General features: G+C 40.0%; 3 protein-coding genes across 6 annotated transcripts; 2 read left to right on the top strand and 1 right to left on the bottom strand.

The window, feature by feature from the left end:
* Positions 1-22665: 22665 nt before the first annotated feature.
* On the top strand, positions 22666-41959 carry tlcd4b (TLC domain containing 4b). Of its 3 annotated transcripts, none has more exons than XM_023296074.3 (7): positions 22666-22993; positions 25904-26056; positions 28592-28681; positions 34722-34780; positions 36098-36192; positions 36317-36390; positions 36475-41959. In XM_023296074.3, the coding sequence occupies exons 2-7, from the start codon at positions 25911-25913 to the stop codon at positions 36821-36823; spliced, it is 813 nt and encodes a 270-aa protein (XP_023151842.1). In that variant the 5' UTR covers positions 22666-22993; positions 25904-25910; the 3' UTR covers positions 36824-41959. The 3 variants fall into 3 exon arrangements, with proteins under 3 accessions (XP_023151842.1, XP_054861115.1, XP_054861116.1); XM_055005140.1 differs by lacking the exon at positions 22666-22993 and adding an exon at positions 23668-23801; XM_055005141.1 differs by lacking the exon at positions 22666-22993 and adding an exon at positions 25007-25027.
* Positions 41960-51879: 9920 nt separating this feature from the next.
* Positions 51880-67460, top strand: cnn1b (calponin 1, basic, smooth muscle, b). The gene is made up of 7 exons (XM_023296075.3): positions 51880-52112; positions 59090-59211; positions 59312-59378; positions 61891-62028; positions 62327-62443; positions 63493-63639; positions 65457-67460. The coding sequence occupies exons 1-7, from the start codon at positions 52053-52055 to the stop codon at positions 65700-65702; spliced, it is 897 nt and encodes a 298-aa protein (XP_023151843.1). The 5' UTR covers positions 51880-52052; the 3' UTR covers positions 65703-67460.
* On the bottom strand, positions 67458-71046 carry elof1 (elongation factor 1). 2 transcript variants are annotated; one of them, XM_055005393.1, is made up of 5 exons: positions 70988-71046; positions 69544-69669; positions 69385-69455; positions 68047-68159; positions 67458-67954 (listed from the first exon to the last, which is right to left on the bottom strand). In XM_055005393.1, exons 2-4 carry the CDS (start codon positions 69657-69659, stop codon positions 68095-68097), a joined length of 252 nt encoding a protein of 83 aa, XP_054861368.1. In that variant the 5' UTR covers positions 69660-69669; positions 70988-71046; the 3' UTR covers positions 67458-67954; positions 68047-68094. The 2 variants fall into 2 exon arrangements, with proteins under 2 accessions (XP_054861368.1, XP_023151845.1); XM_023296077.3 differs by having other exon boundaries at positions 69544-69666.
* Positions 71047-72089: the final 1043 nt, after the last annotated feature.

Genomic DNA, 72089 nt, shown 5'->3' with positions numbered 1-72089 from the left:
ACACTGCTGCTGTTGCTACCTTAACCAAAGAACTTCTCCCACCTCCCTCTGGATCACATCACTAATTGAATCATGTTTTCACAGCTGAAATGTTCGTTAAGTGCACTCATAAAAAAAAAAGAAAAAAACCAACTGCCCCTCCTTTAATAGTATTTGTCATTTTTGTGATTGACTTGCCCCGGCGCTGGGACCATGTGGGGAGGTCAAATTGTCAATTTCCCCCACTCCAGTATAGTTTGCGGGGCACTGGATCATATTAGTGTTATTGTAATGGGGTGTAATAAGATTATTCAAATCCCTCTATTTCACATTGGGCGAATGTGATGCTGGGGCTTATCCATGTAAAGGGCCCTTTGACAGAAACTGTGTCTGTGTGCTAAACCCTGGAAATTCCCAGCCAAGAGGATTCTCCACGCCACTCCCTAGAGACTCCACTCACATCAGCGCCACTGTCTCTCTGTGTCACCGTGTGTGTCTGTGTGTGTGTGTGTGTGTGTGTGTGCGTGCGTGTGTGTGTTTGAGTGCAATTTTTCTGTCTCTTCTTCCACACAGCAATTAAAGATCCAATTGATTTCGCTGCCTACACTGATTACCTGCTTCACTAGTTTGGTTTTTCTATGATATCTGATTAATACCGGGACTTTATACAGGGGGCTGGAAGAAGAAAATGAGCACCTTATATTAAAGCAATAATCATTTATAGAGCCGAAAATGTAGTGGTTTAAAATGATCATCCGCAAAATATGTAATGCAGGAATCTGGGTAACAATTAACAGTTTAAGTAGTATGTGATGGAAAAATTTCAAATGGTTTCTTCATCTTATATGATAATTAAATTTATTTCTTTGGGTTTACCTTATTTTTTCAACTTTTTTTTAAACTACTATTATTTTGGAGGGTATTTTATGGAAATATAATGGATAGGAGTACTATTTGTGTAGCAATATACTGGTATTGATGATAAAAATGTCAATAATACACACATGATAATAATAATACAGCATTATGGCTACAGACTATTTCCACCTCTTTGCACTCGTATTTTGAGTGTAATTAATTTGCCTAAAAAGAGTCAAACCACACAATAAACAAAGACGAAGTTGACTGAGATATTTTTTCACATTTTCTATATATTGTCACTGGTATGTTTTTGCCACAATAATTTCATTAAAATTCGATATGGGTATTCAGCAGAAGAAACAGTAATGAGAATCACATTAACTTTACCATATTGTACCTTTTCTGAGCCCATTCAATTAGATTGCATTATTTTGCATTTAAATCTACTGTGTCCACTCCGTGTACGTTTGACTGCATTACAGTGTAAAGCCAGCATTTTCTGTGTAATGGTTGCATGATTTTATGCAGTTAACGAGCTTAGTTTGTCATTATTCTTACAGGTATGTCATAAACCCAGTTAGATTTGGGTCATCAAGTTATCACAATTCATCCTGGAAGGGATATTGTGTCAAATGTCATGACAATCTACCCAATAGATCTCAGGATATTTCACCAAAAAGCCCAAATGCCAACATCATGCTGGCTCTAGAGAGAAAAATTGACGGATTACCAAAGCCAGGAGGATTTGTCCCTTGGGGATCAACAAATTCATTCACTAAATATTGAGATAATTCACAAGATAAATAAAAACTTGGACCTGAAACTTAGAGGAAAGTTTCAAACCATCTCTCACGCATTATCTAACTTGTAAAAACACATTTATACGCGACCTTTCAGTGCTTCATCAGGCACCCACTGGTTTGTGGAATGTCGTTTTGTGTTTGGAATCTTAATGCCATCGTCAGACATAACAAACGGGTGTGGATCTGACTGGAAACTCAAAGACACTACACACTCCGATACGTTAGTAAAGTAAATCTTACCCTGCTTTATTGTTTGTTTCACCCAAAATGGGACCATAATTTACTAAATAAACATCGCTCTGTATTGAAAGTGACTTGAAACTAGCAATTAAGACTGTAAACTCATTAGGAAAATGTTTACCAAGGCAACAGATCAGTTGAGAAGTAGGGTCATTTTCTCATTGGCTTCTATACAATCAGACTTCTTTTTGCAACCAGAGGAGTCGCCCCCTGCTGGCTGCCAGAAAAAATGCAGGTTTAAGGCATTTTCGCCTGTACGCTACAGCCATCTTTTACATACAGTTGATGAGTAAAAGCAAAAAGTATCAAGCTTCTGGTGACATCAGAAGCATTCATCTTCTCCAGATCATGTTTTTCAATCAGTCATTTGAGGAATTAAAGTATTTCAGTCGTGGACTAACTCACCAACAGAGCGCTGCTATTATCCCTATAGATCCATGGCTTTAGCATGGGTAAGAAGATATTAAGATGCAGTATCGGAGTAATGATCTGTATCCAGTATTTCCACAGATCTCGCTATAACTCAGCTGCCTACACTGTGTATCTATAGTGCTGTATAATCAGCCACACTGCCTACACGCCCAACACTCAAGTCACCCCGATTTCATCATTCTTCACTTTCTATCGCTCTGACGACGAGGAACGTGATTAATCTGTTGTTTGTGCCTTACAATATCAAGCTGCCTCTCGACGGGAATGTAGCGAAACGTGGCCAACGAACGGTCTCGCGTGTTTTATCTGCAGGGAAAGCAACCCCCCGTCAGAATCAAACCGGTCAGCTGAAGCCTCTCCTCCCCTCACCCCGACCCACCATCTTCTCCCTTCCCTTCCGTGCAAGCCATCGCCGCTATACTTCTCCCCGTAATGAGCACAGAAATAAAGCAAACAGAGACAATAGACGCTGAATGAATAAGTATGTCTTGGATTTGGCCACGCGGTGATAGCGGTAATTTCCTCCTCGATGGGTCACTCCATTACAATTACCCTGTAATATTTATCCAGACAAACAAAAGGCCTGGTGCGTGCAGGAGTGGCTGCAGGGATCAGACGGATAGATGGAGGGAGAGAGAGGAGGAGGTGCTGTAGGTATAGAAGGATGGATGTGGAGGAGAGAGGAGAGGAGAGGGGGAGGTGGAGGGACAGAGGGAGGAAATCACAGTGCAATAAGAGCCCTCTCATTAGGGCCTGTCTTTATCACTGTGCCGCTCCTATGAGACGTGGCAGATGAGAGGAGGGAACAGAAGGCCAGGAGGAGAGCAGGGCTCAGATTAGGATCCTTATTGCTATGATAATCACTGTTTGTCATCCAATGCGCACGTTTCACACCTGTGGTAAATGCAGATGGGTTAGTTAGTTAGCGGCGGGGTCGCATCGGTCGTGTGTGCGGCGTGGTGTGTGTGTTTGTGAAAGAAAAAGGGGGAAAAAGATAACGGTTCATGTACGCGTGCATGTGAGAGCGAAAGAAAAGAGCATGAGATGAAGCAGCGATAACTACGAGCGTGCACGTGTGTGTGTGTGTGTGTGTGTGTGTGTGATTGTGGCGCATGGAGGGGTAGCGCACGTGAACACGAGCGCGGACGCATTTAGAATGAACAAATAGATAAAGATAGAATTAAATAAATAAGTAACAATCACATGCATTGCTCTCGGTGCCTGGCAACCGGATCTCTACCGTTGCCTTGGAAACAGTTGCTACAGAATGTGAGGTGATTGGCAACCGTGACAACGAGGAGGGAATAACATTTGACCCCGCTTGCTGACGAGGGGAGGCAAGTTGAGGGGAGGGGGGGGTGAGGTGGAGGTGGTGACGGTGGCGGTGGGGGAGGCAGAGGGGGGAGGAATGAGGGAGACGCAGAGAGAGAGAGAGAGAATAACGGACGGAAAAGATGGTATGAGATATGAAGCGCATTTAGAAATTCATCCTGTGAAGCCGCCTCACTCCTTCTTTAACACACACAACCTCTTCCCCCCGGCTCACACACACTTACTGATACTGTAGCACCATGCATTCAGACACACACACACACACACACACCCACACACACACACACACACACACTCGATGCTTTAACATACCAGCACTTGTGCCAACCCAAACTCACACTCTGCCACCCACCACCATTACACACACACACACACACACACACACACACACACACACACACACACACACACACACACACACACTCATAGCTGTCTGCAGGACTCAACACATTACACTCTAAATCTACACTTCCCCTATCACATGTACAATCTGCATGGGGTGTGTTTGAAATTGCATGCAAGTGTATTCACAAGTTTTGTTCCACACACACACACACACACACACACACACACACTCCTCTTTAAGTACAAATATAACCCCCACACTATACAGCACGGACACGTATTAATCAGGGAAGCATTGTGTTGCTCCTGAAGCCACGCTATGTGAAACAGAAGGCAGTGTGAAATCACAGCCGACTCCGCTGCCAAGAGGAAAACCTCTCTCTTCCCCTTCTTCTATCTGTTCCTCCTCGGCTTCCCATCCGATTGCGCTTCCCGTCTTTCCATCCCTCTCTTCACTCGTCCTCTCTCTCTGCCTGGCTAAACTAATAAGGGTGTGATTAATGGTCTGCTAATTGCTGTAATCTCAGTTAATTAGAGTGGAGATTCTTCAGTGGTGGAGTGCTTAGGGAGAGATGCATGTTGCACTGATCTGGAGGTACAGAACTGGCAACGCTCCACGTAGACGGAAAAAGAGACGCACTGGCAGGCACAGCAACGCTGAATAGTGTCGTACTGTAGTACTATCTCACTGCCAGGCTCCTCTTTACACATCCAGCCATGCACACGAGGGATGGCTTTTAATACGGAGAACAGAGGCGTAAGATAAATCACCATTTTGATTACAAAAGCTGTCCCCGCGCCTTCATCTCTGTTATCAATTTATCAGCTGATTATTTTCTTACATATTGAATTTTTTACCCCCCCTCAAATATCAGAGATAAAAGCCCACACCTCATTTCCCCAGAGCCCAGGTGGACATCGTTATATCCTAATGGTGATCTTTAAGACGTAGAGGTTTGGCTTTATTTCACATATGCAGCAACCATTTTGTGCAATTAATCCGTAACTGAATATCAGCTGTATCCATACGGTGTGTCAGAAAACGAAATGTTTCAGTTCTAGACAGCATTCAGACTGATTTATACGTGTCTCATCAGTGCAAGCCAATATAAGGTGTTATCTTTTGCAAGTTTCTTCGTGAATTCACAGTTTTACATTTTGTGACGTATATTTTGTGATACTGGTCTCATGTTGTTTAGAAATCTATTGCTTCTGCTCATCTTTAACACTCCTCACAAAGAGACTCTACACTCAATAAGCTTTTGCTCAAACAATGAAAGTTAAGGGACTCTGTACAAATTATTTGGACAGGAGGGGAAGTTTATAAAAAATATCACATTTTGCAGCCCTGTCTCAAAAAAAAATAGACTGCTTTCTAAATTACATTTCAAGGGGAACTTATTTGTAATAAGTTTCTAATCTTTGCAGTTTATTTTGTTTTACTGTTTCTCCTTTTCAGCCAATCAAGCGAGGATTAGATGACGTGGGAGGAGATTCAAAATGTTTCGTAAAATTGTCATAACTTCACAGAAAGCGTGGTATTCTCCTAAACCTAAACAAGTAGTTTTGGTACCTAAACCGAACCAAACAGCTTGTGAAAACTGACAGTAAAAAGGTGAAACAAAGTAAGAATACTGGTGCCATGTGAGCAAAATCTGGTCTAAACACTCTCTGATTTATCCCTTAATCATCCTTTCGTGGACTTCAAACTGGAAGCTTTTACAGTCTTATTTTTCAGTGAGAAAAGACATTTATTTTTAAGCAGAAATATGGTATAGATGTAGTGGAAAATAATTTTGTAGAAAGACAAGTTGTTGTAATAGTTTGACTGATTCCTTGATACACTCCTATATAAACCTGTAAGACTCTGAGCACACTGGAAAAGCAGTTTTTGATGTAGTTATTAGATTTTTATGACAATAATCTGGATTGAGAGCTACTTTATAGATAATCCCCCTGTTTGGATGCCCAGATAACTCGACTCGTAAACAGGAGCTATAGTCCCCGACGCAGCGATCATGTGTTCGAATCCAACCCATGGTCATTTACTGCATCACATTCCCCAACTCTTCTACCCATGATCCTGTCTCTTTCTCCACCGTCCTATATAACAATAATAATAATAATAATAATAATAATAATAATAAAGGGAAAAGGGCCAAAAAAATAAGATTAATAAAAAAAGATGCCCCTCCAGTTGATCCCCCGCATCCTATCTCTGAAAAACATCCTTCACCATAAAAGAAACGTGAGCCTACAATCTTCCACAGCGCCTACATTGGTGACACATACACCAGTCAGCTACAACATGAAAACCACTGAAAGGTGAAGTGAATAACATCGATTATCTCGTTACAACAGCACCCGTGAAGAGGTGGGATATATGAAGCAGCGAGCGAAGAGTCACTTGTTGAAGTTAATGTGACGGAAGCACGAAAAAATGGTAAGGATCTAAACAACTCCAATAAGGATTAAATTGTGACAGTTTGATGACTAAGTTTAGAGCATCTCCACAATGACAGGTAATGTGAGGTGGTTAGTAACTACCAAAAGTGGTCCAAGGAAGAAGGTGACCTGATCTGACAAATGACATTTTCTTCCACAGAAGCGTGTGTGTGTGTGTGTGTGTGTGTGTGTGTGTGTGTGTGTGTGTGTGTGTGTTCTTTAATTGGATAAGAGATGGTAGCAGGATGTAATATAGGAAGAGGTCAAGCTGGTAGATTCAGCGTGATGCTCGAGGTCCTGGCATTTATGTGGATGTTATTTTGACACCTGAGCATTGTTGCAGACAAAGTACACCCCTCCATGGCAGTGGGATTCTCTGACGGCGGTTTTACGAGAAACTGTGAGATGATGCTGGGAAAAATAGAGTGAGTTCATGAAAGCTCCACCTTCAACTTCCAGGACTTCCATGATCTGCTGCTAACATCTTGGTGCCTGTTTAGTGGCACAAAGTGAACTTAGAGAATATTAGGTAGCTTGATTTACTGTTGCATTTAAAACTGAGATTTTCTTCAACTCGTTTTGTTCTCGTTACACACATATATGGTAAAATAATATATATCGTACACAAATTGATAATCTCCCGTACTGCCATACAGTATATAAAAATGTTTGGAAAAAGCCTGTTTCATACTCATCTAAACATTACTTACAAATACTTTTTTTGTTAAGATTCTATGGTTACATATTAGTGCCGTCAAACTATTAAAATTGTAATCAGATTAATCATAGGGTTGCTGTGGATTAATTTCGATTAATCGCGCTACATATCATTCATTTTTTATCTATATTAAATGTGTATCATTTTGCAGAAGCAAACAGACTCAAGAAAGAATATATATATATATGTATATATATATATATATATATATATATATATATATATATAAAAATATATATATATATACAGAATATATCCCCTTTGTGCCCCGCAAATCGTGTCCTTTTCCACAGTGTAAGCTGTTTGTATATATATATATATATATATATATATACACGTGTTTAATATAGATTAAAGATGAATTTTTTATATATATATATATATATATATATATATATATATATATATATATATATATATATATATATATATATATATATATATATATATCCCACCAAGACGGCCAAGCATGCTGTTTAGCATCTTCCATTTCAAGTTCTTTGGTTCTGTGCCACTACTCACTACCGAATCAACTGTGCATGTGCAACAGTAAGTCTACTTGGACAAACTGCCTGAAATTGCCAGAGACATTTCAGGGAGTCATTCTGCGCTGCAGATGGGTTAATTGTGTTAAAATTTTTAATCAAATTAATCATGATGATGGATTAATCCACGTTAACACGGTAATTTTGACAGCCCTATTAAATATATATGTGCACAATACTATGGAAACGTGTCAAAAATCATGCACAAGACATCTATAGTTTCTGTTTGAAGTCGAAGATGCCTCAGGTTTAAAACTAAATACTTTACTGAGTGTGGAATATGTACATATATATGAATAAATATATACTGAATATATTATATTTGGTTTTGCACAAGAATGAGGAGATCCAGAATATAAAGCATCTCAGAGATTGTGATGTTTAGGTAATTTTTACTTAAGGTCAGATTTAAGGAAAAGAAAGAGCTCATCTGGTTCAAATCTCACCACAGCTGTCTTTATAGAAAATCAGGGCATTACAGGATCTACACGTTACGTTGTTTTGGCTAGTCTTAAATGTATTTTCTTATGTATACTACATTTTTTTGAAAGGGTAAGCTTGGAAATCTTTCTTCTGAAGCAGTCTTTGACCCATATACACTGTCTGGCTACAGTGCCTGGTGTGTCTTTCTGGGTGTGTTTTTAACTGAGAGGTGTGAAGACTGGAGCCTCAGCCCCGAGGATATACATGTACCCGGTGTCACGCACACACACACACACACACACACACACACACACACACACACACACACACACACACACACACACACACACACACACACACACAAACACACACTCACACATTCTCTCTTGCACACAGACACATATGCATACACGCTCCGTTAAGCATACCCGGTCACACACACACATACACACACACACACACACACACACGCAGCAGATGCGGCAGTGTGGATGCACATGCAGCCAGCGTCTCGCGTCTTAGCGGTGAGGTGGGCTCCAGGTAACCCGGAGTGACAGCTAGGTGTCTGCAGGACGCTGTCCAGACGTGTGAAGAGCGGGACAGCTGGACTGCCTCCCAGATGTGGCAGGATTTGTCAAACGCACACCCGTAAACACGCGGACACACACGCCAGATGTGGCAGCGGGAGTCATAACACAGAAGGCCCCAGCTGTTCACATGTCAAGAAGAAACAGGAGGACCAGCTCCCCTCGTCTGATGGCGCTCGTCAAACTTCCCTGGATGGAGGACAAGCGGGGTTAAATCATCCTGACAATAGTTGCCAGGCTGTGTAAGGAATGACAGGTGCATATGAAATCGCCTGTGCCTTTGTGTATGTCTTGTTTACTCTCGAAAAGCCTTTCTCCTGGATTTTTTTGTTACCAGTAGTTAGTTTGGCTGTGTGGGTGTAGAATGGAATAGATTGCGCATGGCACCACACAAACTTATGGCACCCTTCTTCTTCCCCCCTCCCTTCCCGACGCCTCCGCACACACCCCCACACACATACTGGGCCCTAGCATAGGCTGCGCTGCTACCCATTCCAGTCTAACTGCTTTACATTAGTACCACCAATATTATGTAATGTGGCGCTGAGCAAATGTTAAAATTCAGCCTTGCAGGAGATGGGTTCCGTCCGCTGGGATTTGGAAGTTTGTAAGATTATTTGCTCACTCTTTTCCTCTCTACTTTCTAATAAATGCAGCCCGTTGTTTGGAGTAGTGCAGTGATGTAACAGCCCCTGAATGAAAAGGAAAGCCGCCCCTCTCTGGGCCCTCTGAACTGGAGGATAGCATCAACTGTGCCATCTTGTGTTCATTATGAGAACAGCAGCAGCCTCAAAGCCACCAGGGAAAATTGCAGTCACCTTTCATAATCACACGGTGTTCTCGTCACTATTCAGTGTGTAATTGCTGCACGGTTGCACTCTTGAACTTACAGGTTGTATGAAAATTATCATGCGGAAAGGGGGTGGAGGAGGAGTTTCACCTGTTCTTTCTTTTCCCATATTTAGATTTTAGGTCATCCTTTGTGAGATATATTGCATGAAAGAGAGGTCTAGTGTTTGAGTGCAGACTCTCAAAGCTTCATTTATATATACATATACATGATTCAATAAACCTCTTATGCCAGGGGTGTCAAACATGCGGCACACGGGCCAAAAACGGCCCTCCAGAGGGTCCAATCCGGCCCTCAGAGTGGAAAAACTACAGAGAAGACACTAACTGCAAATTGTAAATTTGTAAAACTGTAAATTTAAAATAATTTTTAGACCATGACAAGTTGTTTTCATCATAAAGCAAAATACTAAATTGCTCATTGTTCTTTTGTCATTTTGTGTCTCATTTTTGTAAAATTGTCTTGTTTTTGTTGTTTTTTTGTCTGACTTTTGTCGTTTGTCTCGAGTTTTTGTCATTTTGTTTTTCGTTTTTGTTTTGTTTCCTTTTTGTCTCGCTTGTGTTTTTTGCCTGATTTTTATCATTTTGTGTTTTGCTCTAGTTGCTGTTTTGTATTGTTTTTGTTTTGTTTTTTTGTCTTGCTTGTGTTGTTAGTCTACTTTTTTGTTGTTTTGTTTCTCACTTTTGTCATTTTTGATCTTGTTTGTGTCATTTGTGTAATTTTTTTGTCTCGTTTTGTTGTTTGTCTGTTTTTTTGTCAATTTTTTAGTTTTTTTTGTTTCGTGTTGTCTCGTTTTTGTCATTTTGAGTCAGATTTTTGTAATATTTTGTCATGTTTTTGTTGTTTTTCTGTCATTTTGATCATAAAGTACAATACTGTATCAGTCAGCTCCAGATACCTGTGACTAAATGTTTTACTTGTCCTTGTTTTAGGTAGGAATAAGTCCGGCTTGAATACATTGTGGAAATGCATCGTTTATATCTGCGTGCCTCATCTTAAAATCTCGATTTTTTTGTTGTTTTTTTATCCTTAAAGGAGTTGTACTAACTTAATTTTATTATATTAGTGATAGGACTTACAGGGATTGCGTAGCAGGGGTTCAATCATCACCTCACAGAGTTCAAACCTGCTGCTTCTGTGTGGAGTTTACATGTTCTCCCTGTAGGTGGCTTTCCCCTGAGCACTCCAGCTTTCTCCCCCAGGCCAAAGACATGCATGTTAGGCTAATGGGTGAGTCGAAATTGGCTGTGAGTGCGAGGGTGCATGGTTGTCTGTCTTTTTGTGTTAGCTCTGTGATGAACTGGCGTCCTATCCAGGGGTCAGCTGGGATGCTCTGCAGCCCCCAGAGAACCTGTACAGGAGAAAGAGGGTACAGCTAATGGGTGGATGGATGGTGGAAGTTTCAAGGTGCAAAAAGTAAACATCTCAAAAATTTTCCACAGTCCTTTACTCTTTAATGCATTTTTGGTTACTTTACTTTGAGTAGGAATAGTCATTTAAATTCCAAGTTCAGGACAAGTACAAGCAATGAAAATGAGTCTGAAGCCCAAATTCTGCTTTATCCATATATTCTGATTCAGCCGTGCTGCTATTTTATAAAGCACTTTGTATTACTCATGCACCATTAATCGTAGAAACACTTTCACATCCTGGATTCTCTGGACCAAGAGAAATCCGTGAGTGTAAGTCGAAGTCATTTGCATTTTTTTCTATTGTAATTTCAAATCCCATCTTGAGAGAGTTCACCGAATGTCATGATTATATGAACCTTTGTAATGCGTTACATCTGTGGGGAGCTGAGAGTGCTGTAGTTGAACGTAAAACCCAAAAATCCGAACAGCGGGATGACTTGCTATAATTTGGTTTTGGAAATACAAAGGGCATAAATTCATTTGTCAGCTAGCCGTGGCACACGTTAGCAAGTCTGCTGCAGAAGTCAGATATTCTGGGAGCTGCTTTAGCACACAGTGTGAGGTTCCTGACAAAGATATTGTATCCGACAAATCATTCAGAAGAGGCTCCGTTAAATTCATCATCACGTAGACGTGGCTCAATAGCACACGGGGGATTCTCTCGGCCCTTTTGGCTGCAGCTCTGTTGCTGCATCTTGACCTTCTGTCACAGTGGGAACGCAACAATTAAACTTAAGACAAATTTAAATTGCATGTTTGTTTGTTTGAATAATAGCTGTTCTTGACTCACTACCTGCAACAAAGTGCTAATTAGTCTCCTCCTGAGATAATTAAATATTTGGAGCCTTGGTAAGTTCAAACATTGCTCAGAGGACCCAAGGGAGGTTAATAATTATTGTAATTGCATAAAGACTGCAGCATAATGATTTATTCTGCCAAGTGGGGTGTTTGTTTTTTTTTGGTTTTTTTTTGGTATTACACCTAATTTTATTGTGTTAAAAATGCACCAAACTCTTCTCAGAGCAGAGGAAGAAAACAGCATTAATGTATTAATAATTTGCTTTGGATGCAATTTGCATTATACTTTCATGCAGATGAAGATGCATGTGTGTTTCTGCACACACACACTTACACACTGTCATACTCATAATTCATGGTGAAAACATGGAACAAATATGTATGTTCATGCTTCACAGATACAGCTACTTTGTTAAAATATTTAGTTTTCTGCTGCAGGCGTTTCTGCGTTGCCTGTTCTCAAACATTGTGATACTATCTTCCTGTTGGAGCAGATGGCTCAGTGTTTCCTCATCATTCAGTATGTTCATCCATGTCAGATGTGCGTCTCGGTAAACCTTCATCACTTCTGGGTTTTTTAAAATTTTTCCTTTTGTGTTTTATGCGTGCTATCCACATAATTTCATTATCCTTTGTGGCCTTCTCCCTCTGCCTGATTGTGTTTTATAGGTTATCCAAGAAAAGATCCAATCAAGGCTCCAAATGCCCCTGACCTCGGGGCAAAGCCGTTGACATTTCCTGTGAGTCTGGAGCTGTTCTCATGACTGTGTCTGTTTCGGTGAGAAAAGACAGCATCTGCTGCTCGACCTCTGCTTTTGTCCATTTCCATTTCCAGCGAAGAAAAAGAGCAAAGACTTAAGACATTATTTAACAGCACTGCATCAGACACAAGCATTGAATCCCCCAGTACCTTCATGCATGAGCTTTGCACAGCAGAGTAAAGGGTCATATAGAATCAGCGTTCATGCAGAAACTGTAGGATTTTAGAAAAGCTGAGGGCAGTTCTGCTACAGCAATCCCCAGCCACTTAGAAAATATTACTTTCAATCTTATTTTCTCTTGTTTTACCCCATGTTTATCTTCTACTTCATTCTACTCAATTAAAAATCCTATTTATATGTGTCATTGACTTGCAATTTGCGTTGGATGCAGAGCAAATTGAATTGCATCGTTGAAAGGTGCAATACAAATAAACTTATCTTGACCAAACACAAACAGAAAGAACTGCACTTGCTTCATTTGTTTGGATTCAGATTTTTCATTTTGTCTTAATAACATAAGAATCACAGAGTCCTTTTCTTGTTTTTTTACTGGCCTAAAGCAGTGCAGGGAGAGAGGGAGTGTGGAATCCCAGAGTCAGGTAAGTTTTGTTAAAAATGCAACATCACCTGTAACCCCACAGAAGGATATGTGGGATGCTGGCTCTGGAGGTAACACAAATTCTTCTGGTTTTTTCAGTTGTGTATTTGATGCACGACAGTTTAACATGCAAGACAATGGACTGAGAGCTAGATCGGCCTTTCTATGTGATGATGGCAGATGTCAACTTTCCTTGTTAACCAAGTTTTCTTCCTCGTGGCCTGTGAAAATCTTCATAATAGGAAGTGTTTGATGTGTCATTTTACTTCTCTTCAACATAAAATGGACCAAATGTGTTTTATCTGCTTCAGTCTGGAGGAGCAGGGTGTTATAGTGGAGCACTGTGAGGAATATTGAATATTCTCAGTAATAAATACCAGCAGACTAATCAATTTTCTAATCTTTGCTTTATGAGCTGCAGTGCCAACAGTGTAAAACAGACTTGGCAGCAAATCAGCACCGAGCATAAAAAACATTTCTGCATTTTCTGCATCTCCAACTGAATGCATTTAGGTTCCTGTAGCAATGGTACAGTTTTCCTACTCTAACTGCACGGCTTTGTTTCATGGGATTAGTAATGTACAGCTCTGCAGATTTGCAGATACTCACTCAGCTGAAAATCTGCATTGCTTAAAGATAATATGACCAGAAAAATAATTGGTGGAAAGGTGATGCTTCTAACAGCCAATTTAAATCCAGAACCAGCTCCAGAGCAGGTTAGCTATGCCGCATCAGTTACCATGGTGATGAAACCGGGTAAAAAGAGAGACATTGAAAACTTTAGGCTTTAGTTCCAGTGTTCTTTCACTGGCTTTTGTGGGAAAAAAATCAAGCATATTCCTGGCAGTTCTGTCGGTATTGTAAGATAAACCACCACGCACTGTAGTAGTTTCCATAAGAAACCGTTGTGGTGTTGACAAAGTTAAATACAGCAGCTTCCACGAAGGTGTTTTTTCTCCTTTAGCTGAGATTTTGACCCAGCTATCAAAAATAGCAACCACCACAGTTACTGTTCACCTCCTGCAGTTTTTCTCCAGCGATGTGGATGCACAAGACTCTGCAGGCTGTTTGTTCACTTCACTGCATCTTCTCCTGCTGCTCAGACAAGTGTTTTACCAGCTCACCTCACCATACGTGAGCCCATAACTGAGCTGCTCCCACACTTGATATTTTAATTTTATATATATCTTGCCCTGCTCAGCATATGGACATCCGCTGTAGGGCTACCGTAAACCAATTGCCTCTTTGTCCTGGGCAACGAGCCAACCACCTTTCTCCTTCCAGCAAACACCCTCAAGGTTGAATTTTAAAAAATCCACTTCAGCCAGGCTTTATGCTTGGACTAAATAGAACCAACAGGGATGGCGTTGGTCCAAACACTCGGCCGGCCTGTTGGTTTCTTCGCCGCCCAGCTGTGACCTGCCCTTCGTCCTCTTACACCTTGATGAGAGCAGCCCTCTGGCCTGCGGTGAGATGAAGTAGCCCGCTGCATTAAATTGCACTCGTAATATAACAGTGTCACCGTTGTTCTCATTATCATCGTCACTACAGGTTAATTACAGTAAATCATCGGGGACATGAAATTTCCATGTTTGAAAATGTAAATCGCGGATTTGTTTAGTGAGTCTGACTAAATTAATTAAATCCATCAGATAACTAAAGCTTTGAAAAAAGAAAAACCTTGAGAGATTTTCCTGAATTCAGAGGAGAGACGTTCTGGCTTTGTCTGCTGATTATTAACAGCCAACTTGTACCTGTGTACTGATTCGGCATCGAAGTGCAGTGAAGAATTTCAATTACCGTCCAATTCGCACCAAGTTATGAGTCACTCTCACCAATTTCACACCAAAACTGAGAGTCAGTGTTTCACACACAACAACTCAACAGGAGTGTAACACACACATATGGAAAGTGTTTTTTTTTTTCTTTATTTGATAGGGACAGTGCACATTATTGAACATCTATTTAGACAGCAATAGATGTAAATATGCCGGATTATGGCAACATTACTAATTTACATCAGCAGTCCTGAGGCAGGTAGAAGCAGAAACAGACAGATCTGATCAGTTTCATTTTGCCTTTAATGAGCTCAAACATCAGCAGCAGCAGCTTCAGTACTTGGATACTGTCAGTAGTAACAGATTACTCCTCTCAATCAATCGATTAGCTGTCGACAGCTAAATTCATCAATTTATCAATCGACTAATCAATCAGTGATTAGTACATAGATGATATCTGTGAAAAGAGATGCTGTTAACCGATCTACCAGTGTTTATCTCAACTGTGCTACTGTATCTCAACGACTACTAGAGGGATGGTAGACTTGCATGTTTCCCAGAAAATTTATCCAGCTGATTCTGCTGATCTCCTGACTTTTGCTAAATTTTGTTTTTTAGATAAATGTCTCAACAACTGAGTTAATTTTGGTTTAGACATTCATATGCCTCTGAAGATGTGCTGTGACTTTGGTGATTCACTCACTTTTTGAGCTTGTCCAATGCTTTCATTTACAATCAGATACCTGCAGAACTAATAATATTTTTCAGCATCAGATCCAATTGTGAAAAAATAAGAACATCCAATGGAAACTGTTGGCTTCCTTGACATATTTGGACAAGTAAACATTTGGACTCCGTGCCTTTGGATGCAGGTGTTATACTTCAAAAACACATCAAGGAAATTAGCCTTTTCAGTTATTTATTCAACAAAACTATCAGTAGACGAAATTTTCTAGTGTGGAAGAAGATGTTTGAGGGATTTTTTGCATGTGCTGCCAGTTTCTAAACCTCCACACAACACCTCAGTGGGATTCAAACCTGTCCACTCCTTAGTGGATTTGCTGTTTGTTTAAAGAGTTACTTCTGGTTCACCTTCAACATTCCGACAGATGGCCTCACAATATGTTCAGGCTTTTTGATTTGATGCAAGGTTCCAGGTTGAATACAGAACTGCAAGCTGCCCAGTCCCTGAGGCAATAAAGCAAACCCCAAACCAGAACTACCACCACGCTTCACAGTATGAGGTCCTTCTCCTGTCTGCTGGTACTGTGGCCAAACAGCTCTATCTTTGATTCGTCACTCTAGAACACATTATTCCAAAAAGGCCTGTTCTTTGCCTCCATGTTCATTGGCAAACTGTGGTTTTTAATATTTCTTTGAGGAGCAAAGACTTATTTCCTGGCACACCTCCCATACAGGTCAAATTTTGCCAATCTTTTTCCTATTGTAGACACAGCACTTTAACACCAGCAGCTGAAATAGTTACCTGCTGTGAGGAAATTTTGGGCTGCTCGGAGGCTTCTTTTCGCATCGGTCTGCTTTTAGGCTGGACAAATTGGCAGTCATTTGAAATCTACACTGCAGATTGTAGATGATTTTCCTCACAGTGGAATGGTTTATTTCAAATCATTTGGACATCTTCATAAATCCCTCGCAGACTCAGAGGCTCCCACAACCTTTTTTCTGAAAGCCTCAGAGAGCTCTTTAGAGCTTGGTATGAAGACACGGCACACTTCAATAGCAAAGAGAACACGAGATTAGAGTCAGAGGTTTAAATAAGACAGGGTCCACTTGTCACTCTCCAAGGAGGTTCTAATCATTGCTGTCTAATCTGGAACCCCTGATTCTAATTTGATTGATCTGAAGGGTGAAAAATGAAGGGTTGTGGAGTAAACAAGGGTAAGAAGAGAGTCATATGGAATTTTATCCATTAGTTTGAACAAAACATAAAAACCTTTTCTGTAATATGTGAAAATGTAAGAGGAGAAGTTTTAAGGGAAGATGCTTCATGGGCATCAATGATGTCAGTACTGTGGTCTGGCAAATGTTAGATTTATGATAAATTATGTACACTGTCATCTAATATAATGACATGATAGCTAATTAGTACACTAGTAAATAATGCAAAAATGTGATAACTCACTAGCAGTGAACTAGGGTTAGGGGTTAGGGTCAACAAATGTGTTATCATCATATGTCTAAAATGTCCATTAAATGACTTTATTCTATGCTAATGACATTATGGGATATTCACTTGTAGCACTAGCTACATATCTTGAATTCTCCATTACTGTAGGTTAAACACCTCAAGTTGTGTTTTGTAAACTGACATTATGTCAGGAATTAATATATCAATGGTTGTAGTTGTAGTACATTTAACAACATTGTATTTATCAGAGCAACATCATTGAAACTTTGTGTAGCTGATCACCTTTTTCTTGATTTCATTCATTACTCTTTTCATTTTGTTCAAATCTGTCAAAAAAAGTCAACAATTTCCACCCCTTTTTGTGACTGCAGGTTACGTACATTGTGTTTTGTGCTCAATGTTAGAATGCTAACTTGCTAAACTGAAAGGGTGAACATATTGACCATTACACTGTATGTGCTTCATGTTAGTGTTGCTATTGAAAGCATGCTGACATCAGCAGTTACCTGCAACCACTATGCATGGTCTCACAAGGCCACTGGAGCAGCTGCAGACTCTTAGTCCAGTTTATTTGTCATTTGCTTTGAGAACCACACACAAATTCCTTTCACCGCCTTTATAATAATGTGGAGACAGAAAACTGGATTTTCTGGTAATAGCACTGAGGCTTTATTACCTAATTCAACTGGGAACTAATGGCACATCAACCACTGCATGCATGCTTGCTTCTGTCATAATGTCTGACATTGTACTGCGTTACTTTTCCCACATCTCTTTAATTCACTGTGTTGCTCCCATGATTGGCATTTGATCTGCTCTAATTGCCAGCTGACGTTTAGTAAATCTGTGAGGCTCTTTATTGTTAGAGTAGGGATTAGCTTCATGCTGTCTCGACACACTCTTTCAGTCGACACAAATATCATTTATCCATCTCTGTGTGCTTTCTCACAGGCTCACTCTCTCAGTCAGCTATGCCTTTTGTTTCCTCTCTGCTAAAGTGAAAACTGAATTTTTACATTCAATTAGAATTCTCTTTCAATTTATATTGCATCATGTCACAAACTAATTTAGTGCTTTCTGGTCATAATCAACATATAATACCTGAATTTTTTGGAATTCCACCTTAATATACAGCCTATAAGCCTTCATAAGCCTTCATAAATCTGTTTCTAACACTGCCTCAGGCAATATCTGACAATCCAGTTCTAATCCCCTCTTGTTTTTGCTAGAATTAACCCAACGCTGAGTAATTTTTAACACTTATTCAATAAAATAGAACCTTTTATGCTATCTTATGTCAAATGTGCCACAGAATGTAAGCCTAAGACTTTCCACTCAACACGCTGAACAGGTCAGCATGCTAGTGTGAGAAGAAAAATTCTTATGTGTGTGTGTGTGTGTGTGTGTGTGTGTGTGTGTGTGTGTGTGTGTGTGTGGGCAGGTATTACTCATGTTGTGTGTTTACACGATCACATTATGGTAACTTGTCTTTCTTATGGAGACAAAAAGCAAGTCTCTGTAACGTAAATCAAATGAAACTTTAGGGTGAAGACATATTTTAAGGTGGTAGTTATGAAGAAAGTTCGAGTAAGTCTCTAGGAAATTATTGCATGTCAAAGTAATGTCTTCTGAAGTCACGGTAACACGACGGTGTGTGTGTGTGTGTGTGTGTGTGTGTGTGTGTGTGTGTGTGTGTGTGTGTGTGTGTGTGTGTGTGTGTGCGTGTGTGTGTGTGTGTGTGTGTGTGTGTGTAGTGGAACCAGACAGACAACCTGACTCAACGTTGTCACTCTGCACAGAGACTCAGAGAGCGACAGAACAAAGAGGTCAAACAATCAAACAGTTGCCATGACTAATGCAACCCACTGCAAAATATAAACACCTTATTAGCAGGCTGTAATGACCCCATGTCAGCTCTGACAGGACTATTACGACTCAGCGTACAGTGTGAGGATCTGCATTTGATTATTTTGCCCGCACTGTGTCAACGTTCCTCACAAATTCATGTTTCCCTGCAGGTGTTCCTATTTCCTTCAACATTCCTGAGTCAAATGGTGACTGAAGCTGTTTTTCTGTTCTCTGTGCAGCATGCTGGGGTAAGTTAAATCCAATGAGACTTTCAAGATGTAATAAAACTCCTGTCTGCTGCAGGATGGTTAAACTCCCATTTAAAAGAACCATGAAGGTATTGTGCATAGCTTCACAATCTCAGATGTATTTATCGTTTTATTATTTTTCCTGGCAGCCCTTGGCTATCAGTCATTGCGCTCTGAAATGAGTATCAGATATCAGTCCGAAGAGACACGCTAAAACTTGCCTGAGCTAATCAATCATCTGCATTTGTTTTAGTCAGTTACATAATCGTTTGATGCCCTTCCGTAGCAGATTGATCTGGAAATCCTGCATTGCATTTCCTCATAATGATAATAAAACTCAGACAGAAATGAATACTTGCAGACTCAAAGAACATCTTAGGTGAAAATCAAGCTTTTTACCTTGTGAATATGTTCAAATGGTGTGTTTATATGCTGGGTCATAAGAGAAATAAGAGGTCAACAACATGGCTAAGCATTTCCACCTTGAAACTGCAGCATCTCAAAAACACAGTCTCAGACGTCTGCGCTGTGACTTTGCACCTTTTACAGGATATAGCAGTTAGCTATAAATTGGGCTGCAGAACTGTGAAAATAGGATTATTTCTGGGTTGAACACAGTCGGTGGACATAGCACAGGATTTCTGGAGAATTTAGAAGCTATCACTATTTTGGGGCTCCACTGATGGAAAGCATCTCCAAAGTCTGGCAATGACTTCTCCAATTACACCTCTTATGCCTCTGCAGAAGGCAGCTTGACTTCTTTTTGGCTATTTCAAGGATTTAGGATTACCATGACCTGGGTGACAGAGATTCTAGACAGACAACTCTTTTAATCATCTATTATAAAGGTGTGGGTGACCAAGAATCTTCTTAAATAGTCTTGAAACAAACATTTGTTTTAAGAACCATTTGGGGTTTTTTTGGTGGTACATGTGCAGTTGCCGTGCCAGCGGTGTGAAAAGCCACAAATGAATTTCCCTTGGGATTAATAAAGTATCTATCTATCTATCTATCTATCTATCTATCTATCTATCTATCTATCTATCTATCTATCTATCTATCTATCTATCTATCTATCTATCTATCTATCTATCTATCTATCTATCTATCTATCTATCTATCTATCTTTCTTGAGCTGCACAGACATTTGCAGTAAGGTTCGAGCAGACACTTTTTGGTTTGGGTGGATGATGAAATGTATGTAATGCATATCCTTGCAGACACACAGAAACCATGAGGTGGCCTAAAGGCTGGTGATATACTTTTCATAACCGCCCGTACATTGGGTTCTGCGGGGTTGCTGTAATGTAAAATCATCATTGTCTCACCGACCCTGACAGAGGCCACGTCCAGCCCAAAATGTGCGGCAACTATGTTTTTATAAGGATGATAGTGTGAATGCTTGGTCGTAGTGTGCATGCATAGAATACATTAATATGACCCATGTACATATATGCAACACAGCTTTCCAGAGTGGACACCTGTGGACAGTAAAAGTTGTATGAAACCAATGTTATAGTTTCTGTATCTGCGAGTATGTGAAAGTCCAAGTCTGAAAAAATCCACACAGACCCTGCACATGTGCTTGTGTGCAGTCCAAAATGTGTGCCCGCAGGGAACAACGCTACGCTACAGTGGCAATAGTGTACGTGCTTGGCAGTGGTGTGTACGCCTTGATACAACATATTGCATAGTGGCACGTGTCGATGGGGCAGTTTTTGACGTCAGAGGGTTGCTTGCCACTGCTCAGCATTAGTCGTTGAATAGGCATGGGAGAAGGCGACAGATGACTGGCATCTGCTCTCCTACAGTAAACCATGACGGACTACACCTTCTGCAAACACTGGCTTCACCTGCTTGAACAAACACTCCAGTTGCAAGCTGTCTGCTCCTGGATTTCAAACTGGACCAGCATGGTGGCTCATTTGGTAACCTCTCAGCAAAATGTCCATCCATCCATTATCTATACACCGCTTAATCCTCATTAGGGTCGCAGGGGGGCTGGAGTATCTCAGCTGACTTAGAGCAAAGGCATGAGACACCCTTGACAGGTCGCCAGTCTATCACAGGGCTACACATACAGACAACACCTACCATTTAGAGTTACCAATTAACCTGAGCATATTTTTGGACTGTGGAAGGAAGCTGGAGTACCTGGAGAAAACCCAGGCATGTACAGGGAGAACATCAGACTCCATGTAGAAAGATCCAGGGAAGGCGGGGACACAATCTGGGGATCTTCTAACCACCAAGCAAAAGCAAAATGTGTTTTCTTTAAACATCATTGGCATGAAATAAGCAATGCAGTTGTTGGATCTGTCTTCACTTAAGACTGATGAGTTTAAAAGTTTTTCTGGATGTCTGGTGGGTGGACGTACTTGATTCATATAAAGTGACCAAGACCTCAACTTTATGGACATGAGGAGTGGCCAAAAGTATGTCATGACACCATCAGAGTGCATTGCACAAGTGCTTAAATACAGTAGATAATGTATGGCAAGCACTGGAATGACAGATTCTGTTGACACATGCTGTATGTATGGAATGGAGTCTCTAATGGAATATAAAAGTAGTTTAACAGCTAAATCTATGCATCCATTTGCAAGAGTATAACCAAGGCTTAATCCATTTTAGGACAGGGAGGGGTTAATATCATTCAAAATCTACTAAATATCTCATTTTAATACACAGAGATAAGTTTTGAGACTGTAAATTAACAACTTTATGCTCACTGATAATCACCGTGTGATAAAACACACGCCCGTTTCTGGCATGTTGGCTTCCAGGATGATTAACTGTCAGGTTAACTCTTGTGTCGTTCTGTGGGTCAAAATTGATCCGTTTTAAAGTTTGAAAATGTAGGAAAAAAAATATTTTCACAGTGAAACGTCTGATGTCCACATTTCCAACATTTTTGGGAAATCTTTCAACATTTTTTGGTGGATAAAAAAAAAGTTAAACATGTTTCTTAAGAACATTCACAAAAAATCAAAATTCTTAAGAAACACGTTTAACATTTTTTTTAAAAAATAAGAAAAATTTTAACATTTCTTTAAAAAATATTCTGTTTTACTGATATATATGTAATGACTTTACATATATTTAGGATTTTTTTTGAAGATTTTACTCATTTTTTTGAACATATTTAAAAGAATTTTCTTGCCAAATTTGGGGGATTTTTTTTTTTAATAAAACTTTTAAGGGAAACTTTTAAGGAATTATTGGAATTTTTTTTACTGAAGGTTTTGCAAATTTTCTGAAATATTCTAAAATTTGAGGATTTTTTTTGTTGAATCTTTGGATTTTTTACAGACAAGGAAACAATAATTTTTGGTGCCCGTAAATGAGGACAACAGGCGGGTTAAGACGTAAATAAAGCCCCACAGTCCTCTTCGCTGCAGCAGATCATCATTAATCATATTGCAATGTGGCCTTTGTTCCTCGTGGGTGTAGCCCGTGTCGCGGGGGGCGTGTGCACGCGGGGGCGGGTACGTGCCGACGTCACACGGCTCGGTCTTCACTGTCAACGCCAAAATAAAACGAGTAAAAAACTTTTCTGTGTGTCGGACTCTTAAGGTTACAAACACATGGCAGCGGGGGTTACGAGGCTGGAAGAAGAGCCGTTGTTCCCCGGGCTGTGATGGTTTCTGGAGCCGGGCTCTGTGCGCCGAGCAGAGGAGGCTGTGTTTTCTCTCTCTTTCCTGGGGTCTCACGGGGAGAGCCAGCGGGCTGGAGCAGTTTAGCCGACTTGCTAGCTTAACGTCAAGTTGGAAGAAAGTGGAGAAGACGCCGGCCAGACGGCAGCTTAACCGCCTACACAGACCTATGCGACGGACAGCAGGTAACACAGCTCCTGCCAGCACACTGAACACCGAACACAATGCGGGCTAACGCGCGGTTGTCTTTATCTCCCAACAGTTTAGACGTTTTTCTTCAGTCTGCTGCCTGTCCGTGTCTGTCTGTCTTCTCTATGGCAGCGGCGTAGCTCCGCGTTACTGAGCAACTTTGCCGTTTAAATCCAAGACGTACCGACTTTGGCCGCTGGCTCGGCTTGTTCCAACTCGTCCAACACCTGCCTGCCTGCTTTGTGTTGAAAAAAAGCAGCGTTGCCCGGTGATAATATTTAACGCCGTTCCCATTAGCTGTCCGCGGTGCTTTATTATGTATTTGTACCTCCACCGCTGAGCACATTGGACTTCCCAAGGAGCAGATCGCTGCTGCCACATATGTGCTTCACTTGTGAAGGTGGCTTTTAAATAACTGGTCGTTATTTTTATCAGTATTCATGTCATGATCCAACCTGCCTGTGCAGATCGGTGTGATCAAGGCTGGTCCAAGGATTGCGCCTTAACGGAGCGAGTCAAACCCATTGGTGCGGTGTAGCAATGCGGTACACAGGGGCCGGTTTAGATTTCCAAACGAACAGGGGTGTGGAGGTGTGTGTGGGGGGGAAATTGAACCGCTATTATTTATGTTTGGTCGATATGTCACGGGGTCACGGTTTGCTGACAGCAGCAGGATAGTCCGGCGGAACAAGGTCAGACGTGGAAGGCAGGGAGCAGCTCTCCTGTCCGGGGCTGTCAACCGCAGTGAGGAGGCTCCGTGTGCCGCTGCCTCTCCCAATGGGGCAGCATGAACCAGCCTGCCAGGTGAAGAATGACAATGAATTATTCAGGCACATGCTGCATATGATCAACGTGGCCCAGGAATGTGCAGAGCCGCTCCTGCTGCTGCTGGGGACAATAAGAGGCTCTCAGGGTGGTGTGGTTGTTCCCCCCCTCTCAACAAGAATGGCCTGCCTCAGCTTCCCTTCTTGATCATGCCAGATTTCTAGAGAATGGAGCATTGGAGAGCTCAGAGGAGTAGGAGTTTGCACTTCTCGCAGTGGCATCATGTCCATTCTGATCTGTTTTGAAGTTTATTCTGCCCTGGTTCCTGAAGCCAGAGTGGAAAATTGTTCAGAAGATTACCTCTGGTGGCTCCGAGCAAAGCTGTAATCTTCGTGGCAGCATTTAAATTGATGGGTTTTTGCTTGTGGCACTTTGTCTCGAGGTGCTTTGTTTTCCTCAGCAGCTTGTGTTTGTGCTCCCTTTCCTCGTGTTTTTACTGGACAGTTCGTATGCATGACATTGGGCATTTTAGAGTAAAAATAGAACTTAATGTCGGGTACATGCCTGCAGTGTCATGTGCTGCACGGAGGCTAAACTACTTAGGTCGCTTTGCAAACAGGATGATTTTGCAAAATATATGACTGCATTATATTGTTTTGCCAGTCAGTAGTAATCTTTGCCTTGTGCAATACAATTTGTGACTAATAAGTAGTTTTAAACAGCTTGCTTTGTTTTCTGTGATTAAATCTGTATTGCAGGGCATTTGTCAGACCAGAGTCCAGACCAACGCTGGCACAGTATGTGGCAATAGCTGATGTTACTATAGAGCAAGTGAGAGGCCAGTATGATAATACACGGGAGTATCCAGTTTTCCCTTTGACCTTCTTTTTGAGCTCAGGTACAGTGGGAATTGTGCTGTAATTGCAGTTTTGAAAGGTGGAAGGGGTGAAGTGAAGAAACAAAATTAGCTGATGATTTTTGAGGGCAGTAAATAAATAATGGGAACTTGGAATGCTGAGAAGTTGCTGGTACTGTCAGGATTTTTTAGTGCTTAGTTGATGATAAAGCTGCTGGTTCATGCATGTTTTGTCTATCAGATTAAATAAAGCAGGTAAAGAGTCAGATAGTTGTTGAGCCAATCCTATAACTTCCTGTGGGGCAGAACAGAGTCTGAAGATTTTGTTCTGTAGCATCAGCAAGTGTGGAAAACTGATAAGATAACGGTCTGAGCAGTAACATCAGCCTGTCACGAATGAGGACTCAAGGTTTGATTTTCTGTTCTGTTCTCATTTTTAAAAACCTATTTGATTCTTTTATGTGTTTGCCATTTCAGTCTGTCTTCACTAATAACCTGTGATTTGTCAACCTGAGTGAAAGTAAACAGATCTCTTCAGCCGGTCTGTAATGTACACAGTGTATGTACATGTGTTAATTAGTTTGCTTGGGGTTTAGTTTTGCTTTACCATTATGCAATGAAGAATCAAACTAAATGCCACAGATATACGGGTGATTCAAATGCACATAAAGGAATAATAAAGAGTATTGTTAAGGTAAAATAGAGCATAAACACTTCTTATGAGCTGAACCTGTTGCTTCATCATGAAAATCCTCTTTTCTTTCCTTGCTCAGGCTTTGTTTTCTTCTTAGGGATTTTTTTGTGTGTCCTAAACAACTCGCTGTAATCTCCTTGCAAAAATGCATAATAATGGAGACCTTGTACTGCAAATCTAAACGCTCTGCTACATACATATTCACCTCTAGAAAGTTTGCTTCTATTTCTGCCTGTCTTTTCTTTCCCTCTGATGCCCTGAACTTAACTCTTCTGCCTCTCATGTGTCTTTCATCCTCTCTTCCCCTTCTATGCCCTGCTTGGCTAAAGCTCTCATGTCACTTGCATTAGACAGCCCTTGTCTTTGGCTTATTTTTTTTTCTCCCTTGTGTCTCTTTCTCTTTCTTCTATTCTGTGCTGACCGGATGAACCACACAGGGTGCTGCTTCACCCTCTCACCACCGCTGCCACTTCAGTTTCTCTTCTGCTGCTGCCCAGGATGACTGACAGTCATCGATTGAACCTGTCCATGTGTATCACTCTCTCTGTATCTCTTCTCCCTCCCCCCCCCACTCCGCCTCCTTGTGTTTAGGTAAGTGATGGAGACGAGAGAGTTGAGCGTGGTAGCTGGCAGCTTCGTGGGTTTCCAGCTTCTCTTCTCAGTGGCCAGCCCGCGGCTCTCCTCCGCCTTCACACCAGGTTATGGACGACTGCCTCCCGTGAAGCTCACCGAGTGGAACTCCAGGTGTGTTACAGGAAACCTCTGCTCTCCCACCATGCACAGACGTCTTCTTATCTATCCTGTAAATGTGTTTTCATCAGTGTGGAAACCAGAGCCGGACTTTTTCCTCACACATATTGGGTGGTGCATACTTCACTCTGATTCAACAGTTTGATCTTTACTGTACAGGGTTATTTGAAAAGAATGAACTGATTTCATTATGCAATATTTTAATAAGACAAAGCAATAGAAAACTCCAGTCAAGTCACAAGCATTCTACTCACAATCAACTTTTATTTCCTGCCTTACAAGCGTTCAATGTGGCCACCACCTGCAGCGTGGGCAACATCAATGCGATAAGAGAATTCCTCCCAGTCGCGTAATTTTTTTATTTGTAGGTTAATCATTTGATAATGTCTTAATTAACTGATTGGTGGTTTGCTCAAGAAAATGTTGGAAAATGGTGAAAAATGTCGATCAGTGTTTCCAAAAGTCCAAGACAACAAATGTTTAGTTTTGTCCAAGACCTAAAGATGTTTAGTTTGAATTGTAGAGGAGGATGGGAACCTGAAAATATTTTCAGAAGCAGGAGAAGATTGGAGAATTTCTACTTTCTTCTTACAACGTTACTCAGACAATTAATCTATTGTCGAAATACATGACCACTCAAAATTTTGGACACGCCTTCTCATTCAATGCTTTTTATTTATTTGTATTATTTTCTATATTGTTGATTAATGCTTTTTTGTTTACAACATAAATCCATATGTATTCTTTTATAGTTTTGATGTCTTTGGTATTAATCTACAATGTATGAAATAATTAAATATAAAGCGTTGAATGAGAAGATGTGTCCAAACTTGTGACTGGTAGTGTAGTTACCAGATCATTTAAAGGTTCCATATTGTGTCCCTTTTCAGCACATTAATCAAAGTGTCACATGTCCCCACATTGTGTCTTCAAATTTTTCAGCTTAAAATACTCCAAATATGGTTAATTTCACCATGACTGTATAACCCCCGGTTTTAGGGCTTTTCTAAACATGCTGTTTAGCTCTAAAGATGACAAGCTGCTGCTCTTCCCACCCGCTGCTGGAAGAACGCACTGTCTGGAGCTGTCAATCACAGTTCAAGCTGGACCGCTATTGGTTGCTTGTATTACATAGCACCTGGTTTGAATTCTTACTAGCTTGTAAAGCTGGGAGGCTAAATAGTTGTGGGGGAGACTTGAGGAGTGGCAGAAGCAAATGTCTTCGTTTTTTTTTGTTATCTCAGCTTTTTTTTTTTAAACTTCCAAGTTTATAACAGACACAAAACATGATAAAAATGAAGTTTCACCGTATAGGGCCTTTTAGTAGTCGATGGCACTTCCTTAGAATACTGTAGTTGTATACATACTGACCAGACTGACCTCTGTTCGGCCAACTAGAGTGTTTTTGGTGATGCTTCGCTTTGAGATGGACCCTGATGAGCCTCAGGCCAACTCGTCCTTCTACACGACTACAGCTGTGTTTTAAACGGCTGGTGGAGCACAGAGTGGTTTAAAGTTTCAAGCAGAAACCTTGGGGGTGAAGTTCAGAGGGCAATAATTTGTAGTTGCATAACGCCTTTCACTGACTACGTCGTACATGTTCTCTCCCTCTCATCTGTTTGTCGTCTACCAGTACTCCAAGATAACCCTTCTTTCATTTAGCCGGGGTTTACATTAGCCTGTTTGTTCCTAATTGAAAGAATGGAGTGCATTGACCAAGGAGCCCAAAACAAGTCAAAGGCAAAGCACTGATGGTTCACTTTAGAGTGGTCCAGTGTTGCATAACAGCCGGCTCTCAGTATGTCAGTGTGTTGTTTATGTAACCACAACTTAAGTGCAAGGAGAGGAGGGAGAAAGCATTTCCAAAGAAAGAGCGGTCTACGGTTGACAAAGCAGCATAAACTACAAGACTAATGTTATAGTCCCTTTCGATCTGTCTGCCTCATGTCTTCTTTGTATTGTCTGCCCTCTTCCCACTAATTGTTCATCCCTTTGTTATTATGAATATAAGTAGTAACTTCTCATTATATTGAGAACCAGAGGGAGGCTGCGGGATTTATAGCATATCCTACACAGATGGCTAAATTGGCAATCGGGTTCACAAACTTCCTAGTTAGATACTTCATATTAGACTCATACAGTAGTCTGTCTGGCAAGCCAGTTTGGGCCAGTGTTCATTCCTGCAGCTGGACAGGGACTGCTGTGCACCAGAGGTTGCACAGTGACAGTGGAGAAACTGTGATTCTGGTGGAGGGTAGATAAGCACCACTGGACCTCTGGAGTATCTCTTCAGTGGTCCAGATAACCACTCCAAAGGTCAGGGTGATGCTGTCCAAGGCCCGATAAAAAGAATTTACACTCACTTGGACACGGAGGACAAACCAGATGTAATAACGTATTGTATGCAAGCATGAACATACACGTAAAAAAACAGACTAAACACTGTCCATTGCTTACAATGATTGACCATAGCCCTATTAGTCTGTCATCATGGTTACTGATCTGATCTGTGTATGTGTCCGTCCACAGGTTGGTGTCTACCGTGCACGCCTTGATTGTGGGCTTGTTCTGTTTGTACATCCTGTGGTTCGATGATGTGGTCAACGCCAACCCTGTCTGGTAAGAGGAACAGTAAGAAAAGCAAATTCATTAACGACAGACCCGTCACTGTCCATCATTATTGTAATACAGATGAAATATGACGAGACAGTTTGTAAATAAGGACACTGTGAGAACTGATATCTCATTATCAAATCAATACCAGCATTCTGAAAACATAATGGTAGTTATTTTTTGTACCAAAAAGTGCTGAAAATACCGCTACTTTAGTTTGTGGTTTCTCCAGAATAGCATCAGCAATTACAGGTCTGCTGTGGAAAAAACGCCTCATAAGTCATGTATGGAGATATGTGTTTAAGTAGATGATCAAGGACCAGTTAAAGTTGAGCAAAACTCAGAATGCAAACAGTGCAACATTTGAGACAAATGGCGGAAACACCTCAAACTGATCAGACATCCAGATCTGAAGACAGAATTCAAGCTGAGAGTTTCTTCCTATTTACGTGTTGCTGCAGTGTTCACATCCTAAAATGTTACTGTCTGTGAACTGTAGCAGCTGAATTTGTTGTAGCAGTGTTCCACACACATTCACAAAGACAAACATTAGATTTGTTGTTGTTTCGGCTAATCTACTCTACCAACCAAAAAGTTTAATGTTTTTATTTATTTTCATGACTGTTGACATTGTAGATTGTCACTGAAGGCATCAAAGCTGATTGTCTGATTGGTTCTTGCCATAATGTGGTTTCTAATAGTTGTCAAATAGGGCTGTCAACTGTGCACCAACCTGACTTCTGCACAACACGACTGATGGTCCCAACCCCATAAAGAATGCAAGAAATTCCACATGAACCTTGACAAGGCACACCTGTGAAGTGAAAACCATTTCAGGTTCTACCTCATGAAGCTCATCGAGAGAATGCCAAGAGTGTGCAAAGCAGTAATCAAAGCAAAGGATCTAAAATATGTAACATATTTTACCTTATTTCACACTTTGTTGTTCGCTACATAATTCCATATGTGTTCATTCATAGTTTTGATGCCTTCAGTGAGAATCTACAGTGGAAATAGTCATGAAAATAAAGAAAAACCATTAAATGAGAAGCTGTATCCAAACTTTTGACTGGTAGTCAATGTGATCTGGGTGCTGCTGATAACGTTAGCAGGCTGCATGTATCTGTGTGTGTGTTTGCATGCTGTTTGCAGAAGCTTCTGTGGTTTTCCTAATGATCTTTTCACAACTTTAGCATGAGGAGGATGTAAGGCAGGAAAGACAAACACACACACAGCTGACCCTATATAAAGCTTTTCAGAGTCCAACAAAATACATCAAAACTCACATCAAAGTCCTCACAAAGAAACTGGATGAGTGAGTTTCAGAGCACAGTGCTGTTTGTTTTAAAATATTTGAAGGCTACACTCAACTCGTATACTTTTTATAATGAGGCTATTTATTATTTGCATTTTTTTTTTCATATACCAGGCAACTGTGTGCTGCAGTAAAAAAAAATGTTGTGCCACATAAAGTGTGTTGACTGGTAGATTTTTTTGCTGTTTGCTGTTTCAAACTTGATATCAAGAACCATAGAATTTCAGTGGGATTGGTACCAACTTCCAAATTTCTGATATTATGTCGCCCCTATTTGTAACAATCAACTCATGTATATACAGCACAAAACAGTTTATTGTTCTGTTTACTCAGTTTAAAAGGCAAAATGACGACATTTGTCATTTAGGCAGGATAAAACCAAAGTGTTGTAAATGCTCAGGGCGCTTTTAGGAGAAACTTGTGATCTCACATCTGCCTTTTCAAACTGGCAGCCTCAACTAGCTCACATGGGAAGGATACAAACACATGAAGGAGCGATGATGGGAGGTAGGGATTTGTGAAGAATCGTCAGGGTTGCTAGGTAATACCTACTGGAGTGATAAAGATGGCGTTCCCTTTATCAGAAAGAAAGTGGGGAGGCAAGAGGATGGATCCAACGTGTCAGTGGAGTCTCCAGAGATTTGTAGATTCAGTGGATTAAGCCTTTGATTTTTGTCTTCACTGTCTTCTCTCTGTTTCTGTCTTCCACTCTCTCTGCTACTGCTGACTGTGTTATTTGCATCAATGAATCCTGAAAAAGAGACATGGTAATTTCTCTCCCTATTTCCAATAACTCAATCAGTCTTCTAAAACATTTTCCTCGCAGCTCTCTCTCCCTTTCGTTTCCCTCTCTCCTCCCCTTTTTTCTTACAACACTTCCTCCTCTTCTTCTCTCTCCTCTTTTCCCTTCTGTTTCGCTTCCTCTTTGGCTGTCTAGCAGACTAGAATCCCACCAACAAGACTCCTTTTCACAGCAAACAACAGCAGCCTAGTCTTCTGCCCAACCCCCTTCCCCTCGCCTCCCCCTGTACCAGCAGCCCTCGTGAGCCTCCCCCTGCCTCTCGCTGGTCCGTTGTACCCCCACATCTCTGGCTGTCGAATCAATGCAGCACACCTCCCTCGCTTTTATCTGTCTGTCGGCTCTAGCCGGCTTCGCTGATGGAGCAAAAAAAAAGGGAGAAAAAAGGAAGTAGGGGTGCTTGGGGGGTAGTCTATAGGGAGGGGAGAGTGGGTGAAGGATGGGGGGCTTCGCTCCCTCCTCCTGCTACCAATCTTCATCTGCTGAGTGTTCAGGTGCTCAATATCTGAGCCCTCCTCTCCAGCACTCTTTGTCTTTGTGAACGTTTTTTGGGACAGGATTTTTTTCTGTCACATAATTTCCCCCTCGGGAGAAGTCGATTCTTTTTAGAAACAGTTTCGGTTCAGTGTCGGTGTTTCAGTCTTATTCCTTCACCCTTTTTGTTGAATTTCTCACCCTGTCCTCTTCACCCAGCAGCACCCTGATGCCTTAAAGCTCATCTCGTTGCAACACGGAGTGGTGCAAGCATTAATTCTCCAGTCAATCTGATTGTATTACAGCATCATTAAGAGCCGTCACACAGCGGCATTGTTCTCTCTCTGCTGTTCTCAGTAGTGCTTGAGTGGCCAAAGCTGCACTGTTAGACCCTGCATTGTTTTCAGCTGCTGCTCAGCCTCTTTCAGGGTGTCACTCCGGCCGGCAGCGTGGCCCTCGGCTCTTATCATAATCCATTCACTTAACAAGCACCGTGTCTGACGGCCTTGCCTCTGCTGCATTTCTTGATTAGCTTATCTGGACTTGAACTTCACATACTGCACAGCGCTCTGAGAAGAATACAGGACTAAGTTTCAGGGCTGAGTTAATCTGAGGTCCACCTGGTGGAAATGTGTTATGTAACTTATTATCCCACCTTCCAAGTTGACACTGAAGACGTTGAATGTCAGAGAAAAACATTTTCATTTTCTTGTCTTAAAAATTTACTCTTTTCTTGGCTGTTCACTTGATTCACTGGATTGAGAAAGCTCACTTAACTGTGTAAATGTGTCATAAATTACTCACTTGAACTTGACGCTTGTCATCTGTTCATGAGTAGGTGAGAGTGTTTATGATCATTTATCATTAGTGTAGTTCACACCCACAAAATACTATATGATTTGCACCATTTGTGCGCAAGTTTAATTCACAAAACAGGGTTTTTCATGGCTCAGATTGGGCCTTTGGGAGGGTGACTATGCAAAACAGTAATCATGATTAGTTTGTGTACCGTAAACAATATACATCTGTTACTGTATTTGACAGAAGTCTTTGCAATTTTATGATATTTTCCACCATTTTATGAACAAAAAATCTATTACGCTTGAGTCAATGAAACCTTGTCATTCTGGTGTGTGTGATCTTACTTCAAAATTCCTCAATGCAGTAAAAACCAGACAATAATGTACTCCAAAAGCTAAAAATATGACTTTCATGCCACAAAGCTGAAACTGTTGCTGGTAGAGATTAGCTGACTTGTAGGAGTTACAGCAGGGGGCTTGTGAAAACGTGGTGTTGACAGATGAGGTTGGATAGCCAGACAGGTCTTAGTAAAGGTGCCTGTGTCAAACTGTGTGATGTAAATGTAAGACATGCCCGGGTTATGTAGCAAAAGCCTTCTAAAACATAGTGCTATGATTTAAGTACAAAAAATATGAACCTCTGCAGGGCTTTTCCCATAGACTGCACGTAAAAGATGTGAGTAGCCTTGTTGTGTCTGGTTTTAAAAGGGCAAAACGACGATGGCCAAATTCAAAATTGAAGGCTTATAAACAGTAGAAATGACGTTGCAGTTGCTGCATCCATATTTTATATACAGTCTTTGGTTTCGCCTCTATAATTTTGGTTTCTGTATCTGTACTTTCTCCCTTAACTTCATTCAGATGTGTTTATGTAGTAGCCAGTGTATTCAGTGACATTAGATGTTATATTCTGAGTAGTTTGTAGACCTGGTTTGCAGCAGTAGTCACATCATAGTCGGCTTTTGGTGAACATAACTTGTTTCAGATCAGCAAAATCACACAAGATATTTATATGGAAACAGTCAAGGGTACACAGCTGTCATAGAGATGAATGACAGAAGTACATTATGGGTGATGTCGCACTCTCACGTGAAACAAAGACGTTCCACTGAGCAACCTGCATGAAGACAAAGAGGATTAGAATTTTCCTTCCCGCTACTGAATTGCAACTATGATGCTAAAATATTTATGCTCATAAAATTTTAAAAGCCAAAGTAATCTGGCAAACCGTGATGCACACGAAGCCGATATGGCTAACTGGATATGAACTTTATATTAAAGTTTTAGTTTTGTCTCATCCAGTTTTGTTAACTCTGGTCATTCAGATTCCAGGCTTATAATTTGTAAAGGAAAAATTATATGTTTATAATAACAGGCCACAAAGTTTAAGCATGAGAGAACTGGTGAAATTCTCTTAAATGTCTTGTTCTCCTGTAGGACTGAATTCCAGCCTCTTAGCCATACATTGAGAAAGGACTATAGGGTTTCTGTACATTTCCTAAATGGAAGTTGGATCTCACTAATATGATTATGGAGGATACTTTGGACTCTGAGACAGCAGCCTGCAGACTCTCCGACTATCACACTATCACTTAGGTTGGGTGTTATCCAACCTGATATTTGCTCGGTGCAGTTCTGTCTGAGTGCAGTTGGTAAAGTGATACAACTGATCGGTTAACAGGGGAAGTGCTCCATGTGAAACAAACATTAGATGAGATTCATAAAGAAACTGAATGCATCATTGACAGCGTGACCAAGCTGCTGAAAAATTGCTGATTAAGTTATGGACGAAGTTGCTTGTTTGAGATGCGTCAAGCTGTCTGCGATGTAAGAAAAGAAGCATTTATGTCACATGTTTATAATGCAGTGGGAACATTTTCATATGTACACAAAGTACTTAGAGCAAATTATTATGAACGTTGTACTTGAAATATGTAGGATAAACTTTGCCCGTGGTGATCCCAGGGTCATGCCGTGGATAAAGCGAGCCGTCGTACAGTATCTTGTGTGTGCGTGTTTATACAGTATGTGTGTTGGGAGGTCTTGTTACAGGAGCGGTCAGCCAGTCATTTGCTACACGATACCTGTGACTGATACCAGAATCGGATGTCCATTGAAGCAGGGACACCTCCATTGTTATTTTGAACAGAGGTTATTTGCAAGGACACCTAACGGTCACCGGAGCGGGTCGAGGCTTTCTGTTCGTTGGCCGACTGATTACTGTTTATTCAGAGATGCTGTCAAAGTAGGGAAACAAATGCAGTCAGTAATGGAGGTTCCTCCTTTTCAAAGAGCTATTTGTCATGTTACGGACTCACCATAAAAACACCCGAGTTCTTCTTCGGCTTTATCAACATGCTGTTCTTTCTAATCAAGACCTCACCACATACAAGTGTGTCACAGCAAGCTCATTACCGTTACCCAATCAACCTTGAATGACCTTTCCACATGATTCATGATTAGCGTGTTAGCCGTGTTATGTTAATTAGTCTGCAAAATTACATCACGTTTCCTTTGCAGAAGTAGATTATCGATCAGAGGAGGACGTTTTTCTAGAATACTAACCAGCTTCTACCCTCTGGCTTGTTTGCCTTGAATGTGATAGAGTTACAGCTGTGTTGAAAGCACGTTACACTGTGTTCTCTGCTGTTCCCACAGGGGTGACCCCTATCTTGTCAAACTAAATGTAGCCATAACCTGTGGCTACCTCCTTTATGGTGAGTCTACTTTTGTTTTCCTTTTAATTCCTGTTTAGTATTTTTTTCTCTCATACTAACTGTGATAATCATTTTATTTCCTGTAAGCACACAAGTCAAAGAACTCTGTGGTAGAAATATAAAGAGCTCCTTTCTTGCCAGCTAACTTAACCCTCCTGGTTCATGTCATGGTAAATCTTGTGAAGTTCATAGGACCTCACAAAATCCCAAAGACCTATTAAAGAAACTGTAATTGTAGAAGCTTTGTAAAAGTAAAATGTATGGCAGAGCTGTTGTGCTGCAATGCATAGATCAAAGATTTATACTTAGGCCAATATATAATTGAGGGACTTTTGAAGTCCATGGCATATATCTTGCATACATTTTTATTAAAGTAAAACTAATGCTTTTTGTGCTCATTATGATCACGTCTTCACAAATTCCTTAATTGTTTATTATGGAAACTATCACTTATTAATAAAATATGACTGGATATCACTAAAATGTCAACTAAATAACCGTCTGAATTTACAACCACCTAATTAGCTAAACAATAATAAAATTAGTTTATTCAGAAAATGTTTTGTTTGTGTTCTTTTTATTACGTTGAGATAATCATGACAGATATTTCTTTTTTGGCAATATATCAAATTTTATATGGGTGCTCCCCCTCAACAGGTTGAACCAGCGACCCATTAACAGGGGCTCTAGTCCCCGATGCAGCAGTCATGAGTTGGAATCCAGCTCATGGTTTTTTGCTGCAGGTCCTTCCCCAATTCTTCTTCCCATTTTGCTGTCTCTCTGTCCTATCAATAAAACTGAAAAAGGCCAAAAAATGCCCTTAAAAAATGTAAAAATTATAGACAAGACATCAACTGCAAACTGTAAATCTGCATATTGGTAAAAAGAAATAAATTCTAGACCTCTAGACCTTGACAAGTTGTTTTGATCATAAAGTAAAATACTAGATTGTTCAGTTCCAGATACCTGTGACTGAATGTTTTTGTTCTTTTGTAGAAACACTGTGATCTGTAAGTTGTAATGTGTAAATGATAAACTGAGGCATAATATTGTTCAAGTTTAACTTGTTTTTCTTAATAAATTCCAGGTTGTTCATAGTGTTTTGTAGGAATGTGAACATTTTCAGAATGTACTTTGTTGCACTAAAACAAAGGGAAAAATTAGGAGTTGTAGTTATTTATAGGTTATTATGCTGTGATTTTACTGGTCACTTCAAATCAAATTGGACTGAATGTGGAACTTGAACTAAAATGAGTTCAACACCCCTGCCTGAGACTTTAATCCCACCTGTGTGACCAGTGTTTCCCTCTTCTCTAGACCTCGTGCTGCTAGCATGTAACTGGAGCACTATGGGGGACAGCTTTTTTGTCTGCCACCACTTGGCGGCGCTCTACGCCTATGGATATGTGTTGGTGAGTCTATCATTGTTCAAGTCCCAGCATGAACATTGGTTTATTCCATTGTATTCATTGGTCCTCCTGTTTTGTGTCATTCTGCTGCCTGAATTTCTGATAATTGTGCATTTGGTCATTACAGACACGTGGCGTGCTTCCCTACTTTGCCAATTTTCGTCTCATTTCAGAGTTATCCACGCCGTTTGTGAACCAAAGGTGAGTCAGCCTCTATTAGTCAGCACTTTGCCCAGGATTCACGTCACACTCACTTGACTTTTCTTTATCACAATTTCTTTCCAGGTGGTTCTTTGAGGCATTAAAGTACCCCCGCTCACACCAGCTGGTGGTGTTGAATGGCGTTGCCATGTCGGTAGTGTTCTTTCTCGTGCGCATCGCCGTCATGCCGTCCTACTGGGCCAGTGTTTTCGCCACTTTCGGCACTCCAGAATTCGAGCGGCTGGGTTTGGGTGCTCAGGTGGCCTGGATCACCTCCTGTATCGCCCTGGATATCTTGAACACTATCTGGATGTATAAAATCACCCGCGGCTGCTACAAAGTCCTGACCGGGAGAGGAGGGCGAAAGGCGAAGGAAGGAGCGGAGGCGTCATCTCCCTCGGACAAGAAGCACGTCAACAACCACACAGACTGAAGAGATTTAGAGCAGAAAGGATATGAGACCTGAGCAGGGAGGGAGGCTGGACACCCAGGAACCTCACAGCCTCTCTCTTTTGCTGCAGCCTCGACGTCCCTCCCACACCCACCCTCAGTCTCAGCCCTTGATCTCCTTGAAGTCGGATAGCAGACCGGGCAAAGAGTTCTCAGGTTCTGACCCCGACATGGGACAAGGAGACTGCTCTTTGACTCAATCAAGCACCAGCGCTCGCAGCCTCAGTGTTTTCACTGACAGATTAGCATCCTGCTGGGTAATAGCTTTCGGTCGCAGACGACAAGGTACAGCTCACAAGCACACTTTTACCGCCATCTGTTACTCGCCTCTTCTGTCACTACTCACCGTTCCTCTGTCACCTCCTCTCAGTCCCCTGGAAAACTCGACTTCAGCCAAAGCCCAATCCTCTGAAGTGCCTGTGAAAAACAGGAAAGCAATAACAGTGGAGGAGTAGGATCATGAACAGAGTTTAGCCCCTTCAGAAGATCTCACTCACCGTCACCCCTAGACAACTTCTTCTCTCGCTCATTCTGCACCCACACCTGAGGAGACGTGGCCTAGAGAGTGAAGAACTCTCACATCCGACCCATACAGTGTTTGTGAATCTATAGGGCTCTTGTCTTAAACTCATCAAACCTCACAAAAAGAGACAGAAAACACCATAATGCCTCTTCTACAGTATCACCTGCTGTGGCCTCCTTGTAACAAGTGGCGCCTACCTATATCACCAGCCATGCCCCTCCAACTTCTTTATAATTTGGATTTTTTATTCAAAACACTGAGAATATGCATGCAGGGAAGAGACAGACACACTCTCCAACATCCTTAGCTTCTCACAGGATGGCTTTGTGTTGTCAGTATTCATCGTGGTGGCATCACTGTGTTTTTTTGTTTGTTTTTTAGTCATTTACGATAGTCTACAGTAATTTCATTAGTCTATCTTTCATTACAAACCTCTGCCTCACTGGGTAGGGCTCCACTATCCAACTTGAACGTTTTTGTTCTACCTCTCCCTCTGCCTTACGAAGACGCTGTCAGTCGAGTCCTCATGAGTTGATCTGTTGTGTTTCTTTTTCTTCTTTTCACTGTAAAAAGTGACTTTATGCTTCAAAACATGATCCATTGTGATATCACTGGCTCAGAGGTACTTCTCCCTCTCCTCTTCCTCTTCCTTGTAGCCATCTTCAGAGCTTATTCCAGCCAATGCAGTGAAACAGAGCAGCATGACTTTCCTCACAAACTCTATCCAAGTCTGTGCAGTCACCCCCAGAGGCTTCTTCCATGTCTCTCCTCTGTTCTCGGTGACTCAGAGAATCTAATTGATGGAGGGAGTAGGAAAAGTTCACACACAAATCCACGTCGTGTTCCACTGCTTTTTTTTTTCTTCCTTCCTCAAATTTGCACATACACAGGTAGCGTGCAATCCAAACACTGTATTTGGTGCCCTTTTAAAACACCAATGTGGTGCTCGTCCTTTTGCAGAATGTCAGCGATGGGAATGCTAGCAATATGCCATTTTTTTTTCGAAATTCTCTGTCGAATAATCAGATTCGTTTGGATGTACCCAACATGTGATAACAACACGCTGTCGAAAAGCAACGTGGCAATCTGCATGTCTGTTTTCATTTTTCTGTATAAACTGTAAATCATCAATGTAGAGCATGGTAAGATTGACATATTTCTGTGATGCCTTAGAGAATAGTAGATGAACCACATCTAAATATTAATTGCATTAATCCAATGCTAAAAAGGGGTTTGTCTTCCAGAAATGTTTCTCCCTCTCAGAGCATACTCAAAGCATGTACGTATAGTATTTTGGATTATTTCCTCCTCTCCCTGCATGTCTGTACAGTATATACACATACAGGAGCTATGCAGGCACCTCCTGCACGCTGTATGTCTAACTCACTAAATCTTACCACATTCTCTGTACGCCAGTCGGCTTTACTTAGTTTTACAAATTCATTACTTCTTCTTGTCGTACAGTCGTCCGTCGGCGGACTCTAAACTACATAGCTGATATCATGACGGACAGAAACACAGGAGGTGGTTCAGGTTTGCCTCACATGTAGAAATAGATGATCAGGAATGAGATCTACAAAGGATAAGTTTGTACTTGCAGGTTTACTCATGTTTCTACCAGAGTACTCCATCAGTTTAGCATCACACTCTCATAACGCTGTCGGACTCTTACTGGACAGTTTTTAAATGATACTTCATTTGTATTTCCATTTCTGCATTGCTGTAGTGGGATAGCACATAAATCAGGGGTGTCAAAGTCAGTTTAGTTCAGGTTCCACATTCAGCTCAATTTGACCTCAAGTGACCAGTAAAATCACAGAAAAATAACCTGTAAATAACCACAACTCCTAATTTTTCCTTTGTTTTAGTGCAAAATAGTAAGTTTTGAAAATGTTCACATTTAAGGAATTATCTTTTTACAAAACATCACGAACATCCTGAAATTTCTTGATAAAATAAGTTCAATTTCAACAATATTATGCCTCAGTTTATCATTTACACATTACAACTTCCAAATCATAGTGTTTCTTCAAAGGAACACAACATTTAGTCACAGCTATCTGGAACTGAATGATATAGTGTTTTACTTCATGATCAAAATGACAAAAGTCAGACAAAAAAAGACAAAATACAACAAAAACAAGACAAAATATTACAAAAATGAGATGCAAAGTGAAAAAAGAACAATGGAAAATATAGTATTTTATGATCAAAACAATTTCTCAAGGTCAAGAAATTATTTTTGAATTTATAGTTTTACAAATTTACAAATTGCAGTTTCTGTCTTCTGTAATTTTGACACTTTACAAAGTCGTGGACCGGATTGGACCCTCTGGAGGGCCGCTTTTGACCCACGGGCTGCATGTTTGACACCCCTGACGTAGATCAAGTGTGCAGAACTCAACAAAGGAGGATGCAACAAGTCAGATAGTGGAAAACTTTATGAAAATATGGCAATTTTGTTTGTCTCATCATGACTTCACCAAAATTTGATGTTTACGTCTCTGTGGTGGAAGTCTCAGTGGGGTTGGGATCCCTTTGGAGGTCACCAGACGCTGAGTAGAAACCACAAAAAGATTTCCAGAAATTAAATAAAATAGAAAGTGTTTATATTTTAGCCGTTAAATGTCATAACTCTTACAGAAGTGGAAAAACTAGTCGTTGTGGCTGAACAATTAATCAGTTTTCAAATCAAAATCGCAAAATGCTGCAAATAAGATAAATATTCAGCACCTCTGATCCAGGGCTTAAACTGTTTTGTCAATACTTTCTATAAATTCATGGGGTCTCATGTGGTAACGCTCCATCACAGTTTTTAAAGCTGCAAAGTGAGAACTGACCTGAAGCTTCACTTGAAAAAAAACTAACAAACTCTTCTAACTTCACACATGCATTTTTGTGTCGGTTTAAATTATCTCCAAAGGCTTAACACAACTATTTTTTCCACATATACAGACTTTGACGTGGTAAACTGGTGGAGTTCTCCGTCATGTTTTGCATCTCTAGTCGAACAGATAGTTAAAATAGCGTGAGAATGCGTGGGTCGGTGTCGTCACTGTGGAAATATAAAGCACACTCCCTGTGGAGCCGTAACTGTGATCTTCTGTATTTCTGTCTGTCACCACAAAGGAGGGGCTACAGTATCTTGTGCCTTTTACATAAACGGTGGATGTGATGCAGTGAGATTTGGATTAGCATGAACTTTCTAATGTAATATCAAGTGATTATCTCCTCTGTATTCCTTGCGTATACTCTATGTATATATTTTTATAACCTGCCTGCACAATGATTAATCCGGCCAAGTATTATAATCCAAAGCTGATCCCTCCTGGGGGAGCCTGTTTTGTGTTGAATTATTTGTGCTCTCCTGAGTAGAGGGGTATGTCTCTGAATGTTGTGATGGGTTATTTAGTGGCATTAAGATGATCTCACATTTGTCCAAGGTGATGAGAATGGAAATCAAACTATATTTTTTTGACGTAAACTCTATAAGCTATACAGGTCGTCGATGGGAAGGCTAACATCTCATTTCTCTGGCCTCCTAAACTCAAAGCTGTGAATATTCAGAGCGTGGGAGACTTTGCTGAGCCTGGCCGAGCAGTGATGCGCCTCTCGTAGCGGCGTCCTGTGCTTTCTGGATGTCTTTGAGTTTAGACCGAGACCGCTCCGTTGGTGAAGGTCTCACGCACAAAGTAGAAAGTACACATGAAAGAAGTACGTCGCCTGGTTGTCTGCAGACTGGACAGACAAGAGTTTTTGTACTCGTCAGGGTTTTCTACAGAGTATATTTCCAGAGCAGGTATCTGTGCTCTATCTCACACCCTGGGGCTGTCTGGAAATTGACAGTGGCATTAATGCTGAGTTTCATTTGGCTGCTATTAATAGGCCGGGATCTGTACAAAGTATTGTATCAGGTTAGAACAACCTAATGGCCTCTGTCTCTTTGGGGAGGCTTGTTCATTATATTTAAATATATATCAAAAAGGTATATATGAGTCACCTTAATATCCTTCCCTGTGATCAACCTATTGACCTCTTATAGGTACAATATAGCAAAGCTGCACCCGAATTTGGTATTCAAACCGTATATTTTACTCGTCCACTTAAGGTTGCACATGGTACTTCTAGGCAGCAGTAATTTCTGTCCCGTTATCTTAAATGTCTAATTCAAATTTGATCATGTGTGTACAATGAACTCTAATCAGTCGAATCTCAAGGATGACAGCATTATTATTATAATGGTTAAAAAATGATAATCAAATGACTTGCCAGTTTCTTTTTTTGTTTTTCCTGTGAATGACTTGCCAGTGTGGCTTCTTCTCTTCCTTCCCTTCTTTTTTCTCATTTTGACTTTTAATGCAATGCAATTTCTTGTTATGATCTTGTTCTGTTGTGTTTTTTTCTGGAGATTTTAATGTGAAGCAGCCTACACTACTCACAGCCCTCGGGGGGTTCTTGCTCTGAGCGTTACCTTGTGGCTCGGACTGTCGTCGTCTACAATGACCACTACTAATGATCACGTAATTGTAGTGCTGAAAGCTGAGACTTACTTGAAAGTGTTGTTCTTCAATAAAGTTGAAGACTAGAGAAAGTTGATGGTGGACTCTTATTGTGACCCAAATGCCAAGTCTTTATTCTAATAATGATACTTTAGGGTTTACAAAATGTACTAACAAGCAATGAAACCTAAATAAGCAATAAAATGATGTTACATGAAAGTTAAGTGTATAAAAACGGGTTTATAAAGTGATCTATAAAAAGTCAGTGACTCTTCAAGCCTTATCTCCTCAGGCAGGTTGTTCCAAAGCTGAGGCGCCCTGACAGCAAAAACACTGTCACCTTAGATTTAAGCATCAACTTTGGAACAGCCAGAAGGAACCTGTGAATGTGAGGCTCTAAACTAGCTCATATGGGGTCATTATTTCTGCTATGTAGCTTGTGACCCAGATGTGCTGTATAAGTGATCAGTGAAATCTTAAAATCAGCCGTAAAACAAGCAGGGAGCCACTGGAGAGGAGCCAGGATTGGGGTAATATGATACCATGTTAGAACCAGTAAAAAGCTGAGCTGAGCAGAAGGGAGTAAGTTAGTCGAGTCTGGAGAACATAAAAGCATAAATGATTTTTTCTAGGTAGGAGTTTGAAAGCATCAGTTTTATTCTAGATATGTCTCATAACTCAAGGAATCGTGACTTTTCAGCTTTTTCTCTGAATCAAACAGGACTTCCAAATTTCTGACACTGGTGCTTCACGTTATCAGACAAGGGACCAAAGTAGGTCTTAATATGACTAATGATAATTATTTTACAGATATGTGCTGTTATTTCCGCATTTTCACAGTTTTTGTTACATTATTGAAGCGTTTTATCATATTTTTTGGCACTCTTTCTGCCAGATGTCCACCGTTTCCTCACAGAATATTGTTTTACAGTGTAGGAACAACCTGTTGTACAGCATGTAGTCGTGAAACATCAACATAATAAACCAGTCCAGGTATTTGTCAGCAGCGGGCCAGCTTTATGACACCCAGGCAAGCCAAGACCAAATACTGGTAGCTGGCACCATTCCTCAGTGGTTGCTTTTTCCCTTTAAACTGGGTTTGTGATGGTGATATTCAACAAAAAAAGAGGACTGCAAAATAGATACCGAGACCCTCGAAATGAGATGAAAGGGTAAAAGGAGAGGAGCGCCTGAAATAGGGATGAAAGAGATGTAAAGGAGCGTGGAAAGTGAAAGATGTGGAGGAGGAGGGGGTCTGAGCTGCAGTAGGTCTGTGATTGAATCCATCTCTTGTGTGTGTGCTGAGTGTGTGTTGTGTGAGTGTGTGTTGTGTGTGTTGTGTGTGTTGAGTGTGCAGCAATCGGTCAAGGGGCTTGGTCAGAATCCGTGCCTGAGGAGCTTTACCAAACATGGTCACATAACAGAGACTCAATGAAAATTTCCTTCTCGCTACCACAGCACACTTTCACAGTGGAGTGGAGCGACCGCAGCCGAGCTCAGGCCGAGTATCATCACCTGCATGTTTGGTACACACAGAAACACACCTGCGTGTTACTAAAATACAGCCTCTGTCGCCACCCCGATCCCACGTAGTACACAGATTGTGCTGTTTTCATAGCGTGGCTCGTTCTGTACGACGGCCAAAGCCTCTTCTGGGTGTTTACCTTGTGTCAGTTGTGTGTTTGTAAGACATTTTAACTTAATGAATTCATGTCTATAAATGTCAAGTCTCCGCTTCTCCTCATTACGAGGGCCAATATCTGCTCTTTGTACACACCACAAGTCAGTCTGCCGCAGTATTGAGCGAGTAAAAACAAATAGATTATAGTGATATGCCTATTTGAGGAGGAATTTATGCCCAAGATCTTTCCCAGACTGGGGGAAACAAAAACACATATCAAAAAAAATGGGACATTCCAGACTTTTGGAGAAGCTATAAACGGAGCCTGTTTTACAAGGTGCTTAAACCCTTGGCAGGAGTTGATTGAAATGATTTTAAAGCCGTCTTGTTAACAAGCAGCACCTCACTGTCACCACCTGCCTCAGCCAAAGGTGTCATGAGCCCGTGAGTCAGAGCCAAGATTAGGACGTGTGAAAGCGACTGAAAGGAGGCGACGGGCTCTATTTGGTGCTGCCTTAACCTTCCTTCAGGTCCCAGTGGCACAAGGCGGAGAGGAATGACGTTCGCCACATCCTCATTTAGTCCTAACACAGAAAAAGGAGAGTTTTTCTTGAGTAATTTTATCTAAAAATACTGTTAAAATACTCAAACAGCTACATTTATAATACTAAAAGAATTTGAAAAGCAGTTAAAATTGAAGTGGTGACAGGAATGGAAGTTTAACCCTCCTGTTGGCTTCATTTACAGGCACCAAAAAATATTGTTTCCTGGTCTGAAAAAAATACAAAAAATCAGCAAAAAATTACCCAAATTTCTGAAAATTTGCAAAACCTTCAGGAAGAAAATTCCAATAATTCCTTAAAAGTTTCCCTTAAAGGTTTTTTTTCTTTTAAATACCCCAAGTGTGACAAGAAAATTCTTGTAAATATTTTCAAAAAATTAGTAAAAATCTTCCAAAAAAATCCTAAAAATATCTAAAGTGATTACATATATATCAGTAAAACTTCTGTTTTCTTTGAGAACATTCACACATAAAAATCAACCCAAATCCCAGGAAACTCGCTGGATTTTGGTTGATTTTTTTGTGTGAATGTTCTTAAGAAACATTTTTAACATTTTTATTTTCCACCAAAAAATGTTCAAAGATTTCCCAAAAATGTTGAAAATGTGGACATTTGAAGTTTCACTGTGAAAATATATTTTTTCTCCACATTTTCAAACTTTAAAACGGGTCAATTTTGACCCGCAGGACATCACTTGTATTTGTTCGCCTCCGATGTTATGATCCCCTCCTTGTCCCAGTCCATCATGTGGTTGTTTCTTTTCCAGTGGTCCGTGATGGCTGATTTTAAGTTTTCTTGTTCGGCTTTGTCTCTTAGTATTCTTGTCAGTCGTCCAATTGCTTCCTTATCACATTCTGTCTGATGTTCCTTTTGTCTTGCGTTGTACGATCTACCTGTTTCGCCAGTGTATGGGATTCCATCCTCCTGGTGCACTAATCAAATAGATTATTTATATTATTTACCTAACATATATGCTCTTGTTTCATTTCAGCTCAGTGTAAGAGTCTCTACTGATGTTTTACGGCTTTCCTCTGCTTCTCCTTCTCTGCTTTGTTGGTTCTAATCCAGTCTGTTTGGGAAACAGAAACACATGAAGTGGAGCAGAACAGACACAAGATGAGCGAAGGAGCAAAAAGTGATTTTAAAATGCTAGAGTGAGCTAATGGTTTGTTGGTTGTTGTGTATACAACCAGTCTGTATATGAATGAAACGCTAAAGGGGAGGAAGGAGGTGTGGCCGACATGCCAGCTGGTTTTGGTCACTTTTAGAACACTTTAAATTTTAATTAATCTTTTGTTGAAATGTGAATACCAGAGAGCCAAAAGGAATAAAAGGACATGAATCAAAAGAAAAAGATAAACTTTGTTGAAAGTGTTAAGATGTAAAAACAATTGAGCTGCCATTTAAGCAGTAAAAATAAAGGCATGAAAAGATGAGTGACATCTGCAAATGTCCAATGGAGTGGTAAAAATAACAGAAGTTTTAGCTTAAGTGTAAGACCTGGAGATTAACAAGTGAAAGCAGTTGAAGTTCATAAAGTTTGCAAGTTCATTAAAGTTTCCAATTCTCCAAAGGAAAAGTGATTTTTTTTTTTTTTAAACAAATGGAGATATAAACACAAGAGCATGTTTCTAAGTGGTGATGGATCTGAGCTGACGTTTGTGGCTTTATTGACCAAATCCAGGTTTGTTTGAAGCTTCCTGTCCTACTGCAGCTACAGGTTGGAATTATGATGCCATGAACTCAGAGCTCCTGTGAGCTGCGAAGGATCCTGAGGCCTTCTACCATAAATAGCCAGACGGAGCAGAGTGAGCCGAGGGGTCGGTGGGTGGAGGGACAAGCAGCTTACAGCGAAAATGCTTCTGAAAGTTTCTCAAACTGCACTAATCTCCTCTATTCCCTTTCTTCCTTCCTGTGTTTTCACATCTTTCTTCCTGCACAGTTTTTGCCCTCTTTCCTGCATTCTGTCAGGTTTTACGACTCCTTCTCAGCCTCATGAAGTAACAGCATTTCTTTACGTTCACCCTGGAGCTCCAACATGCCTCTCCAGTGGGGTTTTGTCTCATGACGTATCCCTACTTTCTCTGAAAAGTGTGTACACTTGGTTTCCATCCCATTACAAATTAGAAATAGTAAATCAGAGGACAGTTAAACCGCTGCTTTGTTTGAATCGGCTGTTCGAGCTAAGCTCTTTAAAAACGTGCTCTCATAAAACACAGGCAGCTATTTAAAGCTAAAATACTGGAAATACAAAGCACATAATCGTTGATAAAACTCTGACACGTTTATTGTCTTTTCCACAAAGACGAACTCCTTACTCATCCGCTACCATCTATACGACATTTTGCAACATAATAAACGCACCCAGACGTGACCTGTTAGCTTATGTGTCAGATGAACGCAGGGCCAACGTAAACAGTGAAGCCCACGGCGCAGTAAATATCTGACTTAGTCTGTTATTTTTAGTGTGAGGGATTCCTCCTTCACAAGACATTACATCTGCACCCTCCCCCAGTCAGCTCAGGCCCTTCCCTTCTCCCATCATGCCCAAATAAAGTGTCCAAATTCCATGTGCGTACTTCTTCTTCTCTCTGTGAAATGTTTAAAAGACCCATGCTTAGTTTGTCTTACTGTGTGAGTGTGAGTGGGGGAATGTGACCGTGCATAAATAAGCATGTCTCTTGGACGGCGAAATTAATGCAGAATTCTACTTTCCAGCAGGCTGTTTATGGTAATCTGCTGTGCTTTGGTGCCATATCGTAATGTTGTTTCACATTGCAAATAACAAAAACAAAATGTAATAAGGCAGGAGTTTAGTGTCTGTGGTGTTTGGACTTGAAGTTGATGATCAGTGATTTTCAGACTGTCCTACTAGTGAGCTCAACAGGGGCAGAGCCAAGATTTTTGAAAATATTACGTACAATTTTTTTAACAAATGCTTCATTTGTCACATTTTATTTTTATTACAACATATGGGTCAGTATATAATTGAGGGACCTTTGAAGTCCATGGGAGAAATATTGCATACATTTTTATTAAAAGTAAAAAAAAAAACAAATGTTTTCTATGTTCATTATGATCATGTCTTTACAAATTCCATAATTATTTATCATGGAAACAATCACTTACGAATAAAAAATGACTGGATATCACTAAAATGTCAACTAAATAACTGTACAAATTTAATTACAACCACCTTCTAATTAGCTAAACTATAATAAAATGAGCTTATTCAGAAATAGTTTGGATTGTGTTCTTTTTATTAAGTTGAGATAATCATGACAGATATTTTTTTCATTTCAGTTCATTATTCTGGCTAAAAATTGTCAAATTTAAAGATATTTGATCTACAATTATGTGTACCAGCCAGTTGAATCTGATGTTTCAACTGCTGTCAGCGCCAACTGGAACTTCAACTGAACGCGATGTGCACATTTCAACAGAGGCTTCGGCTCAATTCATCGAATAATTTGAGTGCTTTTATCTTTTACTCCTTAAGTGACAGTTCTATTGCTTTGAGCACTTAAGGCGCTTTCAGAGAGCAGGCAGCATCTGTGGCTCCCCGCTGTCTAAATGGTAATTGGTAAGTGGCTGCATTTATGCGGCGTTTTTACCCCACAAAGTGCTGGTCTGACTGTCGGGACCAGTTTGAGGTTCAGTGTCTTTTACAGCAACACTCTGACATGTGGACAAGAGGAGCTGGGGATTGAACGACCAACCCTGTGATTAGCTTCCATGTGTTTGCTCCACCGCTGTGTGACTTTGGTGTTTTAAAGTCCCCCCTGTGGTCGTTGATTAAACCCCTGGAACTTCATCTCGGTGTATTAAAGTTACACATTTAGATGTTTTTCCTTCATGAAAATACTCTGTCGCTGCTTTAACCCTCCTGTTGTGCTCATTTCCTTGTCTGAAAAAAATGCTAAAATGCTGCAAAAAAAAAATTCCCCAAATTTCAGAAAATTTGCAAAACCTTCAGGAAGAAAATTCCAACATTTTACTTAAAAAAAAAAAAAATTCCCCGAATTTGGCAAGGAAATTCTTGTAAATTTTTTTAAAAAATGAATAAAAATCTTCCCAAAAAAATCCTAAAAATTATCTAAAGTGATTACATATATATCAGTAAAACTTCTAATATTTTCTTTCAGAACATTCACAGAAAAATTTTGTGAATGTTCTTAAGAAACATTTTTAACATTTCTTTTTTCCACCAAAAAATGTTCAAAGATTTCAAATCAATGTTGAAAATATACTTTTTTCCCCACATTTTCAAACTTTAAACCGGGTCAATTTGACCCACAGGACGACATGAGGGTTAACAGAAAACTCTGTAAATAGCAATAAATTGTTCAAAAAAATACTAAAAATGGTCTTTAAACATGAATTTTCTGCGGTGTATTGATATATAGTGTACTTCCTACAGCCGCACTTAAAAAACTAACTATCCCTTTAACAGTCCAAATGATATTTAAACTGCTTTTAACTTTTACACAATAACTTCACACTGGATTTTACACTTCTGCTGACCTTTAAACTGCTGTCACTGCTTATACACCAACGATGCCTCAACTATCAACTGTTGGGAAACTTCACCTGTCTCTGGAACTTAAAGTTTAACTGAAAGTCAACTCTTTTTGTCGTTTTCAGTTTCACTTACCTTCCTGCTACTTTCATCTCTCACTCTTCAGCTGACATTTAAATTACCTTCATTGTCAAGCTGCTGACTGACATTACATCTCTTCTCACCTCACACTGTTTAACTGTTCAACACTTGGAGTCCAAACGTACAAACAGTTCAAGCTTCAGATTAAAACTTTGATTTAAAACGCCTTCAGCAATCACAATTTGGCTGTCTCCTTTCAAAACCTTTCAGTGGAAAGTCTATCTCTTTAAATGATGCTATTAAATACATTTCAGAGCCTTTCTCTACGCAGCCAAAACACAACGATGACGGTGAATCTGTCATATATATCATAGTTCTGCTGTAAAACACTCATATTTCAAGACACTAAGTCTATGAAATTATAGAAAGATAATCTCACTCCTGGGTTATCAAAACCTCCAAATTCCCACAAATATTCAGGACTCTCTAAACTCGACGAGCCTCAATCTCATCTCATGTTTGCAGTTCTCTGCATACTCTCTGTAATTACCTCACAGGTCCGTCATATTTCAAATATAGTCATGGGTAAAACTTTGAAATGTTGCAAAGAGACCCACTGCTCTCCATATATCAGATTTGTCTGCCGTGCCACATGTTCTCAGCTGCATTCGGTGCTCCAGGATCAATATTTATTTCTGTTACCATGTATTTTTATTGGGTTTTCAGGATTACATACATTCTCCTCAAGGTACAGACAAACCAATTCTGTTTTTCTCAACAATACACCCCCTCACACATGCATATAGATGAAGATAATTATAGGTAACAAAAACACCAACACTGACAAAACATAACAAAAATATATCAGACAAATAAGTAAACACAAATAAAGTCAAACCAGTGCAAATACAATAAATAAATTACATTAATTCCCTCCAAAAATCTCTGAAACTGTCGTCTCTTCCATCACTTTACATGTTTAAGCAGAAGCTGCAGCAGATCCTAGCTGATCGCTGCACATGCTGACTGTTTTCACTGCATTGTTAACATTCATTTAGGGTGTTTTTAATCTCTGTTTAAACATTTGTGTGTCCTTTTTTGTATATGAATTGTTTATTTGTTATCTTTCTTCCTGCTGAGGCCTCTTGCCAGGTCATCATTGTAAATGAGAAATTGTTCTCAGCTCTCAGCTGTTCCAAGCTCCTGAAACTGAAAAAGAACTTTATGTTTCCTTCAGAAAGGTCTTGTTATGTATGTTTTTCTTCTTCGGTCACCTGGCATTTTCATTCCTAAAGTACCGTGACAGCTGCAGCTGCATTGTGAACATAACTGGACTGTTGTGGTCAGTGAGAGTCTGTCATGCAGAGCGCTGCTCTGCACTCATTATTCTCAGCTGTGTGCAAATCCTCCACAGACTGATTAAAGCCCTTTGCATTGCTGCTGGGTAACAGTGTATATCCACTATAGTCTCTCATTGTGTATCTTCACGGACACACATCCCTCACTGATGCTCAGATCTCTGTCTTTCATCCCTCGCTGGCCTTTTACAGAATGTTCCTCTCTGACTCCAGCGGCATGCCTGCCATGATAGTGACACACAAGCACACACAAAGGACAGAAGAGAGGATGAATCATGCTGCCTCCTCTGCCCCCCTCCCTGCCTCTCTGCTGCAGACCCCCTCAATCTGCTGCATTCCTTTCCATGTCGACTGTCTGCCCATGGGGGGAACGAGGAGTAACGCACCAGAGTAAAACAGGAAAACCGCCTCACTGTTCCCGGAGTGACGTCACTCTACAGTAGCTTTCATGCTCAATCAAACACGTCAGTCAGTCCTACAGCAGGGTATGGACACATGTACGGCGTGTTTTTGGAGTGTTTGAAGTCATCCCTATTATTGGCTTGAAAACTCAAATTTAACCCTCGTGTCGTCCTGTGGGTCAAAATTGACCCGTTTTAAAGTTTTAAAATGTGGAGAAAAAAAAGATTTTTTCACAGTGAAACTTCTGATGTCCACATTTTCAACATTTTTGGGAAATCTTTGAACATTTTTTAGTGTAAACTGGAACAATCAGCAGTTCCATGTGTGGATGCAGACTGTGGGATGCATTCAAAGCTCAGCTACTAACCTTGTGGTGTGCTTGTTTCCTCAGATTTCTAACACTGCAAGAACTCGGCTTATCTCTTATATTGAAGGGGAAAAAACATCAATTTAGAAGTTGGTTGAACTACAATTAAACAGTTTTGTACTTGACGTAATCTTTGCTCCTGTTTGTTCTTTTGATTTGAACGATAGGGGACACAATTCTCAGTCTTCAGTAACTTAATCTTGACCTCAGCAGAGTGTGAAGGCTAGTATATAAGGACATAAAAGATCTTTTGTATTTTCTTAAGGTGTAGAGTTACGTTTAAGTTACATTAAAGGAGCAATGGATCATTTTCATTCAAAAAAATGTCTAAATATGTAATTTAGATGTAAATATGTGATGACTATGGCAATCCTTTGACTCACTTCTAGCTCCAGTCTTACTCCAGACAGTTAGTGAAATATCTTCCTGGGACTAAAAATCTTTGGTGAACCCCCGATTTTTTGGGATCACATCAAAATGTTTAATTCTTACTCAGGTTTAGGACTGAATATCTGCCTCACTGTGGGTTCAGCATGACAGCATTAAAGTGATTTAAAGTTTAAAATACACACAATATTAAGTTGATGTCAACCCAATCAATCAAAATTATCAGTAAATCAGAATTTTTTAATCTTAAAATTATGCATTTAATTGGAGAATTGGCACCTTGAATTACTTTTGTTATGCAATCTTACAATTGTCCAGATGTTTTCATGTAGTCTTCTCTGTGCTATCATAGAGTATTCCTAACATAATTAAGATTGTTTTTTTTTTTTTGTTAAATTCTAGATTTGCTCCACAGTTGGTGACTCTCATCTCAAAATACTAGTTTAGCAGTGGTCCTAAAAAGCCTTAAACACAATGATTGATGACAGAAATGCGGGTGAACATGACATAAGTCGAGCACATCGCATCCAGTGATCATCATCTTCATCATCTTCATCCCCAGAGGTGGAAAAAATGACCCTGATTAGCTCTAATACCGGAGCAATGACATCACTCCCCTCGATGAGGACGCTGCGCTCTGATTGGCCGCCGCCGCCGTCCAATCAGAGCGCACACACATGGGAAGCGTTTAAAAAAGATTCAGAAAAGTTGTCGGAAAGTTGTTCCTTTTAAACCTCCAGAGAGGCGACCGAGAATACCAGGAGAAGAAGACCAGCAGCGGATTAGTCGGGGACGTGTCTCTGTGTGTTTGCCCGCCTCGGACACAGAGCTGTAACCTGCTTGTCCATTTTTTAAAGCTCTCCTCCTGTAAATAGACGAGAAAGACAGAAGAATGACAACACACTTCAGGAGCGGCCCAGCCTTCGGACTGTCCGCCGAGGTCAAGAGCAAGGTCGGTTTACATCCTTTACATCGCTGTATTTTACATTTTTATGACATTTACAGAATGCTAAACACGCTGTGGAAGGAGTTCTGGCTCCTCAGGTGGGGCTAGGGGTCCTTCAAGGGTCAATATCGAGCTCTGGAAACTGGAAATTTGACCCAAACGACAGCTAGCTTAAATATGATAAAACAAGCTAGCTAGCAGTGTTTGTTATTGTGACCAAACGTCCTGTTTTCCCAGAGCTTGTCCTGTTTTTATGCCCTGGTAGTATTATATAAAGTGATGAAAATGTCCTGGTTTTCATCGTTTTTCATTGGGCCACTAAATTGAACTAAAACTAGCTAGCAGATATTTTTTATTGGTTAGTTTTTTGTCAGTTTGTGCGAGCTATTTTTGCTAAAGTTGGATTGCTGACATAGCAGACGTATTATTTATTTTTCTAGTACTGAATGGCATTATTTCTATCAATATTTTTGAAACTTGTCATTAATAAAACATGTTGAGTGACCTCTGAGAAGTATATCTGAATTTGTGTCTTTGGTTACAGATAGCATTTGGTAATATAACAATTTCCTATCCATGCAGTGGAGGCATACTTCCTTTAAATGTATTGAAATTTTAAGGCATTTTTGAGTAAACTTTTAGTATATTTGAGTGTCTCATTGCTAGGTCGACTGTCCTGGTTTTCGGTAATCAAAATATGTTCACCCTACTGTCTGTAGCCACCAAATTAATAATAGTAACAGCAAATAAATGAATAAAACCGTAGTTTCTGATGTTAAAAACTTTTCCTTTACTTTATGTGTAGTAGTAGTAGTTTTCTCTCTTTTGTTAGCTTCAGCACAGAATAATTGATTTAATGTTGTAAATATGGTGTGCTGAAGCCCGTTGCAAGAAAAAATATAGGATATTATCTCAATCTGACCTGTGCTTCTTCACCACACACCTGAAAAGGAGCTCTCAGATTATACATATATGTGTTTTTACTAGAGTAAAATAAAATAAGACCTTGCCTGGTCTCATTCCAGGTTGTGTTCTTGAGAAACAGCTCCACTGACACACTCATGCTTTTTAGTCATAGATCACACGGTGAAGGAGGTGATTGTTTTGGAGCTGAAAGTAGGTCTTGGTGGGCAAATTATTTGTGCGATTACGAAGGGTCAGGGCATTTAGTCTGTGAGAGAGCAGCATATCGGGGTGGAAGTTAGACTTGTGCTGCGTTAGCTCTGTTATTCTTGTGTTTATTGGATCATTTATCTTCTCAGCGGTGAAAAAGCAACACACTGAAACATGGACATGAGTGTCGTTTTAGTAAGTTTGTGAATATTGGCTTGTAGGAACATCATACATGATGCTCCCAAACTCTGGAACTCACTCCCACCGGACATTCGAAATATTGTCTCTCTGTCTTTCTTCAAATCCAAACTCAAAGCTCATCTGTTCAGGACTATTTATTCTCTCTAGGTGCCTCTTTCTTTATGTGTGCTTTTTATCCTTGTGTATGTTTTTTATCTTTTTGTATGGTTTTTATCTGTTTTGTTGTATTTGTTTTTACTGTAAAGTGACCTTGGGTGTCAAGAATGGCACTTACAAATCAAATGTATTATTATTATTATTATTATTATTATTATTATTATTATTATTAAGTTTTTTTTCAAATTTTTAGCATGTATCGCAAACAGTGAATTACTTACTTCGTGGGCAAGTTCTTAAAAGTGTGCCACTACATTCTTGCAATGTAATATTCAGTTACTATTTGAACTTGCACTAACAAGCAATTTTTCAATGTTCTGTCAGTTGTTTCATATAAAAATGAAGCAATTTTCATCAACCTTTGCATTTAAGTAGCTAGTGATCTGCAAAGTAGATGTTGCAACTAGCGCAAAATAAAAATTGTCAAGGTAAAGAACTTTAAATTGGGAATTATGTGTTTGTATATCTGTACTATTTCACATTCTACCTCTAAACGGTGTTGTACACGGCAAAGCATAAATATATACAATCATATTTTCATGCTATTAAGCTGTCATCACTGTGAGGCAGCTGGATACTGTTCAAACAGTGATTGTGAATAGGGTTTTTTTTGTGTGTGTTTACTGCCTTTGTTGTGACAGTAGTGAGTCTGTACACTGGGATGAGTCAGAGCTGCTGACAGCTTGTGTTCAGGATGAGAAAGGTCAGCTTGTGACTGTTCCAACACCCAGATCATCGTTATCATCACTGTTATAGAGGGATGTGGCCTCTTCCCCGAATCGTACCGTCTCTCAGCGGTGCTTTAATCTCACACAGAGGTGCTGTGCTCTCCGTGAAGCTGACATTCCTTTCATTACTGCTATTCAGCAGTCAGCGGGCTCTAGCTGAGCTGTTATTCTGCTGCCGTCTCTGTACCGAATCACAGAGTAAGTGGACGTTGAGAAGTAGAGCAGAGGGGGGAAATAAGGTTTAATTTGAGGGCTTGTGGGTCACGCTGGGATGGTACGTTCCAGCAGCGTGACATCAGAGAGGAGCAGGGATGCAGCACAGAGACCGACAGGTACATCAGCATCATCTAATGGCCTTTTATGGAGTGACTGGGCTCCGGCTTGGAACTTGAGAAAGTGTCCTTACTCTAAACAGTTTACATCAGAGTCAAGGATGACAAAACAGTGTCCTGACACAACACAGGTGGACAGAAGAGGGATGGCTGTGCCAGCAGATAGCACAGCAAATCATTTTACACCACAGGCTGAGGTGCAGCACAAATACAAAAACGGGAACTCACAGGAGATATTTCTCTGTGTAAATAGACGATTCCACACATCACTTCCAAACAGCTGGACACATAGATATATTAATACTCATGATCTGTTCCCTGGTACTGTACCCTTTATAGTAATGATATGGGCCTGTGAGATTCTACATATGTAGTTGAACAATTCACGCAAACATTCCATTGTTCACTGAGGCATTTTGCTGCTGCACCCTTACTTAGTATGGATAGCTGAATGTGTGAAATACAAATCGTCACCTAAGTGGCATTACATGACAGTTTAGATTGTTTACTGGCTTTACTTGTCAGCGTTGTAGCATTTACCGCTATCCTGCAGCAGCCGCTTCGGGCTACATTTCAGCAGAAGTTCCTTCATGCTTTAAGGCAGGTTATCAGTTAGCATGTTTTAATTATTGCTGTTTTAACTATCCCTGCTTTCAGTGCCTCATTCTAAGGAATATAGATCTGGTTTTAACATTTTTAGCAGCAAAAATCTGAAATGTTGCCTGAACAAAAGCAGTTGTACTACAAGTTTACCTATATAAATGTGGTAAATTAGAAAAGAAATTCTTTAGGATTACTTTTGAGTATTTTTATGCCTTTTATTTCACAGTGACAATGGAGAGAGAACTTTCAAAACCAGAGCTTTTGGACTCGCTGCTCAGGGCATTAGTGGCCATGTGGTCTGCAACCTAACCAGACCCCAACTAGATAACATTTTATTGTGAATTGAGAAACTTTCGCACATATTTTTACCTAAAGAAGTGAATATATAGAAACTTGAAATACAATCCAACAATCCATTTTTTGATCTTGTGACTCTGTTTCTCTGTACAATGTGTTAGATGTATGATTTTTTTTTAGAAATGAAGATTAGCCCGCAGTGGTTTGATTTGAGTCAGTCTTTCGGCAAAAGAGGAAAAATAACTACACATTTGCAAAAATGTAAATATAAAAAAAAAAGAAGAATTGGACTTTGGTCAATTGTCCAACAGTCACTTCAGACATAGATAGATAGATAGATAGATAGATAGATAGATAGATAGATAGATAGATAGATAGATAGATAGATAGATACTTTATTAATTCCGAGTATCTATCTATCTATCCATCCATCCATCCAAATACTGTACTATACTAGTGAACTGTACCTAAAATAGGTAACACGAGCTCCATCTCAGCCAGCTACAATTAACAATCTAATAATGTGATATATTGTCCTTTTAATGATAATACTTTGATTACATTTTGCTAATAATCCTTTCTACGTAACCCTCTGTTTTACTCGAGTTTGATTTTGACACATTTATTTTATTTTACACATTTATATACATATACATACATACATTTGTATATATACATGCATATTATTTGCAATTTTTTTCTGTGTTTGGGTGTCACAGGGTTACGTGAATTATACGTAAATAAGAGGCTGTTTTGACGAATATTTTGTTGTAATTTAAAAAGAACTGTCCAAATGTGACGCATCGAGGACCTCATTTTTCAGCATTTTTGGGCCTGAGATACATCAGATTTGCACCTTTCTGTTTAAATTACGTAGAAATATTCATAGAAACATTCAATCTTTTATGTATAATCAACTTAAAAACTTTCTTGCTTATATTTTCCTTCAAGGACTGAATTTTTCAATGTTTTCGGGCCTGAGATACATCACATTTGCCCATTGTTGGAAAATGATGTAGAAATATTAGAAGAAACAACATCATTTTTAATGTATATTGAACTTAAAGAGTTGTTTTTCAGTTTTCATTGTCTCAAATCGTTCAGATCCGATGTTCAGGCCTGAGATATGTCACACTTGCAAATTTCTTGTTAAATTATGTAAAAATATTAGTAGAAATTTATGAATAATCGATGTAACCATATATATATATATATATATATATATATATATATATATATATATATATATATATATATATATATATATATATATATATATATATATATATATATAAAAATAAACAATTCAGAACTGGATTTTTACTTCGGCAGCCTTACTTGGTGTGGTATGACCAGTAGCATATGGGGGCCACAATAATATCGTCAGTTTACAGGTTTTATGTCAGTACTCAGTCAGTCATCTTCTTGCTTCTTGCAGTACATCTTCTTGTGTGAAGATGTTTTAGCGTTTTCTACCTTTCTGTAATTGCCAGTTCCAGCCACAGAGACAGTTATAGTCTCACCTTCAGTAAACAATCATCTTCCACAGCTGGTTATTTGGATATTCTGTGCTAATGAAAAGTTTTTTAATCGTATTCCCACTCCATTCCATTTGACTATTTGTGCTTCAAGTTTCATGCATCTTTCATAGCTCAGAGAACAGCCAGTTCTGAATGTGTTCCCAAGTTCTCCAGTGAAAAAAAGAAAACGAAACAACACAACTGAATCAAACTCTGAGCTAAACTACGTCCACTGGAAGCGGGACCTGTCGATCTTGGCCCGTCTTTATCAGACGCCGGTTGCCTGAATAGTCGGCTCACTGTAAAAGGGCAGATTCTGGAAAACCCAAAGGGAGAGAAGAGAGAGAGAGAAAGAAAGTGAGGGAGAGAAATATGAGCCAAGCTAATGGGAGAGGGAGAGCGAGACGGCGAGGGGGGGAGTGTTTAGGAAAGCTGTTTCTCCCAAGTTTGGTGTGATGGAGTGGAAGCCACACTATCCCTGCTGCTTTGAAATGCTTGTTTGTGTTGGCTGCCGATCCCAGACTGTGAGGACTTATCTACAGAACATTCAGGAAAAGGGGGCGAGAGCTTGTGTGGAGGTGGAGAGGAGGGGAGGCAGCCTTAAACCCCATGCCAGAATTCAAAGTATTAGGGCAGCATGCTTGTGCCAATAAGGAAATAGATGGAGAGAGGAGAGGGAGGCCGGCGAGTTTCTGCATGCAGGAATGTTCTTTTCTTCCTGTTCTTTATGTACACCTCATATCGGAGCATTTCTTTATTCTACAGAAAGGCTTTCACTTATGATGTGGCGTCCTTTATGAGAACAGACCAGGCTTGTTTTAGTCACTGAAAACCTGAAATTATGCATAGAAGAAACTATTGCATTAAAGGGAAGCTGAGATTTGTATGCACGTACATTCAGATTAAAGTTTTGAGCAGTTTCCTTACATTTTTCTTGTAAAAACACTGCTCAGTTTTGTTCAAACTGTAGAGAAACAGACACAGTTTTAAATTTGTACACTTAGTTCAGTCATTGATTTAAATTGCCTCCTAGTGTATCCTCGTGAATATTTATATCAGTGTCCTGCTGCTTGCCTGAACAAGAAATAAAAGTGAATTTGTTAAGCTAATTTGCAAGAAACCACCAGAATTATTCTTCATACATAACTTTTTTTGTATATAAGGATGATATTGTCTGTGCAATTCTAAACAAAGACACATAGCTGCTCCAGAAAGCTGAAAACCTTACCATGTAGAAGGGCATTATAGCATGCAGAATCATAATACCAAGCAGGTTCACAGTTATTTGCTGCCTACAGGGAGATAGAAATAGTGATAGAGACCTAAAGGCACATATGACTGCAGCAGAAAGAATCCTAAAAATATCTAAAGTGATTCCATATATATCAGTAAAGCTTGTGATATTTTCTTTCTATTTTCTTCACATTTTCAAACTTTAAAATGAGTCAATTTGACGCGCAGGACAATACAAGGGTCAATAGTATGACTTGCATTTTTGTGTTTTTCTGGATTTTTGTCAATAAAAATACTCATACTATAAATGATAGCAGATATATAAAAAATCTCTTATGTTTCGCACCCTGTGAAGATGAAACAAATCTGCATTATAAATATCCTTGTCTCTAAAGGCTTCTAATACTTCTTCTACCAAAGAGTCCCCTGAAGAGCAGTCTCCTATTTACTCAGGTTTAAGTCAAATTGAAGGCAAACAAAGGAAATGACTATTTTTCATATTAGTAGTACCAAATGTACCAAACCTAGTTTTTGCCCCTGAGCTTTTGTAAAAGTTGTACCGTCAAATTGAAAAAGCTGAATTTGAACATAACTTTAAAATGGGTTTATGTTCCACTGGGTAATATTTGAGTGTGCAGTGAGCATTTGCTGTGCATATATTAAAGCTTTTTGCTCTTCCAGAAGCTACAAGAGGCTGTTGACTGTTTTCTACATGCCTTGCTGTCTTATTGCAAAGAAAACAGATTAACTCCGATCAAGTGTTTGCTTGCTGACCTCTGTTCTTCTACCTCCCCAATCAGCTCGCAGGAAAGTACGACCCACATAAGGAAGAGGAGCTGAGGCTGTGGATTCAGGATGTGACGGGCCAGAGGATGGGGGACGGCTTCATGGAGAGTCTGAAGGACGGAGTGCTTCTGTGCGAGTGAGTAGAGGATGCTTGTAGTGCAGATACTTACCAGAAATGATCAGTAAACTCAGAAAAAAATGAAAGTTTCTTAAATTCTCTGTCTTTCTCTTTATAGACTCATTAATGTTCTCCAGCCAGGTTCTGTGAAAAAGATCAACCACTCCAGTCAAAACTGGCACCAGGTAATGCACCAGCTCTATGGAAACAAAAAAAAAATATCTTATTTGTCCTGCTAGACTCAAAGTCAGGCTCGTTTTCCAGACCATGTGGAACTCAGCTTGTCTGCTGCACTGGCTTTGACATCACAGAGTTTTATTTACATTACATAAAGTAGCTGCCATATCAAATGAAGTCCATCTCAGCATGGCTTTTATTAGCCTTTTACAGGACTGAAAAAGCAAACACAGCTTTTAAGGGTTGATTAAAGCACTTTCCCAAAAAATGTTTTACTCTGATATTGACACTGCTGCAAATGAATGCATACATAATTAGACTGCCAGACAGAGTCAATAAGGGCAGTGAACAGATGGGGGGAATAAAGTCCTGAGAGACTGTCATTTAAAGGACCTGTGTGTATGACTTGGTGTCTTGTAGTAAAGTTACAGACTAGAACCAACTGAATACTCGTCCCCTCTGTGGTGTTATTCAGTGTAAAAATACAGAAGTTATATTTTATAGCCAGTGTTTGATTTGTCCCTTCAGGGCTACTGTAGGAAATTGGTGGCACCATCAAGCAGCAACCTGCAAAAATGAAGCCAACACAGAAGCACCAAAAATAGTTCCTTGAGTGTCCACTTCAGGCTGGTTCCTAAAGAGAGTCCGTCTCCATAGACTCTAGTGGTGTGTGATGCTGCAAGATTTGGTATCGATCCGATATCAAGTAAATACAGGGCCACTATCACTGATACTGCTACCAATACTCCAGACTAACCTTTTCAGTAGTTGGTAGGTTTTGAACAAAGGTTAGGTGCTGTATATGGTCGTCCATATCTGGAATGAAGATGGGGTTGTAAATGCTCACAGGGTTTAAGAATCGAACTAATTCCTGGATAGGTTTTCTGTGGGTCAGACCAGGATGAATCTGGGTTGCCGATGAAATCACAAAGTGAGGGATAACCTGCTTAAACACTGTTCATTTTTGACAGTTTGGTCAATATTTGTGCAATACTTCTGTCCCTTAAATAGGAAATGCTCTTTTAAGATGTGTTTTTACATCAATTTTTTTTGCACAGTTGCTTTTGTAGTGACGATTACAAATGTATTTATTTTTGTTTTAATTCTTTATTTTACCAGGTAAGATCAGTTGAGAACAATTCCTCGTTTACAATGATGACCTGGCAAGAGGCCTCAGCAGGAAGAAAGACAACAAATAAACAATACATGTACAAAAAAGGACACACAATTGTTTAAACAGAGATTAAAAACACCCTAAATTAATGCTAGCAAATAAGTGAAAACAGTCAGCATGTGCAGTGGTCAGCCAGGGTCTGCTGCAGCTTCTGCTTAAACATGTAAGGTGATGGAAGAGATGACAGTTTCAGAGATGTTTGGAGGGAATTCCAATCGATTGCTGCAGAAAAGCGAAAGGAATTCCAGCCAAAGATGACTGATAATAAAGCGTGACAGACACTGTCAGTTCGTCGTGCTCACCTGGTCCCACCTGGTTACAGGTGAAACACTCCACTAGCTGAACATTTGCTTATGGACAGACACTACATTTACTGATGTTCCCTAAACGTCTCACAGTGCAGACTGCGGTAGATGCTGCTCAGACGGTGCTAGTCTTTGTAATCGACAAACAGGAGAGAAACTGAAACTAAAGCATCAGTATTATTACACTGACAATGTTCAATATCAATACCAATGCTAGTATCGATATTATTGATATTTGGATCGATCCATCCACCTCTAATAGACTCCCATGTTAAAGTGTCCAACTCTACAGCAGAAATAAACATGTTTACATCCTGGTACAAAAACAATTTTGGTCTGTATGACTAATTTCCCATTTCATGGTAACTGTAGTGGAGAGGAATTTTTATTTAAATGACTTCTTTAAATGTTATCAAGGCTAAAAGTTCTGAATAATAAAGGCTGTAGCTGCCATCATAGGACAGTCTATTGAGGATGCAGACTCTGCCAAGACGGCGACAGCATGACCGACCACACTAAAGCTTCAAAATTGCTCTTTAAGAAGCCTGTGGGTGTCGTCACGACGAGTTCATACAATCATCACGAGGAACTTGATGGTAGCCCCTGTTTATGGGTCACCTGTTTGTCTGTTTTTACTATGGAAACATGGAAGCACAACATGGTGGGCTCTGTGAAAAATGATCCACTCCCTTTGTAGATATAAGGGCTCATTCTAAGCTGATGAAAATGTACACAAATATAGAGACAATTATAAAAATTGTATTCCATTTCTGCTAATGGAGCCCCCCTAAATCCTACACACTGGTCCTTTGAATTCATTCTTGGTTTCTTTGATAAGCTAAGATAACTGCTACAAGCTGTAGCTTCGTATTTACTGTACGGACAGAAGATTACAAGTAAGCAAAATGAACAAACTGCTGCTTTAAAAGATTTTTATGTACTGTGTAAAGCTGTATTCCAGGTAAAACTGAAAGAAACAATGCCAAGTAGATGCACTTCTCGGCTAATTACATTTCATCTTCTGCCCGCTGTCTCCTCCAGCTGGAAAACATCGGGAATTTTGTCCGTGCAATTACAGAGTACGGCCTGAAGCCACACGACATCTTTGAGGCCAACGATCTGTTTGAGAACGTCAACCACACTCAGGTCCAGAGCACACTCATCGCTCTGGCTGGAATGGTGAGGACACACGCACGCACGCACGCACGCACGCACGCACGCACGCACGCACGCACGCACGCACGCACGCACGCACGCACGCACGCACGCACTACAGGAAAGCCTCATAATGCTGCCTTACTGTACTTACCAGCAGCAGCACATTAGTACCTGACCTTGATAATAATATTCCATATATCATGTTGCATGGACTACAGTATGGCAACAGCAAGAATAGATAATAAAAACAATATGAGTATGAAGAATTCACTCCATTACCACCATTTTCCTCTCTGTCTCCACCACTTCTCTTCCTCAGGCCAAGTCCAAAGGTTTCCACTCCAAGTACGATTTAGGAGTGAAGTATGCCGAGAAACAGCACCGACGCTTCGCTCCCGAGAAGCTCAGGGAGGGACGTAACATCATAGGACTGCAGGTAGGAGATGCAGAGATGCTAAACCTCTAGTCTACTACTTTATGGAGATACTTTGATATGTGTCTAAGGATGCTCGGCTGGCCACGATGCATCATAGAGGTTTATCATAGTGCCCCCTGCTGGACTCTGTGTTCAGTAACATAAGAACAGTATGTGGGTCAGTAAATAATTGAAGGACTTTCGAAGTCCAGAAGTAGAGAAAAAGACACAGTTTTAAATTTGTACACTTAATTCAGTCATTGATTTAAACTACCTCCTAGTGTATCCTCGTGAATATTTATATCAGTGTCCGGCTGCTTGCCTGAACAAGAAAAAAAAGTGAATTTGTTAAGCTAATTTGCAAGAAACCACCAGAATTATTCTTCATACGTAACTTTTTTTGTATGTAAGGACAATATTGTCTGTGCAATTCTAAACAAAGACACATAGCTGCTCCAGAAAACTGAAAACATCACTATGTAAAAGGGTATTATAGCATGCAGAATCATAATACCAAGCAGGTTCACAGTTATTTGCTGCCTACAGGGAGATGGAAATAGTGATAGAGAACTAAAGGCACATATGACTGCAGAAGAAAGAAAGAAATTTCAGACTTTAAAACACATCCTGGCAAAAATTGAGTGTTTCTTTTATCTTGTTGACATGTCCATACAGCGTTTCTTGTATAGGTCATATATAATGGAGGCACTTTTGAAGTCCATGGGATATGTCTTGCATACATTTTATTAAAAGTTAAATGTTTGTTATGTTCATTATGATCATGTCTTTACAAATTACACAATTATTTATAATGGAAACAATCACTTGTAAAAAAATGACTGGATATCACTAAAATGTCAACAAAATAACCATCCAAATTTAACAACAACCACCTTCTAATTAGCTAAACAATAATAACATGATACCTATCCTGATGATACCTGTCAACTATGTTACAAAAAGTCCTGCAGTTATGATAAATGGTCACAGATAAATAGGTGCTCTGCCACCATGGGTAAAACGACCGCACCGTCAGTTATTTACATCCCTCCATTTTGCTTTGTCTTTAGATGGGCACCAACAAACTTGCCAGTCAAAAGGGCATGACCTCTTATGGGACACGACGCCATCTGTATGATGCCAAGATCGGCATGGACAACCCCATGGACCAGTCCACCATCAGCCTACAGATGGGCACCAACAAGGGAGCCAGCCAGGTGAGAAGAAACGTCTCATTTTACTCTACAACAGTGCTTGCACATGTCCTTTTTAGAGCATAATGCAGATAAAATGTCAGACATAAGACAAACCACATGCATTGTGCTTTAAAACTGAGATAAATCAAGTTAATGGCTATTTTCTATACTATGTTGTTCCCATGAAAAGACAAAGGCTAACAATAAATTCATGTGTCAATGGACCCAATGCTCATAGGAATACAGTGGCAGGCCTGTCCAAGTGCAGCAGGGTACATGGACAAATGAGGAGTTGGTTGAATAATGTAGAACTGAAACAATAAGAAATTTAAATAAATCAATTTAGAGAGTGTAATATTATTAGCTAAATGTAGTAATAACCAACTGAAATGGCTAAAACTAATAGACAAATGGTCTTATTTTGTCTGCATAGTCTAAAAAGTGCATTTACTTAACTTTAGGTACTGTAGAGACACTAGACAACAGAAATAAGTGCATCCAACGTACAATCTCACATAAATGTCAATGAATTCAAAACTGCATCACCTTATAGTAACTGTATAACTTCTGCATTTAACTCCCGGTTATGTGTTTTCATGTAAAACTGAAGACTAAAAGTTTATATTTACTGTAAGATTCTCATCTTTTATGTATTTTAGTACATCATATTTATTTTGTTTTACATGACAGTCTCAATCCTCCTCTGCAGTGTTCAGAGTTGAGACAATATTTCTTCTTTCCTCTTTGCTGGAGGGGTTGTGCTGCTCTACCTTTCTCTTATGCCTTGCATGATTGTGCTAGCATGCTTTGGGTGATTATAATGCTGGAATATTCCTCTTCTGCCAAGCTTCTGCACACTTGGAATCACTTTGTCAAGACAGTATTTTCATATATCCACAAACATTCGTCCTCGGTTCTCAGGAGGATATCGTCTTTCTAAAGGGTCGGCATTCGTAAACATCTTGAGACTCGGACTCTTAAAACCTCCGACCAAGTTGGTGACCTTGGAGCGTTAATAGACTCAGATTTGACTTTAACAGCCGTGTCAAAGCTGTCACCAAAGCAGCTTTTTACCAACTCAAAAACATCAACAGAATTAAAAGTTTCATCTCCCAGAGAGACAAAGAGAAACTCATCCATGCGTTCATCTCTAGTAAACTGGATTACTGTAATGATATTTTAACAGAACTTCAGCTCATCCAGAATGCTGCTGCTAGATTTTTAACCAGGACTCAGAGATCTGAACACATCATACCACTTCTAAAATCTCTACACCGGCTCCCAGTCAGTCACAGAATAGATTATAAAACCTTACTGGTTGTTTACAAATCCTGGAACAGTTTAGGCCCAGAATACATCTGTGATGTGTTCAGAGAATATAAACTTAGCAGGGCTCTTAGATCCAAGGACTCAGGTCAGCGAGTCCAGGCCAGAGTCCGGACTAAACATGGAGAAGCAGCATTTAGCTGTTATGCTGCAAACAAGTGGAACAAACTGCCAGTGGAGATTAAACTTTCACCAAATGTAGACACTTTTATATCCAGGTTCAAAACATTTCTTTTCTCATTTGTCTATGCATGAAATCTGCATGGTATCATTTCACTATCTGCATCTCACTGTGATGCTCTTGAATTGTCTTGGACATGAAGGGTGCCATACAAAGAAACTTGCCTTGCCTAAATAGTTTGTTTTTGATTGTTAAAAACAGGAAATATTCTACCGAGGTGATACAATTTTGAATCATTTGATATCTAAGTGACATTCCACAGGAGGAATGAGATGTCACACGTTACTGCACCTGTTTTCTAAAACCCTCCGTCTTGCGTTTCGTCTCCCAGTCTGGCATGACGGCTCCGGGAACCAGGAGGCACATCTTTGACAAGAAGCTAGAGCTGGAGACCTGTGACACCTCCACCATCTCTCTGCAGATGGGAACCAATAAAGTGGCGTCCCAACAGGGCATGACCACCTACGGCCTGCCCCGCCAGGTCTACGACAACAAGTACTGCGCCAACCCCGCCGAGGCCTACTACAACAACGGTGACGAGGTGGAGTTTGACGGCTACAACCAATACTCTGACTAAGAAACCCACGGACAGCCTCACCTCCCCCCCTTTACCTCCTCTTTGCTTTAACTTCAGACAACCGACCACAGCTGTCTTTGTGACGAGCAAACCTTCCAGACTGTTATTTAACACCGACCGCCGTCTTCATTCCCCGTCTTTTTCTAAAAATGTTTCCCATCTTAGAACCCTTTCCATGAGTAAAATGAAAAACAAGTGTTTACGCTGACCTTACGTCAAAAAGTTTGGCCCACGCCCGTCCCTCTAGAAACACCCACACAACACTCAGAAGTTGAGTTTTATCGACCTTTGCTATTTATAGATGTTTTTTCTACAGCTTTTTATACTTGCACTGTAATTAGAGGTTTTAAACCGTCCCTACCCCGCCATTCACCTCGCCTCACCTCACCTCGGTACCCTTCTAATCCAGTTTGATCACTGATAAAGCCGTTGAAAGTCCTTCGAGAGGAGACGAGTGACTATGATGGTGCTATTGAACTTCGGCCCAGTTGGAACAAAGTCCGCTTCCAGATCGGAGCTCCGCTGGGGTCTAGGATTCCACTCCACGGTACGACCCAAGTCCACGGACTGATCCGGGTGCACGACGCTGGAGGACTTGTAGCTTTGTGCAGACGTTGCGTTATTTTGTGAGCACCTAGCGCTGAGAGATAGTCATGTTAACACGCCTGCCGAGTTACCCATCGTGCTAATTTACATGGCTTGTGTGCAGCATTTCTGAGTTTTTGAGAAAGTATTTTGGAAACGAGTAGAGATGGCACATGGTACACTGCTTTTGTAAAGGTGGAAATGTAGGTGTGGTGTGGTGGTTAAGTTTAATCCGCGGTGGTTTCTGTATTGCATGTTTAGTCATTTTCTTTTCCGCCATCCTTTAGGAAACTCTTTCTTCTTGCCTGGTGCCTTTTAGTGAACTTTGGCTTTAGTGTTGTCGCTCCATTTGCACTTTACCTGGCCTTGCCTTATGTGCAGGAAAACAGCAGTGGGATGTTACAAAGTACATTTGAGGCACTTATACTTGAGTATTTTCATTTGATGCCACTTTATACTTTTACTGTGCAGCAGATTAGACGATAATATTGTCCGTTTTGCTCCATATATTCATCATAGTTCAACAGGGGCTAATTTGTAATGAGGTTATGAGACATTGTGGTACTTGTACTTGAGGAAAGTGTCCGAGTGCTTTGTCCACCACTAAACGGCAATATCAAAGCAGATAATGTGAACCGTGCCAAATATGCAGATCATTTTAAAACTTCTGTGTCATACTGTTAAACCCACCGAATGTCTTGAATGTAACGTCATTGTAAAGTTAGAGGAGCCATAGATTCATTTCAGACGTAGTTTTAAACAGAAGAGGAGGCTCAGGCACCACTTTCAGACTGGCTTTGAATTATGCAACGTGGTTCACGCTATCACTCTCTGCTCATTCAAAAGCAGCCCTGATTTAGGACCTGTACTAGTGTGCCATCTAGTGTTCTAAGACCTTTCTAGTGGGAGTTTTTTTTACTGTATTTCCAATCCCCCAAATACCTAAAACCTTCCTTTTATTCAATCAAACCTAGGAATGTAGATTTTTTTTAAACAGTGCGTTAATTTATCATCATTAATACCCTCTGATACCCAGAATGGCACTGATATTGAGTAAATGTATAGTAGCATTTTATGGTTCAAATTATGCATCTTTGCTAACCCCTTGTTTTTTTTTTCTATATGCCTTTCACTAAACATGACATTTGTGCAATAAAAACACTTCAAAAATAAGTTTGTGACTTGATTTTTTTTCAATGCTGTCAGCATCTCAGAGTACACATGTGAAATACAATAAAGTAGTGTCATAAAAATTACATGATTGTACTTTTTTTAAAAGGAAAGTCTAGCAGTACAAATATATACCGGTCCAAATAACGCAAAACAGATTTGGAAAAAATAAAGGTTGTCAGTGCATTAGTAACAGGGTTAAAAACAAACAAAAACTACCTGTCATAAAAGAGCATTGTGTCATTGCAATCTGTAAAATACAAAAATCTAAAGACAATCAGATTGTTTCCAGAAATCACAAAAAAATACCAGTGGAGGACATGGAATGTTCAACACTTTGAAATATTTTCAGGTTACATTAATATATGCATAATATGACTGTTTAGTCCAAAAAACCCCATCATGATTTAATCCAACATTCACACTGAGAACTGTGACAGAGACATGGCAACACTCTGGCCCAGCCGGAGGGAATGTGTCGTAGTCAGAAAACCACACTGTAACAAAATGAAACGAACAATGTCACACACTTGAAGAGAGAAAAAAAGGTTTGGCTACATTGTGCTATCTCAATAGGAAACTAATTTACCGAGCAGAGAGTGAGGTTAGAGGAGGAGGTGAGTTTAGGACGACGTGATTACTGGTTGGCCGCTTCACAGGCATCGATCCAATCACTGTAAACGTCCACTGGCTCGGACAGATCTGGAGAAAAAAGGTCAAGGGCATGTCGGATAAGGCCGTCTCCACTAGCATGTTAAACAATCTTTCAAATTCTTGTTTGAATAATACAAAGAGTCGTCTTACACTCATGGAAAAAAATTATTAGACCACCCTTGTTTTCTTCAATAGTTCATTTTAATGCCTGGGTGCCAAGGGTGGTCTAATCATTTTTCCATGACTGCATGTATATGCAAGCAGAACTGTATTAAGGTTGCAGCTTTGCTGCCAAGTCTGAGCCGATACATAATTTTAAAAAATGCTTAAAAAGCCGGCATAGGGCTGAGCGTGGGGATGGATATGTAAGGCAGGAGTTCCTCAGCGATACCCCCAGGCTACAGAAAAATGGAGAGTGACACAGAATGTGCCCTGCCGATGCCAAAGAGGGCTCCTTTGAATCTTCCCCTCCAAAATTCCCTGTAGTGGACAGAAACATGGCGGTCCCGAGCCATATTCATCTGAGACTTTGCCTGAATCCTGAGTGGGCTCAAATGAGGGTCTGAAGAGAAAGAATGCAGTCTGGAGGTGTTTCTACAACCATCAAAAGCACAAGGACAAACCATTGTGCCAAAACTGACAAATACTAAGTGGAGGGTTGGCAAAAATGTAGCATAAACTACTGTGAAAGAAGAGCCTTGAACAGCATATGTTTGAAAATGAGTTAGACAGACTCCCACTCAAGAGCAGGGGCTGAGGGATGTGAGTTACCCACCTCTGATCAGAGGGCATTAACATTATTCTTTTAAATACGAATTTCATGATGCTAAGTCCCAAATGGTTGACTCTGTCAGTGCTGGCCTTGCAAAAATCAGGAAGATTTAAAAGAGTATGTGATGCTTCTGGGAATTTTGAACCCATGAACTGTTGATTTTTTAAAAAGTTGGTAGAAATGTCAAGCTCAACCAGAGCAGAGTCATATTATTTAGCTTTAAGCTCAGAAAATATGTCTACATGTACGGTAAATCTTTAAAGTAGAGTGGTAGAAAGTCATGGAATGCAGGATGTTTTTTAGAGGAAATTATCCCAAAATAACTCATCTTACACCATCAAGACATACATTCTAACACTGTATTGAAATTGCAAGACTCTGAGATGTTCTTCTGTCATCAGACCAAAGATAGATAGATAGATAGATAGATAGATACTTTATTAATTCCAAGGGAAATTCAAGAACTGCAGTTGTAGCATCTTCTGCTAGTTAAAAGGATACATGTTATAGGAGTCTGGAACTCCTCCAAGCAAACGCTGCAGGATATAATTCCCGTGTTGCGGGTCCGTTCCCTGAAAAACAAACAGTTTATTCATGTTATAATTCATGTTTGGTGCATGTACTTGTGAAGCACCGGGAGTTACAAAGAGGTTAACTTACATTTTGACATCACAGGATTTCTCATGGTTACAGAACGGGCAAGTAAACTGGGTGTCCAGGTTCCCAGTCATTTTTTTCTTGGGAGGTGGCTTTCTCTTTGACTTTCTGCGCCCCATTGTATGTCTGCTGAAGAAGAAGGAGAGAGAAAAGGAGGGTTTTTTTTTATTTTCATCAATTATGGACATTACTTGACACATCCACACCACATAGCCTTTGAAACTTACTAGTACACATACTTAATAGAGCTTAAGGATGTTTAAAAAATATATATATATTCCAGTTGCGTTGATATTTTTTGTTTTCATTTTCCACAAACTAAAATAAAATGGATCATGTGATTTTTTTGCTGTGATCTATACCAAACAAGCATGTTCCTGTATGTGTAAAGAATATGATTTGTAGGCCAAAGCCGTAATGTAGCACCACAATGCCTCCTTCATAGTGGTAATGTTGTGACACATTTACCTTTATCAAAAAAATAAGATGAAGATGAGGAGGAAATGGAGGTGGAGAAGTAGGCAGTGCAGAAACACAAAAAAGGTTCAAGGTGGTGGTTTTCAGAAGAAATTTCCGAAATAACAATTGGAAATCGGTGCAAGATGCAAGGAAAAGTGCAAAATGGAAATTGTCAGGCATCTAATTGTCAATGAAAAAAATCCAGCAAAAGTAGAAACTGAAAATGTTTCTCAAGATCTTAAACAAAACTGAATACTTCTTGATTTCTGAACATATCACACTCGTAAATATGAATGGATGATAATGTATTATTCCCAGTCACAATGTTCACTGTGACTGGGAGCTCTTGCTTCTGCTATTTGGGTGTGCGCTTGGCCACATTTAATTTGAATAATATTTCAATTAAATGTTCATATCAATTAATAGACACCTATTTGTGTGTTTGTTGTTGAATAACTGTCACTACTTCCCCCTTCAATGACTTGTATTACTATGTATTACACCAAACAGGGGACTTATAACCTATTACCTACATAACTTACTGTTTACACACTATTATCTAGGCATTCAAATGATAACAAATAACTGTTTATCAGCAACAGCTCTTTGAACATGAGCAAAACACAACATTACACCGTTATCGCAGTGAGAGTGATGAAAGTTGCTTCCAGTGTATATAGCAAAACCGAAATTATGGTTTATTACATCTATGGTCCCTGCCTGTAGCTAAGATTCCCTCCAAATAGCTCAAATAAACACCGAAATAATCAGAAAAACACTCAATACTGAAGCGCCAAAACGCTACAGCTACACGCTAGCAGCTAAACCGCTAACAGCTACTAGAATGTGTGGAAAGACTGCCTGAAATTAAAAAAAACAGCTTTCCCAAACAACATATAATGTCAAAGGCAAAGCTGTGGGGTGTTTTCCATCTGCTTCTATGCAGCATTTTTTTGTCATTTGAGTTGACATGAGGCGGTTGTCTTACCGGAAAGATGCCTTCCAGCGGAGGATGCTCTGCGTAGTCAATTTGATCCGGATGCAGCGTCCGACTGAGGCCGAATCTGATTGGTCAGATGGGAATTTGCTGGGGCTGTGATTGGTTAAAAAAGTATCCAATGGCGGATCTAGTCGTCTTAATCCCACCTCCTTGGCGATGGAAAGGTAAACAGATGTGCTCCACAGCAGATATCAAATACATATCCAAATCCATATGTGAGACTTAGAAAACAAATAGGACTACTTTTCTTTAAAACAGACTAAGAAAATAGACATTTAAAAAAATAACGTAATAATAACTTTGTTATATAGCACCCTTAACCTTGGAAAACCCACTGTTGCAGAAATACATCATTTTTTTCAAATATTATTTTCTAATATAGATATATATATAATTTTACATATTTTTTTAATTTTATTTATTTTTTAACTTTTTTTTCTATATTTGGGTCTTCCAGGGTTAAGAACAGTGTTCACAAAGTGCTTTGACAGTTAAAACATGCAAACAGACAAGCGATAGGAGACAAGTCAGAGCAGTCAATTGAAAATAAGTACAAAAAATGAAAATAACTTAAATGAATAATTAGCTAGATTAGCACGCAAATCAAACAAGGGGTCTAGACAGTTTGAAAGTTAAAGAACAAGATTCACGGTTAAAATTAAAAGTAAAAAAACGAGAATTAAAGAATTACTACATTTAAGGTGGAATACTCCTTTACACAAAGATTTTTTTGGTCTACATTGAAAGATTTTAGGTGGACTATTCATTTGAACGAACTTTTTAAGTTTATGTTCAAGGATGTTGGGTGGGATATACCATCAGACCAACCTCCAAGGTCGACAGGAGTGCATTTTAGGTGGAATATACCATTAAACTCACCTTTTAGGTCTACATTGGAGGATTTTAGGTGGAATTTTCTTCCAAAGCGTCTTTTAGTCTACATTTAAGGATGTTTAGGATGGTATATTCTTGAGGTTTTAGGTGGAATATTCCTTTTAACCAACCCCTCAGGTCTCCTTGAGGATTTTGGATGGAATACTCGGTTAAACCAACATTTTAGGCGCATGTCCAAGGATTTTTGGTGGAATGT

Source organism: Amphiprion ocellaris, chromosome 19 (assembly GCF_022539595.1).
Source record: "Amphiprion ocellaris isolate individual 3 ecotype Okinawa chromosome 19, ASM2253959v1, whole genome shotgun sequence".
NCBI classification, from domain to species: Eukaryota; Metazoa; Chordata; class Actinopteri; family Pomacentridae; genus Amphiprion; species Amphiprion ocellaris.
Note: the sequence above shows the minus strand (reverse complement) of the source record. Positions and strands in the feature narration are given on the sequence as shown.

Coding starts and splice junctions, on each gene's coding strand:
- tlcd4b (XM_023296074.3), top strand. CDS start 25,911: ATGGAGACGAGAGAGTTGAGCGTGGTAGCTGGCAGCTTCGTGGGTTTC. Junction 28,682..34,721: donor GTCAACGCCAACCCTGTCTG/GTAAGAGGAACA, acceptor CTGTTCCCACAG/GGGTGACCCCTATCTTGTCA. Junction 36,391..36,474: donor ACGCCGTTTGTGAACCAAAG/GTGAGTCAGCCT, acceptor ATTTCTTTCCAG/GTGGTTCTTTGAGGCATTAA.
- cnn1b (XM_023296075.3), top strand. CDS start 52,053: ATGACAACACACTTCAGGAGCGGCCCAGCCTTCGGACTGTCCGCCGAG. Junction 59,379..61,890: donor CCAGTCAAAACTGGCACCAG/GTAATGCACCAG, acceptor TGTCTCCTCCAG/CTGGAAAACATCGGGAATTT. Junction 62,029..62,326: donor TCATCGCTCTGGCTGGAATG/GTGAGGACACAC, acceptor TCTCTTCCTCAG/GCCAAGTCCAAAGGTTTCCA.
- elof1 (XM_055005393.1), bottom strand. CDS start 69,659: ATGGGGCGCAGAAAGTCAAAGAGAAAGCCACCTCCCAAGAAAAAAATG. Junction 69,456..69,543: donor AAATCCTGTGATGTCAAAAT/GTAAGTTAACCT, acceptor TTTGTTTTTCAG/GGAACGGACCCGCAACACGG. Junction 68,160..69,384: donor GTTCCAGACTCCTATAACAT/GTATCCTTTTAA, acceptor TTTTTTCTCCAG/ATCTGTCCGAGCCAGTGGAC.